The 60,948-nt window shown below is 43.2% G+C and overlaps 1 protein-coding gene and 3 pseudogenes across 2 annotated transcripts; all 4 read left to right on the forward strand.

The window, feature by feature from the left end:
- The first annotated feature begins 1,575 nt into the window (after positions 1-1,575).
- Positions 1,576-40,201, forward strand: Lonrf3 (LON peptidase N-terminal domain and ring finger 3). Of its 2 annotated transcripts, XM_087599328.1 has the most exons (12): positions 1,576-2,578; positions 5,309-5,427; positions 8,591-8,713; positions 12,961-13,116; positions 15,086-15,329; positions 16,153-16,243; positions 23,802-23,916; positions 26,833-26,954; positions 28,762-28,920; positions 30,506-30,668; positions 31,601-31,750; positions 34,687-40,201. In XM_087599328.1, the coding sequence occupies exons 1-12, from the start codon at positions 1,747-1,749 to the stop codon at positions 34,840-34,842; spliced, it is 2,430 nt and encodes an 809-aa protein (XP_087455454.1). In that variant the 5' UTR covers positions 1,576-1,746; the 3' UTR covers positions 34,843-40,201.
- LOC120099417 (U6 spliceosomal RNA) lies at positions 37,087-37,159 on the forward strand (annotated as a pseudogene).
- LOC147998344 (U6 spliceosomal RNA) lies at positions 37,187-37,257 on the forward strand (annotated as a pseudogene).
- A 19,049-nt stretch (positions 40,202-59,250) lies between the features above and the next one.
- On the forward strand, positions 59,251-59,640 carry LOC147998345 (histone H3.3A-like; annotated as a pseudogene).
- The last annotated feature ends 1,308 nt before the right edge of the window (positions 59,641-60,948 follow it).

Here is a 60,948-nt window from a genome sequence, read left to right on the forward strand (position 1 = left end):
CCTACTTTTCTTGCTCTCTTTCTAATCTATGAACTGCCTCCCTTCTCTACTCTGTCCCTCAGGGTCCCGTCTGAACAGAAGGGAGTTGCTCTGAAGTGCGCTACACATTATTCTCTGGGATCTTGATGTTTATTGGCTTAAAGCTGGATTAAGGACCTCAGTGCTAGGAAAGAAACAAGACCCATCCTGGCTAAACCATCCCAGACATTTGTTTGGAAGTGAAAATAACAGGTTTAGTTGATATTGCCCAAGACCCCCCAGCTTAATGGCCACAGCAGGAGGCAACTTGGTGGTGTTCTGCTTGGAATCTTACTTGAGCACTGCCCAGGACCTGTAGGTGCGGGAGGGAGGAGGAAGATGATTGAGAGTAAGTCTGACTGAACTCGGCCTTCCGAAAGAGCAATGTAACTGTCCTGAAGTGGGGTATTCCGAAACCCTGCCTGTTTATTTTGTTCATGGCTCTTGTGTGAAATGCAAAGGCCAGCGGTAAACAAACCCGTGTGATTTGTGACCAGTCTGACATTTTTTTAGGGGTGCCTGGTTGAGGACTCCCCGCCCCCAGCCCAAGCCAGGCACTACAGCTTGTGTTCAGCCTAGCGCAAGGGTGCAAACCCTAAAGTGAGGCACCGCTGCCAGAAGTCAGTTCTCGTGAACCTGGAGGCTGTTTGGCAGCTGGGCTGTGACTAAATTCTCTGACTTTTTTTCTGGACTCGCTCCGTCTTGGGCCTGTGACTTTTCTGCTACTCTCTCACGCCCCCGAGTGTACAGCGAACTCAACAAACTCAGCCCTCAAGGTGGTGCCCATCTGGTCTCTGGGTTCTGGAGCCAGTGAAACTCCAGCGGGGTGCCCGCTGCCTGCCCCAGCACGGGTCCCCGAGTTAGGGAGGAAAAAGAGAGGAAAACCAGAGGGCTCCTCCATGGGGTCCCAGTGAGTGAGGCTATCAGATATACATTCTTCCCTTGCAGCCCGGCATGGACTGCCTAACTTCTTTTATCCGCTGGACTCTGCTCGGAATTCGCTGCCTTAGTAAGAAACAAAGAACTCCCGAAACTGTCCTAAGTCTCTTTTGGGGGAATCCCCCAGGAAACCCAGGAGCACTTAGAGCTCTTCTAGGGAACAAATGAGGACTTCTTGGGTGTCCCTGGGTGCCTTTGCAGACAGCAGCCATCGCCCCCTGGAGGGGAGCCTGGCATTCCAGCAACTTCTGAGACTGGAGCCCCTAGGGACCGGTCTCTCGGGCGGGGGACTCCAGCAAGCAGCTGGCAGAGCGGACCTGTTTGCAGACTACTTTTGAGGTGGGATGGGAAAGTGTTTAGAGATGGAAAAGTGTAGAAGAAGAGGTCGTGTACCTCTCCCCAGTCCAGAAAGGACCCAAAGTCGCGAGTGACAAAGAAAGAGTAAATGCAAACAACCTCGAAAAAGAAGCCAAGAAAAGCCAAGCCAAAAGAAGCAAGCGCAAAGCTGTTACAAAACTGTCTGGTTTTGTAACAATTTCCTCGCTGCCGGCCAATGAGCAGCGTGGTAGGAGTCACGTGGTCGCGTTTTATATAACGCTTCGCTGAGACAAGACAGTTATTAGGCAGCGCGGGGCAGCCGGCATGGAGCTCGGGAGGCGAGGCAGACTCGCGCGCGCGGCGATCCCGCCTTCTCGTCAGCGCAGCCCGCTTCCAGCCGCCGCTCTTTCCTGCTAGTTCCCTGTTCCTAGACGCCTCTCCTCACTCCAACCTCCGCAGTTCCCTCTCTCAATGGATTCCCTTCAGACCGCACAGATGGTGAGCTTGTCCGCCGAGCTCGGCAGCAACAACTTGGAGCTGGCGGAGCCGGAGGAGCCGGCGGCATCGATGGCCGTAGGAGAGTCAGCCGCCCACTCGGAGAAGGTGACACCCGAGGGCTCCCAACCTCCCGGGGCTCAAGAGCCCGAGCAAAGCCAGCCTCTGGCGGCCTCGACGCCGCCGGAGTGCAAAGTCCTGCTCACGCAGGCGGATGCCTTGGCATCCCGGGGGCACCTTCGGGAAGCCCTCGAGGTGTACCGACAGCTCTCCGAGAGGCAGCAGCTCGTGGCGGAGCAGCTGGAGCAGCTAGTTCGCTGCCTGGCCGACAGTATCCCGCAAGACGAGCTGATGGCGCCAGCTCCTGCAGACCCGAGCGCCACTTCGAGCTGCTGCGCAGCGGCGCTGAAAAAGGCAGGGGAGGCCGCGGCCGTGGCCCCCGAGGTATGGGATGGCTTTAAGTGCAGGAAGTGTCACGGGTTCCTCTCCGACCCGGTGTCCCTGTGGTGCGGCCACACCTTTTGTAAACTGTGCCTGGAGCGCGGGCGAGCCGCCGATAGGCGCTGCGCTCTGTGCGGGGTCAAGCTCTCCGCACTCATGGTGGCCAGTGGGAGGGCACGCGGGCCGCGGCGCTCGGGGCCGCAGGCGCCACTGCAACTGCGAGTCAACGTGGTACTCAGCGGTCTCCTGGGCAAGTTGTTCCCGGGCCCCGCGCGAGCGTCGCAACTCCGGCACGAGGGCAACCGGCTGTACCGTGAGCGCCAGGTGGAGGCGGCTCTGCTCAAGTACAACGAGGCTGTTCGTCTAGGTGAGTCCCCGTGCGCCGGCACCGGGGCTGTGCGGGCTTGTTCGCCACGCGAGGGGGGCGGGGAAGCGAGCCCCGCTGGGAGACGGGGGTGGGGGGATGGACGGGGCAGACTTGGTTTCGCGCGCGCGGAGTGGGGGGTGGGGTGGCAAGGGAAGAGCCCGTGGCCCACGTGGAGGAGGGAGGGGGCATTGCTAGGAGTTTGTCTTCCCTACTTTGGCTTTTTTTTTTTAGCTGTGCCTCACTCTTCTGATTGGTTGTTGGTTCTGTTGCTTTTTTTTTTTTTTCTCGTGTTCTTTCCCTCTCTCCTGCTTGCTTTTTTGCTTCTATGCCTCCTGGTTCCAGTTTCTATCTGGTTCATCCCGTTCCTCTCTTTTTGCGTATTTTTCCCCTCAGTTTTGTCACTGTTTCGGTCTTGCTCAGTGTCACCGTCTCTATTTCTCTGTCTTTCTTGGACACTTTGGAGCTCGCTCTTACACCTGCCGTACCTTCCCTGTCAGCAAAGGAACTTGGCACTATTTTCCAAACTCCCGCGCGGTCCTCCTGGCTTTTACCAGCTGGAGGTGGCTTGCTGGCGCCCGAGTCCGTGGCTCCCGCCTCTGGGAGTTGTCCCTTCCGGGGCCGAGGCTCCCTGTGGGGTGGGTCCCGCCTGGAATTAGGTCAGGAGAGCACTGGTTGCATAAGGACCTCGAACCGCCCGGGCCGGCGGCCCCTCCCCCGCGCGGGCGGGCGGGCAAGCGGGCGGGCGGGCAGGCGGGGATTGTGTAACGCTGAGGTAACTGAAGTGGGCCACGCTCGCCTCAGAAACCATCCCGCGAGCGTGTGCGGGGGGCGGAGGGGGGGCTCGCTCCCCGCTGCCCTGTGACTCATTGTCACCGTTTCCTATCACACGATTCCTTGGCTGAAATAGATGCACTTGCCCCGCCCTCTCCACCCGCCGCAGTTAGACAGCCGGCGTCCCGACATCGAACCCTTTGACCCCTCTAGCCCAATAGATGGCAGGTCCAGGCAACTGCTCCGGGTCCCCCAAGGAAACGGGGCTGACCACAAAGTGGGCATGTCTGTCTTACTCCAAGTTGCCTGAGAGGGTCAGCTTTGTAACTTCAAGGGCAACCCGGCAGTCCCACATCTCTGCTTGACTGGAGTACCAGAGTTCTCCCAGGAACCTGTTTGCTCCTCCTGCCTCCTCCCACTCCAACCCAGGAAGTGGCCTTGGAACCAGGGGCTGGTGCCAGCCAGCACCTCTGCAGGCAGGGCACGGTGTCCAACTGAGCGAGTGTGGAGGCAGTTGGCTAAGCAGAAGAAGCTGTGTGATCCTAGGGCCTCCAGGGCCATCTCTGACAGATGGAGGAGGGATGGGATGGAGTCTCCTCATATTTCAGTTCCACCCAAGCCAGCAACAGGTAATTCAGAAGGGAGCAAAACCATGGGCTATAACTGATGAACACAGCTGTCCTCACAACACGTATCCTGCCTGCGCCTAAACAAAGCAGTCTATGAGCTGCCAATGGGCTGATGTCTGTTTCAGAAAAGTGTCAGAGAATACTGTAAACTCTATGCTAAAATCAATAGCAAGTAATGGGCACCCAGGACATCCCATACTTCTGGGGGATGGCATAGAGGCAGACACCAAAACTTGTTTCTGGCAACAGAAGCTGTAGCCTGGAGCTTGAGGAAGAGCACAGCCATATGGATGAAATAGGCAGGGGCCACGTATGTATGGAATTCTAAGGAATTCTTTTCATCCATTTCCCAAGGGCCAGACAGGAAAGCCCCTTCCCACTTCCCTCTCTATCACTGCTGTCATTTCCCCAGGAAGGATCTTTCCTGTAGCTTTGTTAATAATCTTCTTGGAGCAGTCAGGGTTTTTGAAAAGGCAATACAACTGCCACCATTCTAAGGGGGGAAAGGAGCCCCTTCCACAGACTATATTTATCCTGGCACTGGCTAATGTTCTATTATTCTAAATGCTGTACCCACACACAGTAAAAGGAACTTGCTTCCACCTAAGACCCAAAACTTTATAACATCAGCAATGGCTCTGACCAGCTGTGTGACCTGTTACATCACCTCATTGGCCTTAGTTTTTCTATCTGAAGAATGGGTAGGTCAAAGACCCACTCAGGCCTGGACTCTAGTGATTCAGTGATGGTGAGAGTAAGACTCCCAAAAGTTGTGTCAAGAAGGTACTTTCTCATTTGTTATCACTAAGAGGATGAACCTTGTAAATGCATAGCCATTTCCTCTAGGAAAGGTTCATATGCACTGGCCATTAGGGACAGAGGGAGGTATTGTTATGCTACAGGTCATCCCAACTGGAAGACTAACAGAGACTTGACGTCGTTGGAATCAAGATAGGGGTCCCAACTGGCTGCCTCTCTCTCTTCCCTGGCCTCATTCTTTTTGGATGGTGACTCATTCAGAAGCCAGGTTGGTGGGCACTAACAGTGTGCATCTGCGCAGAACACTGCCAGGGTTTCCTCTAGGTGAAACTTTCTAACGTTTCATGGGCACTCCACCTCTTAGGAACAAGGGCAACATTACTGCTTTGCATGGTCAAGCTATGGTGTCGGTCAGGACAATATTAGGACTAGAAGTGACACTTAACACTTTGGGTCCTGTAGAAAGAGCTTAGATAACTTTTCTTCCCTCAAGATCCATTCTCATACAGGACTTACCATGTGCTTGTGCTGGGGGCCATTAATGAGGGATTTTTTTTTCTCATTTCGGCAGCTCCAAATGACCATTTGCTTTATAGCAATCGGTCCCAAATTTATTTCACCTTGGAGTCTCATGAGGATGCACTGCATGATGCAGAAATAGCATGTAAACTACGGCCAATGGGTTTTAAGGTGAGTGTGGGCCAGGAGGGGTGGAAAGGGGCTATGCTGCAGAGATTGGCAAGGAGGGCTGTCTCCCTGGAGCAGGGGATGCTAGAGCTCCAGCAGAACAGGGAGAAAATTTTCTAATGAGCTGGACAGTGCAGGGCATCCCTTGATGAAGAGAGGTCTAAGTCTGCAAGGGATTTCAATGAATCTGCATTCAGTTGGTAACCTTCAAGAGAGATTTATACTTTTGTCAAATATGGAATCAGTAGCACAACCTGATTTCATGTCTCAGCTCTGCTGCTTTTCTGAACTGTACAGCTTTGGAAAGATTACTTAATTTCTGTGTTCAATGCCCTCGCCTGTAACACGTTTATATCCAAAGCACCTTCTAAATAGGGCTGTTGTGGAGATTATATAAGGTCATGTATGGGACATGCTTGGAACAATGCATGTAGCATTATCTAAGCATTTGCTATCACCACCACCACCATCATCACTCATAATTTTCTAGGGATAATAAAGAGAGGAATATAAGAAAGATATTCCTGCTCTGGTCCTTCAGGTTAACTGCTGATAGCCAGGCTTTTTGAGAACTCAAACAGCTTTTAGGTTTTTTTTTAAAGAGATCTTCATATTTTCACAATGGCTGGGCCATTTTGAATCATTAATACAGTCATTTGACATGCCACTATCCCCCCAAAAATCTAGGTCACATGGGAGAGGTGGGAAGAAAGACAGGGGTAGACATCAACATAGGGGATACCTGAACACAAAGCATCACTTCTGTGTCTCTCTGCCTAGCCTCGAGACCAATCTCTTCCACATGTCTGTATTCTGTTTAGTAGATTAGAATTGGGTCTGGGTATCAATCTTTGCAAAGTGTGACCACGGGGAAGTCACTACTTTCTCTGAAGCCCAAGCACTCTTACTTGTTAAATGATGCTATGGCTATCTGCCATGATTGTTTCATGTATATGTAAGTATTATATAAGAGTATATAAAAGGATCAACAGTGAGAATGGCAACTAGTACATTCTCCAAGCTGTAGCCATTACAGACTCTGTACAACCACAGGGTAGAAAAAGCAGTGTCTCCAAGACCAGGGCCACTGTGACTTATCTCAATCTCATCGGAACAGGTGTCCTCCGGATCCAGAACATTCTGATGGTAGAAAGACTGTGGATTAGGCAATCCCTCCAATAATCTGCAGGCAGTTTCCCCGTCAGTCTAATTAAATACACTCTGCAGCAAATTACATGCAAACTCACACTGAACAGATAAATACTATAAAATAGTTTCAAACGGTTTAATTCAGATGTTGGTGCCTACTGATTTGATGTTAAACCTATGAAAATATTGGATAATCAGAAGTTTTACATGTCTAGGAACTTCAGATAAGGCATTGTTGTGTCATGACCATTCCAGGAGGATCATGGTTGAGCTCACCCTCGACTATTACAGTGAGCCCTTTTTGGGGAAAAACACACGTGGACTGGTAAACTTTGTCTATAATATTAGAGCAAATCTCATTGGTCTTACATGAGAGAGTTTTCGTGGAGGTGATTGACTTTCTCTTTCCCAAGAAACCAATTTACAGCTTAATACAACTCACCAATACCTTAAGGTGCCACGGAGATGAGCTGTCTAACATCCATCAGGTAGCTGTGAGTCGGGTAGCTGCCCTGGAAAAAGAGGGGTTTGCAGCCATTTCCAATGGAAAACTAAATCTAGATACCATGGTGGGAAAAGCAGTGAGAATTATATCTAGATGTGGTGAGGAAAGGGGTTTCCACAGTGAAGGAGGAATTGGTGCAAGTGCTTGGCAGGGGTGTCATTTCCCTATAGGTGAGAGGAAAGGGAAAGGGAATGTTCAGAGAATTCTGCTGTCTTGGGGGCTGAAAGCCTCTAATGCATATACTTCCACACTCTGAGTTTTCTATTTCCCACCATCTCTATATGAAATGCCATAAGGGAGCAAGTCCAGTAGGCAGCCTAATTCTGTCCATCCATCTAGGGCTTAATGTAATGGCCACAACCTGCTGGAAGTATTGGTGTCAGTAGGGTAAGCTGACCACACTGAGAAAGTGAAGTGTGGGAGTTGCTACTACTGCATTGATTACTGGGACCCCAGAGGCCTCTCCAATTTTCCAGTCCTTAACTCCCTATAGCTGCTCTGGAGCATACTGCTAGCCTTCCTCCCAAAGGCTACTGTTGGCAGGAGCAACAAGGGAGTGTGACAGCCAAGATTAGGCTCTAGAAAGAAATGAGGGTGTGGAAAGAGGTCCCCAAGAGGTTTGTGTCTGTGGCTCCTAGCCAGGTCCTGACACTATGCTGATACATGCTAGAAGAGGAAGCAGAGAAATGGCCACCAGATGAAACCTGGGCCTTTTCATTCACACTTGTCACAAAGAGCTTTATGCTCTTTTTTCTTCCTTGCCCCTCACAGGATGCTGCTTAGGCCCTTCTAAGGAGTTTAGCCCATCAGCACATGGATTTGAATCTGGAGGCCATATAACTTCCCAATAGCTGTAAAATGTGCAGCAAGAGAGGAAAAGACAGCTAAGTTTCTGTAAGCAAAAGCATTAGCTCAGTCGCTGCTCAGCCTTCTGAAAGGTGGTCTACCTTTGGGCGGGAAAGAAGTCCTGGGACCACGATTCTAGTTCTAGATTGCTTCGAGTGACCTCTGAAATCACAGAGGGTCCATGATCTGTCTTTCAGGCCTCTGTAGAAACGATTGGCTCACTATGGCCACGACTGTCTTTACAGACCAGTGCAAAAGAGAGGCAAATCATTTCTGGATGAACATTGGAAACTGAGCTATTATAGTTTGTGGTTAAATGGAGGCCCTGGTATGTTTGATCCTCATACAGTTGTGGGGTGGCGAGGAGGCAGTAAACAGTAGCTAAAAATGTGGGCTTGATATATTCAGTCCCAGGTTTCAACACTGACTTCACAGCTTTCCAGCTGTTGTATTTTGGTCAAGTTCTCTCTCTCTGGATTTCCCTTTGGCTGTCTTTTAAATGGGATTTAAAGTAGTTTACCATGAGGACTGGGATGAAAATAAAAGTCTTTTGACAAGACTCCACCTGATAGTGACTGCTCAGTAAGTACTCAGCGATTGCTGTTCATTGTAGCTACAGTTAAGAAGGTAAATAAGATGTGATTGACTGCTATGGTTTTCTTCCAGGCACACTTCAGAAAAGCACAAGCTTTAGCCACCCTAGGCAAGGTGAAAGAAGCACTCAGAGAATTTCTCTACTGTGTATCCCTTGATGGAAAGAACAAGAGAGCCAGATCTGAAGCGCAAAGGGTGAGTTGAGTGACCTAGGGTTAGCTGCCTAGTAGATCCCCATCACTCTGTCTTCTTTAGGGAGAAGGATGAAGATGCTACCCTATTCGGTATTTGTGGTCCTGAGTGGGTGCTTCTCTGGGTTTAAGGGGCATGAAAGAGATGCCAACTGATTGCCCAGAAGCCCCGTCGTTCTGGTATGTACTATCAAATTGGCAGGTCCTACTCTTTTTTATAGGAGCCAGTAATGAATGCTTTGACTTGGAATCCGTGGGATATAAAACAAAACTAAACCAAGTACGCTAACCTGGGGATGAAGACTCACTAAAGAGTCAATTTGTGGATAAGGGCCAGATGGTGGTGCTGCTGTATAACTTTTCTTTGGCTGAATCACAAGTTTCACTAGTCATACATGGAGGACAGCTCCTGGGAAGGGTCACTGATGGTCTCCATGTTGCTTGTCACATACAGAACGCAAACCTTCACGTCTTCTGCTCGAAAACTAAACCTACTATCTCACAAATGCAAGTCAGAGACCATTATGAAAGAATAACTAGCCAGGCCTCTGTAGAAATTGTTCCGTTCCAGGAGATGATGATTGTAAAACAATTATCATGAGAAATACCAAGAACTTGATCGAAGGGTCAAGCATCCTCATTGGATAGGCTTTGACTTTTATTGCGTTTTGTACATTTATTCTTCTGGTGTCTGAATAATTGGCCTGGAAGTTGGATGTTGACACTCAGTGATTGTTTTGGTTTTCTGTCCCCATACACTGTTCAACACCAAGCCACAAGCCCTTCTATCCAGCCCCTGCCCCCGTGTAATGGTTTGGAAGGGGATGGGTAGAAGAAAGTGGACAAGAGACAGAACTGGTCTCTGAAGACTCTAGAAGGGAATATTTAGCAAAACTAATAGAGGTGGCAGAAGCTGGACTCTGGATTTTCTGACACTGGCAGGAAATGTCCTGTCTGGGAAAAAATTTACCTGGTTTGTGTGGGGGGGTGGGGGTAAGCTTTTATTGAAAGGGGTATCAAAGCAGAATTATTAGCAGTCTATGGGCCTTTCCTAAAACTTAAGTGTAGTCACTCCATAGCATAACACTAGCTGAGCATTGCCTATGTGCCAGCCACTTGGTTGGAAGGTTCCACTTAGTTCCCATAACCTCATTGTTATCTCTCTAGATGAGAAATCTGAGGCTCAGTGAGTTTTTTTGAGGCCACCTGCTTCTTTGCTTTTATTTTTCCCTCAGGTGGCCCAAGAGGTTCTGGTATCATCAATTGAACTAACTTCTCTCCAGTTCGCTTTCATAGATAGGCTGCTGTCGTTTCTATACCTGCCTGATGAAAGGCAAGGCATTGTGTGAAACTCTGGAGACCCAAGGAAGCCTAAGTGCCTTTTGGAACATACAAGCTTTTGTTGGTTAAGATAAATGCCAGGCAATACAAGTGAAAGTGTGCTTACAGGAAGCATTACAAAATTCTGAAATTAATGTAAGAATTTGGAGGCATATTTCTGTTGAATGTGGTGAAGCTATAGCAACCATTTAAATACACGAGGAGGCTTCAACTGCATTGTATTCTAGTTTTAGGGCCAAACATGTGAAAATTAGTCTAGATGTACGGGGTATTAATAAGCCTCCTCATAACTCACAGTCCTCTGATTTATTTTGAATTACAGATTCTCGCCCTCTCCTCTTTCTTAACCCAGTTGGGCCTTTTTATGACTGAAGTTACAGCAGAATCAACTTTCATTCATATAGAATGATTATTCTCACTGAAAGTCGACCCTAACTTTTGTTTTCCAAAGACATTGAGAAGGCCTGCAGGGAGATCTTAGGTAGTAAAACTAAGAAGGGAACTGCTATATTATTCCTGCCTTGTTTCCTTTGATTTTGACTCCTGGCCTCCTTTTCTTCATCCCCTGTCTTTTCGACCTTGTATTTGGGTGCTATACGGCCACCTCCAGGGAGACTGTCTCAGAAGTGGATATATCCTTTTGGGTCCCTGAGTAGGATTTCTGAGAATCAAATTCGATTCCTGGGGAGTGGTGGACTCTAAACGATTACATATGACTCTGGGCACTAGGTGTGCCTTCCAACCATTGTCAATTTATATTTGGAAAGTAGGTTTTTAGCATTGCAAGAGAACATAAACATCTCACCGAGGATTTGAGTGCTAGGTTTCTTTTTGATCCCTTGGATACATAAATGCCATCATCATTTTCATGAATATGTTGTATATTTATTAGACCCTTATTGCTGGCTCGAGAGAAAGACTTATTCTGTGACACACTTCCAGTGCAAAGTAAGATGGTATAGTTTAAAGTTTGGTATTCTCTTCTGTTGAGAACATGAGCTGAGATTAGAGAGATGTGGGTATTAGGGCAAGGCAGCACTTGAGCAGAACTTTGAATACCACGCACTGCTTGGATCCATGGAATGTGCTGACACAGGAGGGAACACCATGAAGAAACCTCTGAGGACAAGCAGAAGAATAAATCAAACTTTGAGTTTAGTGTTCTTTCAAAGTCTCTTGCTAAATTAACACTCCTGACTATGGAGACTGAACTACAGCGTGGGGCATTCTTTAGTGGGTCGCCAAACATGGCGGGGTCTTCTAAGTGATAAACATTGGAGTATGTTTTGGAGGCCCAGTGATCTGCCCTCTTTCTTGGTGTTTTACACACACACACACACACACACACACACACACACACACACACACACACACACGAGGATGGGACAGACAGACAGACAGATGCATACATACTTAAATAGAATCCTTAACCCCTGCAGGCATAGGGGAGAATGGAAACAAGAATGTGAACAGCTAACGGTACAACCTGCCCCCAAATGCTTATCTTTGACTCCTAGACCCTCTGTTCTTCCCTCCCTTGCCAGTATATCCAATTGCAAGGGAACCTGCCTACCCCTAGGTACTTGATCTTAAAACCTGACATTTTCTGCAGAGATGATCAGGATGAGGAAGAGGCTGGAAGGGGAGAGGAAGTTTGAGCTCTGCTTTCCTAACACTTTACTGCTCAGGCCCCCAACTCTGAAGGGATTAAAGGTCCAGGGGTGATGATGTGGATGAGGAGAGCAAAATGGATAGACAGAAAAACAGTAGCGAACAGTGTAGATTGCTTCTCAGCCAGTTGAGTTGTTATAGATTGGATTCTCCATTCTTCACTGAGGAGTCCTAATTTGTTTTTCCTCTGCTGTGATAAACACCATTACCAAAAGCAACTTGGGAAACAGAGTTTGTTTTCCTTATACATCCCAGGTCACAGTCTATCACTGATTGAAGTCAGGGCAGGAACTCAAAACAGGAACCTGGAGACAGGAACTCCAGCAGAGGAGTCTGCTTACTGGCTGTGTCTCTGCATCACGTTCAGTCAGCTATCTTTCTTGTACACACTGGCACCACCTGCCCAGGGTTGGCACCCACCTACACCGTGCTGGTACTTCCTACATTAATCATTAATCAAGAAAATGCTCAAACAAACGTGCCTACAGGCAAGTCTGATACAGATATTTTCTTATGAACGTTCTTCCCAGGATGACCTAGTTTGACAAAACTAGCCGGTACATGAGATATCTATTCTGACTTTACCTCTATGTTTCCTTCAATTAAGATAGATATTTAAAGCCCCATTGCATATAGTTCTGCAGAATGGTGGCACCATAGAGGTGGCTCTGAACCTTGGCTAAGTAACAATGGCGTCTGTCATGCCTTCTCAAGACCCAGATTCCTGGCTCATACTTTTGACCTGGGGAGATTGGAGCTGGACCGAAGGACCTGACATTTTCACTAGCTCCTGTGCAATTCTTCTCTTAAAAGATGTATTTTACTTTTTACATATGTGTTTATGTTTGAGTCTGTGTATCAGGTGTTTGTATATGAGTACTGGTGCCTCTGAACATCAGAGGTGTCAGCTATCCTGGAGCTGGAATAACAGGTGGTTGTGAGCTACCCTACATGGTTGTGAGCTACCCTACATGTGTGCTGGGAATCAGACTCGGCTCCACAGCAAGAACAGTATGTGCTCTTAATGACTAAGCAATCTTTCTGTCCCCCTGTTCCTAAATGAGTCTGTGTGTTTATGCAACAACCTCTCCTTAGTGTGTCTAGGGACATGGCTCCAAGGCTTCCTCATTTGAGTTTTGCCTTGTAAGCTGTGCTCTCTGGTTCCCCATCCCTCCCCCTGCACCTTAGTCTAGCACCTGTAGAAACTTGAGTAGTGAAGTCTTCTGTTTTATGTCACAGCTTCTCTTTAGTTTCTTTTCACCATCAGTCCCGGGGGAGTCTCAGGAACATTCTCCCGATATCCTGAAGCTGTTGGCACCTCACCCTAGATTAAAGGAACACGTAGAGTCAATGGCTACTGAAGGCACCAGCCATAATCTACCAAAGTTGTCACAGGTAAAACTCAACTCACCCAGCTCGCTCATGATGCTTCGTTTGGCTCTTTTGTGGGCACACGAGAAGTGAACCCTACCTCTCCTACTTTGGTTCCTGAGGGAAAAAGAAAGATGGAGTTGATAATGGCTGTGTCCTTTGCTTAAAACTACAACTGGGAATTTCAGGCATGGTCCAAAAGTTTGAATTTATTATATTTGTAGTCTTGGTCAGATCCAGAAAATAGGTAGATTTGATAGAAATATAAAGAGATTGGCCTGCTTCCCCTGAAACCCTATAATTGGGCTGTGCCTATTGGCTTTGTTTTGGTCCAATCCAGAAAATAGATTTGATAGAACTGTAAAGAGATTGGCCTACTTCTCCTGAAACCCTATAACTGGGGCTTTAGCTTTGGGGCAGATGCAAGTTGACGGCCTTTGAGTACCACTGAGATCCTTGTGCAAGGTTGACTCCATTTGGTGACCAAATGGAGAGAATTTCTTGCTCTTGCACTATTCCTTACACACAAGCAGGCTTCTCATCTATAGCAAAGTAGAGGCACGAGAGCTGAGTTGGGAAGGAAGACAAGAATTAGTAGTTTTCTTTGAAAACAAAGGAACAGAACAAAGGAACAGAGCGATGGGCTTCAGGTGCTGGCCTTTCTAGGACAGGGTAAGTGGGCAGAAGTTGGGGTTCAGAAGACGAGATTTGAAGCAAGGTTTAACGCTGAATATCTGGGCACCTTTGGGGAGCAATTTCTTCTCCATTTGTGCCTGAAGTTCTTCACTTGTATATAAGCCCTGGATGCTCACATCTTCCCAGTTGTTCTCCCTGCTCTAGAGAAGGAATATAATGAAATGCTCCTGACTTTTCTTGGTGAAGGCAGAACTTGGAATAGCTCCTGAAATCAGACAGCCCCCAGTGGTCATTAGTACAGGACTAAGATAGCTAACACTAGGCCAGAGGGCCTAGAGTGGGGACTTCTACTTGCAACTCAGTCTGAAATGAAGGGACTAGAAACTCTGCCTTTCCACTGTGAGCAGGCCAGGCAACAGTTGCAAGTGCATTTCCACTAAAACGTTGCTTTGCAAGGCCCTGTCCTGTGCGGACAGTACTCTGGGCTCCTGGGAAGGCAAACTATAAAATTGTTTGTTTGGGTTTTTTTTCAGTTCTTGAAACCTCCAAACACCCAGGGATATAGACTGAGAAAACCCACATCCTTTCCTCTGCTTTTCGTTGTTGCCTCTCACCTGTATCCACTACAATTTTTGGCAGGGCTTAGAGGGGAGACAACAAAGGTGAACCTTTTGCTGTCGAATATGGATGTAAACTATAGAAGGATTCTCCAGAGCATTGGGAATAAACACATTTTCAGGATTATTTCAAGTTGCATTTTCAAATATCCTTTACCTAGACAAAATTCTGGAAAAGGTTAGAGACAAACTATTGGGCCAAATTAATTTTGCTTCTTTGACTTTTCACAAAAAATTGAGTAAACAGATGGAAATAGTGTATAGCTCTGGAGCATGAGTGGCTTTAGCAGGCCTGTACAGAGCTGGCCTAAAATCCTTTGAAAAATGTCTATGAATGACAGTCAGGGTGAGGGGAAGTAACCAGTAACAGGATATCCCCTCACTGAATGCTTTGCTTTCCTTACAGACCACTGGGGAATGCTTTGGCTAGGAGGGAAAAGTGAAGATTCCCTTGCAGTTCCCCCTTCACCCCTGCCCAGGGACCTTTGCCTCCCATGTGCCTGTTGTCCTTGTGCAGAGAAGTCCCCCTAACTGTACTCAAGCTAGGCATGTCTTTGACATATATTAGACGTCACCAATGAGCCTCAAGACTGCTCCTCAGTTGAGTTGTGTAGCCACTGAGTGTTCAGGAGTGAGGATCAGGGCTGTGTTTCTTTCTCTTTGTCCCCTCAGGGTAAGATTATTGGAAGACCAGTATTGGTCCCAAGTAGCTTCTGATATCTGGCTTTTGCTTCATCTAGGAGAATTCAGAGCTTCCCCATTGTTCTAATCAGGAGGGAGCAGCAGCTAGGGAAGAAAGCAGCAGCCTAGTGAACATGGCTCAAGGAAAGATGAGTAGAAAAGAAGACAGAGCGAAAAGTCAGGAAGAAGAGGAACAAGATGCTGCCTCCGTCAGGACCGGCAAATGCCTGGAAAAGAAGAGGAATCGTTGCCAAATTGAAACCCAAGAAGACACAGAATTGCCTAATAAAGTCTCCAAACAAGGTACTAATTTTACCCAGGGAGAAAGTATCATAACGCAGGTGACTGGGTTCACTGACATAGGTAGTTAACCTCTCTCTGGGCGCTTCTCTAGCTCAGCGTGTATGGCCTAGCCCTGGCACTTACCAACTGTGAAATCCCAGAGGTTGCTGGGAAGTATCTTTGGGAGTGCACATGGTAACTATCATACTGAAAGTGCTGTGTGATGGAGTGTCATATAGATCTGAAAGAGTGTGATATAGATCATCTGTAGTCAGGACATCTGGTCAAGCACCCTGTCAAGTGAGGACATCCCATGCTTTCCCACCACATCACTTTCCTTCCAGGACAACTACTTCCTGTCCTCATCATGGTTCTTGGAATGTAGGATGACAGGGGTGTGCTCAGGTCTTATTCAGGTGTGCCCTGAGAAGCAGCAGCTACAGCTTCCTGCCTTTCCAAGAGAGGTTGGCTGTGCCAAGACTCCATCTCAGTTTTGAAGACCTGGCTCAGTCCATGCAGTTGCCACTGTCGCTGCTGCTGCTGCTGCTGCTGCTGCTGCTGCTGCTGCTGCTGCTGCTGCTGAGTGACATGTCTACTGAATTTGAATGAACTCAGCCAGGAGCTCCCAGTCTTGGACAGTCTTTCTATGGGGGCTGCTAAAATACCACTGGGAGCACACTTCAGGGAACCCCACTGGCGATTGATCAGGCAGCCACTAAATTAAATTCTGGGGGAGTTTGAGATTAAAAACCAGAAAGACATTTTTTTTCCTTAGAAGTATTGTCTGGAAAAAAAAAAAAAAACAAGTCGATCCATCCCTGACTTACTGTTTCCTAAATCACAGATCTTCCTGCTGAGCAGGGGGCCAAACCGGATCTCAGTATTCCACTTGGATCTTTTGATGCATCTGACCTTGAATGCTCACTGTGTATGAGGTATGTGATGTGGACCATCACTTAACTGCCTGCTATTTCCTCTTTGGTACCTGGAACTTTCTGCTGGTGACTTAACTCCTGAGTTGGTTAGTATGTAAAAATCATGGCACTGGTGAAATGAAAACCACATCACATGCAGCACCTTGTGTCCAAGCTTACAAACCGAGTTCTTTACATCTTTAAATCTCAACTTAAAAAGACCTGGAAAGTGGCAAGGCAACACATTTTTCAAAGGTCAAAAACGGATGTGCTACATGTTGAACACACCAACTATTTGGTCCTCATTAGATCTGATTTTGTTATATATGACTGTACATATGAAACAAGACATATTTTCCAGCTGCCCATAATACCATTGACTTATACCAGCCTGTCTTACATTATTGTTTGAGCCTTAGAGTTTTTAAAACTTGTGACCCTGAATTTAACTACTAAGTTAAGAACTCAGTGCACAAGGGTTAACGTAGATCCCATAAGCATTTTCTGTGGAAGCCAAATAGAAGCCTAAATTAGGTTGTGTTTATGCCATTTAGTGAACAGTACATGTAACACATATTTTCTCAGGTCTCTGAAGAGCAGTTTATCCACATATCCCATTTCAAAAGCAAATACAAGTTTATTTCATTTTATAGCTGTGATTTAGTGGCTAAGAGGAGGGGCTCTGAAGTCAATGCTTGAAACATAGATCTTTCAACCTACAGACTGGCCCTAGAGCAAGTGACATTTGCTACCACTATTTGTTTTTTAGTAAAGGATGGTGGAATCAACTCCATCGATGACGGTTAATTAAGAAAAACTATTTAATGTTTATAGAGTAGTGTCCGGAAAACAGTAAGTACTCAAAATATTTTAACTAATTTTTCTTCTTCTTACGCATTGGTCTTTAATGTTAGATCCACAGACCTCAGAGGAAGCTCTATGTATACATTCAAATAGAGTCAGGAATTCACTAAAGCAATATGTAAAGTGTGCGTGTGTATGGGTGGCTGTGTTTCTAAGATAAAAGCGGACAGCTTGCATTAGATTCGCAAATGTGCTGATTTTCTCCAAAAGCATTAAGAAGGAACTTAGTTACTTAAACAGATGTTTGCCTGCCCTTTGAGAGCGCTTATTCAGTTATCTGTCATGGATGTTTATATTCTGAATGAAGACCAAGACAACTATTACCTGAAACATGGTCTTTTCTTAGAAAAGTATGAGTGTGTGTGTGTGTGTGTGTGTGTGTGTGTGTGTGTGTGTGTATGTATGTATGTATGTATACACACACATACACATAAATACTTGAGTCTAGGGGAATAATTCATGGCAGAGCACTTGGCTACTATTCATGAGATTCTGGATTCATTAACCATTATTATTACAATAACAACAACAATAATAAAATAATAATGCACAAAAAGTCTGTAGTAGCAAGATTTGTTTGCAAGCATATGCAGGTCTCAGACAGCTCAGAAGATGCAGCATAGATGTAGTCAAATTAAGCTTCACACATCCTGTCAGGAGTCTGTTTAAGTGGTGTGGACAAGAACAGAATGATTAGCAGAAGCAGCTCCTTTTTACTGCTTCACCCAGTCCCTTAGCACCGAGTGGCAAGTTCATCATGCTAAAGCCAAAGTAGGAGATAGCAAAAACCTGCTTTCAAGCAGAGACTGGGCCCTGCAGCCACCACACTACTGCTTTGTCTCTAAAGCCCGTGATAGGCGCAGTGAAGTCAATTTAATTTAGCTTACTCAGAAAGAGCAGGTCTTTGTTCTGCTTAACCCTCCTTAACACTCCTGCCAAAATCCAGGCGACACAAAATCAAACATCCTGTTTGTATTTTCCCTGTGGAATAGAAATCCTGAGGTTGAAATTCCTGTGTTCCTCTTCTTTTGCTTTTCCTCTTTCATCTTCTTTGTCCCTAATCACAAGGGACTTTGTAGAAGAGTTAGGAATTTGGTCCAAGAAATAAACACACAGAGGATAGGCACCCCGTCCAGTTTGCACCCTCTGAGCTTAAAAGCCATTATGGTCCCTTGCTCCATCTTTGGCCAGAGTAAATGTTATGGAGGCTACTAGTTTTTTTTCTTTTTTTTTTTTTCGGAGCTGGGGACCGAACCCAGGGCCTTGCGCTTGCTAGGTAAGCGCTCTACCGCTGAGCTAAATCCCCAACCCCATTATGGAGGGGTTGCCTCCATAGAGGCTAGATAGCTAGCCTCTCACTGCTTTAGTGTAAAGGGCTTTTTGATCTAAAGCTCTTTACATTTCTGCCCTTGGGAAGAAACATGTAGCTTCTCTTCCAGCAGGGGTGTAGGGTTGTCTGTTAAGTTACACATCAGTTTGTGACTGAGTGAATTTGTTTGCCTGTATTTTTCTTGTCTTGAAAGCTTCTTTTCCCACTTGTAGCTATTGCTGTTCTCTCTGTGGTTGTCCTTAGGTTTTATTCTGGCCCTCCTGTGTCTTTAGAAGAGAGGTTTTGTGCTTGGTTCCTTTTCTGGTTGCTGTGACTAAATATTTGACCAGACGCAATTTAAAAGAGGAAATGTTTGTTCTGGCTTACCATTGGAGGGGATCATTGTCTCATGGTGAGCAAGACATAGCAGCAGGTGGGAGGAAATGTGGCTGTAAGCTCCAGGGTCCTGCTGCTCACACTGATTTCACAACATACAGGAAACAAGAGTGGCAAATGCTGGCTCTCAACTCACAATCCCCTTTTTTAGTCCGTATAAGATCCCAGCCTATGGCATGGTGTGGCCCACAGTCAAGGTGGGTCTTTGCACTTCACGCTAATCTAGATGATGTCTCTCAGGTATACTCAGAGCCTTATCTAATCTAGATAAGCTCTCCCAAGTGTCTTGGAGGTTTGTCTCTTAGGTGTCAAATTGACAATTAATATTAATCATCACAGTCTCTAAGATTACAGGTAATTTCAAGCCTCTTGGCCATGAAATTAAGCATTTTACCATCTATACAAGTTTCTAGACTGGACTCTAAACCTGTGGTATTGTCCCGGAAGAGAGAAGTTAGACAGACCATGAATTTATATATTTTGATTCTAGAGAGTGAATTGACCAGTTGGTAACTTTCACAGGGAAAGGGTAGGGAGTATGACTGGAAGCCAGGTATAGTGACTCGTACTGTAATTCTAGCACTAGGGATGTAAATGTAGGAAGATTAGGGGTTCAAGGTCATCCTTGGCCACACAGAGAGTTCAAGGTTATCTTGGATTACACGAGGCCCTATTTTTTTGATGGAGGAATAATTGAGAATACATCAACAATTTTCTTTTCACTTTGCAAGCTTCCATTGCTACATTGGAAGAATTCCACTGAAGGAAATCTTCCTTTAATCTCAACACCTTAGAACCGTGCCCTTCAGTCATTGGAGGCAGGAAGTCCTCCTTTAGCTTTACCTGGTATACATCACCAGAGCCATACTCGGCCTACTGAACAGCAGTGCCTTTGGGATGATAAAGAGCTTTTGAGATTAGAAGTAAGAATAGTTGCTACCTAAGCTAGTTATCCAATGGCCCAGTGACATTGGTGACAAATGAAAGGATCAGCTTTATATAATCTAGTTAGAGCTCCCCTAAGTCACTGGGTATTAAGACGGTTTCCTTTTCTTTCTCTCTTTCCCTCCTTCTTTTTCCCTCTTTGCTATGATCTGATTGCAAAACAACACAGTGCGAGGATGTCACTGGTGGAGAAAGATAGCTCTTTCCAGATAAGGCAGGCATTTCATCTGGACTGACATCTAACTAAAGGCATTTATTCTTACTATTGTTTACCCGTCACTCTGATAAGGTGAAATGCTTTCTTGTGAGACAAACTGGCCCTGCTCTGATTTAAAAATGTCTCCCCTAAGTGTTTTCAAGTTCCCTATCTTAAATGGGAAAAGGACAGACATTCTAGTATATACCTCTATCGTCATAGCTAAGAGTCTGCATTTATCTTTCTAGAGAGTCAGGAAGAAGGCAGAGTATCAGAAAGGGAAGGAGAAAAATATATGAGGAAATATGTACATCTACAGATGAACCACTGGCTGGCTGGCTGACTGGAATGTATTTGAATATATGGGTGCACATAGTCCTAGCTATCTTGTAGACTAAAGGGGGAAGATTAGCTGGAAATTCAGACTTGATTATATATTTCAAGCTTTCTGCCTACCAGCTAGCAGTGTAATCTTGGGCATGTTACCTCATCTGTTTGAGTTTTAACTTCCTCACCAGTAAAATAGAGTTAATCACAATTACAATTTATTGATAAAGTTAATTTTCATGAAAAATAATACTGCATGCAGCCGGAAATATAGTAACATAAATGTATACATGTTCTTAAAGTACAATAGGCTCAGTTGTGAAGTTCTCAGGAAAAACTAGTTTTGTTTATTAATAGTAGACAATAGATTAATCAATCATCCATACATATGTGTGTGTGTATATATACATATATAAAACCAAATAACATTAAATCATTCAGATATGCTGAGTATGCTAGCATATGTCTGTAATAATGATACTCAGAGGTTTGAAGTAGGTGATTTAGGAGCAGCAGAGTAAGAACTTACCCCTGAAAAACACCAAGGGCAAGGAATCTGTGAGAGGTAGTACCTGCTTCTAATTCCAGTACTTGAGAAACTGAGGCAAGAAGACTTCCAAGGGTATGAGGCTAACCTGGCTTGTTACATAGCAAGACCTTATCTTTCAAAAAAAGACTTGGGCATGTGCTTCCGTGATAGAATACTTTTCTCACATTGATAAGGACTTGGGTTTGATTTACACACGCACACACACACACACACACACACACACACACACACACACACACAGCAAAATACTCAGATGCTCAGAATTCATGTAGTAAAGAAATAATTGTTTTAGATCAGCTTTTCTGATAGTTTGATCACCTCAGTTGTTCCTAAATCAGTCCTGAAATCATACTTTAGAAACCCATTTTGTATTGTAAAATATATATGTTCCATAGAACATACTGTAAAGAACTATGTGACCACTTGGTTTAAGAAGTGAGACATCAACAGAACCCCAGCAATTGTCCATATGCCTTTTTGCAATCAGGACCACTATTCCTGTGGTGGTTTCAATGAAATGTCCCCATGGTCTCTGTGGCACTATTTGGAGAGACATAAGAGGTATGGTCTTAGTGTAGGAACTGCATCTCTAGGCCCAGACTTTGAGGTTTCAATGCCCTCAGTGAGCCCCAGATCACTTTCTCTGTTGCCTACTTGAGGTCTGAGAAGTAAGCTCTCAACTTCAGGCTCCAGCCATTTTGTCACTTATTATCCTTGCAGGACCTTAGCCCTCTTGAACCATATACTTCATACTCACCTATAAGAGTTACCTTGGTCACGATGTTCTCTCACAGCAATGTAAAAGTAATTAATACAACCTCAAAACTTCTATCTTGAGTTTGATTTTGTTCCTCATAATTTTACCATAGATAGATAGATAGATAGATAGATAGATAGATAGATAGATAGATAGATAGATAGATGCAGCTGTAAATGGTATCAGCTGGTTTGGCCTAAGTCCTAAAACGTAGGCAGATTCTGGTTGTTTGTTTTGTTTTGTTTTGCTTTGCTTTGTATTTGTTTTAATTCACGACATGCAACCGAAGTTGGAACATTTTCATTAGCACATAACCTCCCATCGTGTGAGCGTACCAGTCTCTTTGTTGTAGAGGGACGCTTGAGTTGGCTCTAGTTCGGGAATACCATGGATGGCCACTGTTTCTGCATGTGCCAGTGTTTGCCTGGTTTGCTACTAGGCTCTTCGTTTCCCTTATGGATTTAGATTTTTATTCTTACAAGCTCTAGGTGTGGCTTAGATACAAGCCTTTTATTACCTGAGTATCATACTCAGACTCCATAGCTTGCCTGCTTGCCCTTTCAATGATGCTTTAGATAAACATTCTGCATCTTAGTAGTCTTCTTTTTCTAACAATCTTTTCATTTATAGTGTTTCTTTGAATTTATCTTTATCTCTGTGTCATAAATATGTTCTCTTATTTTATGCTCTAAAAGTTTTATTACTATAGATTTTATTTTAGATTTATATTCCAGATCACCTGGAATTGATTTTTGTGTACGATGTAAAAGATGGTCCACTTTTATTTCATCATGCAGATAGCCATCATAGCATTTGTAGAAAATGCTATTTGTGCATTCAAAATACTCCCATGGCCCTGTTTTAAAATGTTACATTTGTCATAAGTCAAGAATCCATGTCTGGGTCTATTCCTGGGCTTTCTATTCTGTTCCATGGATCTATTTGTCCTTGTGTCGGTACACCCTGTTTTAATCACCGTGGCTTTATAATAAGTTCTGATGCTTGGCGGAGCTAGTCCTCCCACATCCTTGTTCTTCAGATGTGTCTTGGCACTCAGCCCTTTGCATTTCCTTATTGCATGTAGAAATCAGCTTGCCAAGTTTTTTCCCAAACAAATCAACAAAAAAATAACTCCTTGCGGTGTATTGAGATTCAGCAGATGTTTATAGTCTTTTTTAATTGATTTTTTTGAGAATTTCATATCTCAGTGCTGTATTTACATAATTTTCACCTTTCTCCCTCCAACTTTTACTGTGACCCTTCCTCCTCCTTCTCGAATCATTGACCTCTTCTTTTGACCTTCTTAAATTAAATATATACGATATCATATAATATGAGGCTGAGAGCTTCTTCCTCTCAACTGAATACTCCTGGGAAGTCAAAATAAGCTGATCAATAATTCTCTCCCCTTTTCTGTGCTCACCATCTTATTAAAGGTGAGCCCCCTTTCTTAATAGTCATCATTAACTGACCCCTAACTCCTGGTCCTGTGTCTGGCGAGCCTCTCTTTATACAAAGTAACTCTCTGCATCTGGGAATATGCAGGACATCTTTCATTTGGGGTGCCCATGTTGCTTTTAAAACATCTTCTTTTCCCAAAGCAACTAAAATAAGATCTAATAGAAGTATGGTACACGTTTTTATATGTAGATAGATGTATGCACACATTTTATCTATTGGGAGTGACCACATTAGCAATATTACTCATTACTGCTGGGGAAATTATCCATCCTCACAAAAGACAGACAACCAACTGTTACTTAAATAAAGAAAAAATTCGAGGTTAGCAAACACTGAGTTTTTCCCCATAGTAACATGATGTACAGAGTCTAAATATGTGCATGCATGTGTGTATCTCTCTGTGTCTATCTGTGTGCTTGCAATAGACTCAGGTAAATGGGTTGGCTAAACAATTTTTTTATGATGGACTCTATTCAGACACATTGAGCACTAATCTGAATTTTCTTGGACGAGACAGGGAAAGTCTAGAATTAATTAATAATACCAAATGATTTACTTACGCTGCAAAAATGAACCAATGCATCTTTCTATATATGTAGCTCAGGAATGAAAAGAAAATGCTTTTCTGAGGTGTGACAGCACTCTCCATGAAACACAAAAGGAGTACCCCACCCACAGGCTTTGATAAACAGTACTGTGAAACCTTAACCCGCAATGTCCCTGTCTTTTTTTTTTAATCTTACAATTTTCTCGTATTCATTTTCTAAATTTCAGATTGTTCTATGAGCCAGTCACAACACCTTGTGGGCACACCTTTTGCTTGAAATGTCTTGAGAGATGCCTGGATCATAATGCAAAGTGTCCACTGTGCAAAGACGTTCTTTTACAGGTAAACCCTCCCTTCTTTGGTTGTGTTAGCTTGTTTTGTATTAACACTGTGCTCAGCTGGATCCTAAGCCACTATACCGTGCTCCACCAAAATACACCACCCCCACCACCTGTTTATTTCTGCTGTCTCCTAGACATCCTTTCCCTCTCCACGAAGTCCTTCAGGTAAATGAGGCAACGTCTAGCTTTTCAATACGGGTCAGTAATGAAGTTCATTTGTGTTAGAAGCCAAAACATGCAATAGATGGTAAACACAAGGCTTGGTTCTTATCCCACTGTGGTCCCTCATAAACAATAATCTTGAGTGAATTTTTGTTTTCACTATCCTTGAACTAGATAGCTCTGACTTCTGCATACAATGATGTTTATTTGTTCTTCAAAGAGGTCAGCTGCTAAAGGCCCCTGCCACCACACCCTCAAACAGCCCTCTCAGATCTTCAAGGACGTCTTTTTTTTTCTTTTACAGTTACTCAGGAGCCACTTTTCTTACTAGCAGATACTTGACTACTTGTAAAGCTCTGAGAACTTCAGAGTCTTTAAAATGAACCCCACCAGCTTACATCTTCAAGTGGGCCTTATCTTGTCTTGCTTCCCTCCTTCAGAGACTTATCAGTCTCAGCTTACAACCAGTGTTACTATTGCTTTGTGCTTAAAATATTTGAAGAGAGGTAGCAGATGCCAGATTAGCTCTAGAGAATAGTAATACATGCTGTCCCAAGATTGGGAAGCTGAGATAGGAGCTTTTGAGTTCAATGTCTGCCTAAGAATCATGGAAAGGCCTTGTCTCGGGAATACAAGAGACTATCTATAGGTTCCTTCTTGGGTCCATAGAATTATATGTTAAGATTTTTCTTGACTCTTGACAATAAGAAGATGGAATGAGTTCATCATCCAGGGTAGCCTTGAGGATGTGTACTGGGATTAGGAAAGTACTGAACTCATAGCTTTCCTTTGATCAGGATTTGCAACCTGATTGCAGATAAGAATTCCATGGTCCTATTTAAATGAAACATCTATGGTGTGTTAACATGACAAAGCTCAGATCAACAGAAGGAAAAAAAGTACCATATGCTCAGCCTCTAGACTCTATCTAGAGGCTGGCACTGTTACAATTTTAGGGTGTCTGCTTCCTGGAGTTTTGTTTTAGCATGACCAGAGGGGTCACTTTCCTCCTTAAATTGCCTACCTCTTGAGTCACTGCTTTCTTCTAAAGCATGGGCCTAGGCACTGTTTTTTTTCTCCCTATTGCCAGGCAATGGCAGTAGCTGATAAGGCGTCTTGTAGGCAGATGCTGTGGAGTCTCAGACTCAGAGGCTAAAAGGTAATGCTCATCTATCCCTGTATTCATTCAGGGCCATACTTACGCCATTTAACAACATAATAAATATTCCAGTCATGTTTGTTGCAGAATAGAGACTCCTGGGGAAGAAAATTGTCTAAAGCCAGCAGTTTGGTACTCAGGAGCTCCCTCTACAGGGATCTACAGCAATCAATTCTCATAGATACTTATTATTTATTTATTACTATTTGAGGAGTACACATGAGTACTATATTTACTTCCTTTTCCCCTTCCACTCTCCATCCAATGCTGCCCGTGTTTCCCCACTCGCTCCAAATTTTGAGACTTCTTATTATTTAACTGTTTTTTCATGTATGGTATGTATATAAAAATATAATTACAACTTCCTGAGCCCCTTTACTGTTGCTCATATGCATATGTTCTTGAGGTTTACCACTTGATATTGGATAACCAATTAGGGGGCTTCTCCCTAGAGAAGGCTGATTCTTCCTCTCTCGGCAGTCCCTAGTTGCCTGTAGCTATTCATCTAAGACTAGGGCCTCAGAAGATTTCCTCCATCCACCTTGACAAGTTTCTGGTGTTGTCACTTGTTCAGGTCTTGTTTAGGAAAGTGAATTGTTAGGATTTCATGGATACAAGGTTCCTAGTATATAAAAAGAAAGCCATCTCGAAGCACACAATCTGGTCTCCTGGTTCTTCCGATCTTTCTGCCCCCTCAACTGCAATGTCCTGAACCTTGCAAGTAGAGTCTGTGTTGTAGTTGTATCAACTGGGGATAAGTACCACAGTGAACTGTTCTCTGCATTTTGACAAGACCTGTACTTGGCTGTTAGCATTTGTGTGATATTTATTTGAACTAAAATTAAGACATAAAGACTTGATAATATCTAGGAGCCAGGCATTCAATTGGGATGCCCTATTAAATTCAATAGGGCAGGGCATGAAAGAATATACCAACATTGCCTTTTGGTTCCCTGAATCCTTTGACCAGAGTCTTTTAGCACTTCCCAGAGAGAGCTTATAAATATAACAATAAAGAAAGCAAAAAGGAAATGTGCTCCACCCCTCTTCAGTTCACACATGAACATGAACTCAAATCCAAAGCTCCAGCTCATCTGTGAGATTTTCAAAAGTTTAATATGATTATTTTCTTTGTTAAAATATTTTTTCTCATTTTAAAGGATCAATTGTATATTTTTTAAGAAAAATCAAAACTCTTGGCATCTAAAAGATACACATATTGTGGCTGTATTAGCTTGCAAATTATAACACTTGAGTGATTTGACTACTATCTGTGTTAGCATTCTGTCTAAGCTCCACCTGCACAGTTACCTGGCAACAGCCAGGTATGCCCAACTCACTATAAAAGGGGCTGCTTGCCCCTTCTCATTCTCTTGCTTCTTGCTCTCGCTCTTCCCCTTTGTCCTTTCGTGCTCATGGCCTGCCCTTGCTCCTCTCCTCTTCTACTCTAATCTCATTAAATCTTTCCACATGGAACCATGTTGGCCTGTTGTGGTTTATCCGGACACAAGGCGAGATTTCTACCCCAACAATCTGGACTACATCAGAAGTTTTCTGTGACCCATATAACAGTTCATTACCTTGTTCCTCTTCTAGTGCTTGCCATCAAGAAAATACAGCAAGAATGTAATAATGGAAGAACTCATAGCTAAGTTCCTACCAGAAGAACTCAAGGAACGAAGAAGGCTTTATGAAGAAGAAATGGAAGAGCTTTCTAAGTATGTATATACATGTTTCTATTTTCCATTTTATGCACACCAGCTCACGAGAACTGTCACATTTCTCACCAGCTCCTTACTCAAATGATATCCTGTTAATAGTTTGAAATAACCACAGTGAGAGTATTTACACCATGAAGTCAACAAGTGCTATAGACTGCCCCCTCCCATCCCCCTCAGAAGCAAACTTTTACCAAAGAAGCTCATCAGTCAAACCGCAGAGCCACCTGATACACCTCAGTACCACTGAGTGCATGGTGTGAGCACGAGTGAATTAAGGAGCAGCTTGATTAGGAGGCCACATAGAACAACGAGAAGATTCCTTTGAGTCCTGAAATGGGTAGTGGAGTTGTTAAAGAGTGGTGTGACGTACACCTGGGGTTAAGACTCAGCTGCACGACTGAGTGTGCTTTGTAGTCCTCGATATGCTCTGTCACCTCTTTGGAACTCACTTTGCTTGCCAGTAACTTGAAAAAGATAGCTCTTACATTATGGACTTGTTCTGAAGACCCAAAGAGTTTGAACATAGCAAGCACTGGATACGTGGCAATAGCTCCTGTGTGTATTTCCTCTGCCACACCCAGTGTGAGAGGCGAAGGGTTGGGATGAAGACGTAATTGCATCTTCAAAGGCTCTGCCTGTTGTGCACATAGCAGGAAAAGCAGGAAATAATTGCTAAGATTGATTCCACTGACTGCTGCCCTCCTCCCTGCCCTCCACAAGGGTCCTCACACAGAGCATTCTGAAGGTGAACTGTTTCCTGAGGGGGGACAAACTCTTCTGCTTATAGGCCCCCTGGGAAGAGACCATTTTTGAACAGTGCATCCTATTGGTTTGGATGTGCCTCTCAGCTCATATAATATTTTTCTCAGACACTAAAAATCTTTGTTTCTCATTGACTTTTATAGTAAAACTACTTTGTACATTTTTGTTTTTTCCCCCCTGATTCTTCTCTTAGCCTTGAACCTCTCTCAATCCTTTTCTCAGCTATCACTTAAGGTTGTACTAGAACATACCGAGGGGCTTTCTGTCTAAAGGCATCTCAGACCTATCCCCTTTTAAGATGGAGGCAGATGGCAGATGGCCATAAATTTCTTGGCTCCTTAGGTATAGTGTCCCTGCACGGAATTTACTAGATGATTCAGAGGAGCAGACTCTATGAAAAGCTGGTCCAGTTGGGGTTTCCCAGTGGGCCGTGTGCGTGAATTTTCAAGTATATTCCTGTATCCCAATTCCAGAGTGAGTGCACCAGTCAGTATCTCTGAAGATATTGGCCCAGCCATCTAGATTTAAGGGTCCCCCATTATTCTGATGTCCAGAGGCATTTGAGCATCACTGGAATATGTTATTCTTGGCAGTCTGCTGCTGGCTACTCCTCCTGGCTCAGTCTGCTCTGAATGATCTCTGAAGGCTTTGCAAATTGGAGATGCATAGAAGGACTTTGCAGGTTTTCTAAAAGCTGGTGCATGTGTATCATCAGTGCCCTTCTTCATGTCTCAAACAAAGTGCGTTGCCTGAATTTGTCCATTTGGGCAGAGAAAGGAGGGGAAGGAGGAAGAGCGGGAGGGAAGAAAGAAGAGCTGTCATGTACACTAATCAACAAACTTAGCCTGTACAATGACAGTTTAGGCTTTCAGCCTTGGTGTAGTCTGCACTGGATCATGGTTCTTGGCTACAGCATCAGGGGTATTTCAGTGTTTTTCTATCAGTCATTAAACTTTGAAGACTCCTTATCATGACATTTGACCAATCTTTCTGTGTTCTGCTCCCTTGGATTGAAATCCATCTCATCTTCTCTTCCCGACAGCTTAAATAAGAATGTGCCCATTTTCGTGTGTACCATGGCCTATCCCACCGTTCCTTGTCCCTTGCACATCTTTGAGCCTTGTTACCGCCTGATGATTCGAAGATGTATTGAGACAGGCACAAAACAGTTTGGCATGTGCCTTGGAGATCCTGTCAAAGGGTAAGTGAAGAGACCTAGAGAGCAGGGAAGTTGGATTTCGACTTCACTTTGGAAAGCTTCTAGAGGCGAGGTCAACAAGTCCATGAGGTTAGACAGCTCAAAACAGCGAAGCATCTAGGAGGATGATAAGTCTCTCTTGATTTACAGTATGAGAGGCTCCCTTTTTAAGAGAACCCTAGAGGGAATTTTTCATCCAGCAGGTGGCAGACATTATAAAATGTCTTGTAGGCTATGCCCATAGCTCAGCCTGCCTACCAGTCACAAAGCCTTGAGGTCTATCCTCAGCACTACATAAACCAGAAGTGGCATTGCTCATCTAAAATCCCAACAATGGGGAGGTAGAGGGAGGAGAAGACAAGTTTTAAGGTCATTCTTGATTACATGTGAGGTTCAAAGCCGGTCACATGGAAGCTTATCTCAAAAACAAACAACACAGACAAATATTGTCTTGTTAAGAGTGTTGAACCCTGGAATTAAGCTGCCTACTTTTACATTTGGCATGTGCCTTGGAGCGTCTTTTGACATTGGACAAAACATTTGGCTGTTCTGTCTCCGGTTTGTTAAGTGAACATGATGGTGTGCCTACCTAACTGGTCTTGCTTATTGGGAGAACTGATGAGTTACTGACGCACACCAAGTACTAAGTTCAGTTCATGGCTGAAGGAAGCTATTTTGGATATTGTAACATAATGCTGTATAGTAAACACTAGGTTTTTTTTTTGAGACAGGGTTTCATAGTATATCCCAAATTGGTCTGGAGCTTACCGTATAATCTAGGCTGACAGCAAACTCGTAGCAATCTTATTTCAGCCTCTCCAGTGTTAGGATTACAGGTATGAGCTAAAACAAGTAGCTTTAATCATTAGAAATGTGTCCCTACATTTATCGAGACTATAAAGTCTACTGCCAATATGCCAGCATCTGATAATAGCCATTGTTTGTACAAATGACTAAATCCAGAGCTTTGCGCATGCTAGGTAGCTCAATTCTATCACTGAGCTATGTTCCAAGCTGGTTTTATTTTATTTTGAGACCAGGTACCTCTAACTTGCCCAAGTAAGCCTCAAATTTGTGATTCTCCTGTTATTAGTCTCTTTTGTATCTAGGACTGTAACTGTGTGCTATCATGGTCAGGATGCGATAAGGCCTTCTTATGTTCTAACATGGTAGAAAGACAAAGAGAAAGTGAGATGCAGGGACTCCAACCTGCCTCTTAACAGTGACTGTGCTCTTGCAGTAATTAATCCATTCATGTGGGCAAGGTCCTCATGGCCTGCTCACTTCTTAAAGGTCCTGCCTTCTAACAGTGTTAAAATGGCAAATAAATTTCAACATAAGCTTTGAGGAGGATAAACATTTAAGCCATAACACTGGCACATAGTATATGCTCAACAAATGGTAGCAGTTATACTGTTGTGCGCACATTCTTTTTTCACAGATGTTTCCTATTGTGTAGCTGCTGTGGTAGATCTGGGCCTAGAAATCCTGTAGTGATCATCTCAATGTGTTAAGAATGGCTGGAGTCCAGATCAAGAACAATAGAACTCGCCAACATTCTATTTTGATTTTGATTCTCAATAAACAGGTTTGCAGAATATGGCTGCATCTTGGAGATCAGAAATGTCCAATTCTTTTCTGACGGCCGATCAGTGGTTGACAGCATAGGCAAGAGGCGCTTCAAAGTGCTCCATCAGGGTCAACGGGATGGCTACAACACTGCTGACATTGAATACATTGAAGATCAAAAGGTGAGGGTGGCCAGTGCCAAGAAATCTGAAAGCCAAATTATCAATGTAGCTTGATATACAAAGATGATTGCAAAGGGATTTCTCAGAATTGCCTTGAGGCCTTGGGGTTTCTCACCAAGTTGCTCCTGAACTGATACTGCTGGACTGCTGCCCAATCGCGCCCATAGTCCTCCCTTTTCCCATCCTTCTCCTTGCTTAGCTGAATTGTAGTTGTGCTTAACCTTTGTCTAGGCTAATCCCTAGACTCCTTCAGCCAGTCTCTGCTGGGAACACCAAGGGCTTGATTTAGCATGGAGTCAACACATAAGAATTTTTAACTATAGATTGATTTATATTTTCCAACTCATTTCTTTTGAGATTATTGTAGATTCAAATATAAATTTGCATTTTTAAAATGTGCAACCTGCCCAAGAGCACTCTTTCTAAATCACAGTTCTTTGCCATCTCTGAAGGCCAAAATGGTCCCGTTTCCAATTAATCCTTGCTTTTCTGAGCTAATGGGTAGATGAAGATGTCAATAACCCTGTGTTCAATTATATTCCTTATGTAGTGGATTAATACATGACTATTGGATAAATGCATTTGACCTTGAAGACATACTGAGGCACACATATAGTCATATCTGCCTTCCCAGTGAGTAGGAAAGAAATGAATGTAAAAATGAAAGGAGTAGAGGCGTGGCATTAACCAGCACAATGCATTTCACTCATCTGCTTTCAGCTGTGCCAGCTCAAACTTCTCTGCTTGCTGGTTCAGACACTGTTATCAAACCATTCTTTTTCCTGCTCTCTCTCTGCCATATTGGTATGTCAGGTGCTAGGTGTTCCATATTTTACATAGGAGAAAGCCAGACGGGTGAAGGGGTGTCAAAACCAGTTCTGAGACGGATGGAGGGCATGGAGGTTGCTTCACTCTCATTCTGATGGTTTCAGGTTCAGGGAGACGATTGTGCTGAACTCATGGGATTGCATAACTGTGTGTACGAGCAAGCGTCATCATGGTTTCATTCACTCAAAACATCGCTGAAGAATCGGATACTAAATCACTTTGGCCCAATGCCAGAGAAGGATGAAGACCCCCAGGTATAGAAGAATATCTGCTTATAACAGGTTGCCCCACCAGGTGGAATGTCCAGGGTTTGTGATTAGATGGGTATGTAGTTGTCATCCAGCAAGTCAAGTGCAGAAATGAGGACAGATAAGGTATTGTGTAGCTAGGGAGTGAGCATCATGAGTAAGGCCAAAAAGGTCTGAATCGGGTGAACAAAGATAAATAGTAGAAACCTAGAACTGAGACAGATAGTGAGAAATAAATGAGACAAGAGGAAGGGAGGACAGATACCACTAACAGAAACATCAGTGGGAGTCCAGAACCACACCATAGTAATGTCAGGGTGACAGCATCTGTACAAAGGCCAGGAAGTAAGAGAGATGGACCAAAGGCTACTACTTCCAGTCAGCTTCATGTCCCCATTGCTGCAGGGACTAGGAGGTAGGGTCAGATATCCTGTAAGGACGCAGCTGTAGAAACCTTCCTATCCAGCCTATCTATGCATAGCCCCTGCAAGTTAAGACCCTCAGCATTCTTCCTAGCTCGAGCAGGTCCTAAGAACACTGACCCCAAGGACATAGTTTGTTAGGTTCTAACTGATTGTCTTCTATGAGGATCAGCTCTCTGAGCTCAAGCTGCAGATCCACAATCTAGTAGGAAAGCAGGGAGAGTTGCCTTGCCTGCCTGCTTTTAATCAGGCAATGTTTGTGGGGAATTCCAATTTGGAGCTTAGATGGTCTATGCAAATGCATACTTTCTTCATATTCTAATCTGCCTGTCCCACTGTAGTATCAGTCCTATAACTACTAATTTGATTCTTTTTTTAATGTATGCTTCCTGATTTTATCACTATAGAAAGCTCTGAATGAGCATATATGTGAGACACACACACACACACACACACACACACACACACATATATATATATATATATATATATATATATATATATATATATATTCTGATCTTTCTGCCAAAACTATGTTGCCTACTTTTCTAACTGTAACCTTGGGTAAATCCCTTCTCCTCTTTCAATTTTTCTCTAAAATCAGAAAGGAACATTAGAATATCAAAAGTTCTTCCTCCTCTTAAATTCTGAGGCTCCAAAGTGCCTCTGTTTCCTAATTGGCTGAGGTGTGTTGCTTCCCTCCTGATACAGAGGCATCACTCACATGTGCTAAAGAAAGCAAGGCTAGCAAGTGCTTTCTGATGGTCCAGCTCTTGGCTGTTGTGACTCAAGAAGACAGCATAACTCTGAACAAGGACATGTTCAAGCTTAATGTTCCCCTTCACCTGCTGGGGAACATTCTCTCCCAGTCAGGGAAAAGATAGAGATCAGCAATGCTAACCACATCTTCCACAGGAGAAAACACAGATGCCTCAGCGTGATTCATAAGACCTTAATGACATAGCAAGCTCAAATCATTTCCTTCCTTATTAGTTTTGTTAGCGTGTTGCCTTGGTGGTAGCAGCAGCAGAAAGACTCATCCAGCTTGCTGTATCTAACCCTGTAACCCCAAGCAGTTCCACGAATAAGAGTGTTGTACCTTAGTGGGAGGTTTCTTAGAAACAGCCACAGTATTAACAGCAGTGTAAGTATCTGTTGCTGATCCTAGGAAAGTTCAGAATATAAACCTGGTAGTACCCAGATGAAGCTAAAGACAGAGAATCCAAGGATTCGCAGGCATTCAGGAAGAAACCCATGAAACAATTTGGAGCGAAATAACCTCATGTGGAAGGAGTTACATCAACCACATGTGCTTCTCTACAAGCTGAAAGCTGACTTGCTTTGAAAGTTGTTGGAAGAAAACTCATTTGAGGTTTAGCAATAAATGTCTTAAATGTATGCTCAGGAAGCTGATGACAAAGAGAATTTTGGTGAAGGATTGATAAGAAGTGCAAACTGTCTCGTTAAAAGGAAAAGCTGAGGGTTAACACAAATGTGTTTTCTAACTGGAATGTTTGGTTGCTGTTCTTTGAGACTGGAAATCATAGCTCTTGGTTCCAGGGGAGAAGATAGCTATAGTTTTGTTAGTGACATGGTATATTTAGACTACAGTCTTCCACCAAAGAAAGAAAATGATGGGAGTTAAAAGACATGCCAAGCCCAAAGAATCATAGGATTAAAGGCCCGAATTTTAAATGGATCAGGCCAAAAGACCTAACCAGACCCTTAGAAGTAGAAGGGAGAAAGTAGTGGGTACTCCATTTCTTAAAATCATACTGCCTAAGGAGCAGAGTGCATGGTTTAAGATGTTCATTTGCTTGGTTTAACACGTACTAAATATGATTGTGGCTCAAATGAGAAAAAAGACCTCAGGCCTGGAGGGCTATGTCAGTTCTATTCCAAGAGAGCATTCAGGAACCGGGCTCTTCCATCAAAAGCTCTGCCATCGTTAGAGGGTCACTTTTTCTCGACTGACAAAGACTGACTGTCACCATGTCTTCAATCTTTCTGGAGAAATGGGGAGGAGATGGAGAGATGGCTCAGTGGTTAAGAGCACTGACTGTTCTTCCAGAGGATCCTGGTTCAATTCCCAGCAACCACATGGTGGCTCAAAGCCACCAGTTAGAGAGAATCTACCCTTTTCTGACTTCTGTAGTACACAGACATACATGCAGACAAAACACCATACACATACAATAATGAAAAAATTTAAAAAGAAATTGGAAGGCAGAGGCTACATGTTCTTTTCCCATAACATGACTGGGAACTTAGACCTATCACTTCTCTTTATGTTTTTAGCCAAAATTTGATCTAACGGCCTCACCTAGCTGCAAGGATGCCTGAGATATAACAGTTTTCCTCACCCCCTGACACCATGTAACTGTGTGCTTAATGAAGAAAAGAGGAGGAAAATGCTGGAGACTCTCAGCAGTCTCTGCCAAAAGCAGAAACAGTTCCGTGTGGGCTGTTTAACCTTATGCATGTGGACTTCTATACATGGACTGTGTTTCTCTGTTGCAGGTCAATCCGAATGGTCCAGCCTGGTGCTGGTGGACACTGGCGGTTCTTCCCCTGGAAAGCAGAGCTCAGCTTCCCTTCCTAGCAATGAGGTCCTTAAAGGATAGACTGAATGGTATCCGGCGTATCCTGGCCTTTATATCGAGAAACCAAAATTAATGGGTCTGGATTGTGGAAGAGGAATTTCCACCCTCTCCACTGCCCCAGGGCAATGTTCTTGTAAACATAGCTAATTGTAATAACACTTTAACAGAAGAAAGTACCGTAGAGAGATGTTACTCTGCTTTATGGCCACAAAGAAAATAGATAGAAAGACGCAAAGGATGTGACCTGTTCAGCTTTCTGTCTTCAGATGCTTTTTGACACTGTGCTAACACACTAGCAGCAGAAGTGTGGAAGAGGCCAAAACATGTTGATGTTTAGCATCATTTTTTTCTGAAATTAAAAAGTAACTTGTCTTTCATAGCTGAATGAGTGTGTGGTTGAAATATTAAGCAGGGATACTAATGTTACTGCGTTCTTTCGCTGACTTGAGGTCGCGTTTCAAATGGTTCAGGTTTTATAGAGCATTGTGTAAAATAATGTTCATACTTCTTTCTCTTTTAATAATTTATTTTTTGCACTACTGTATCCTTTTTCTACATGTACGTTTGTAACTATTTAAGTGTACATTATTGGAAAGCCCATTGCTTTATTTATTGATGTGGCTGACTATGTATGTAGGGAGGAGAGCAGTACTAATCACGTACAGTGCTCTTTCTTTACCCAGCTTTGGTTGAATTAATCCCAGTTCTTGGGCTTTTATATAGTTCAGGTCTGTTCTAGTGGACAGAGTTTAAAAGAACTTCAGAATAATTCTAAAGTAATTCATCGTCACAGCTTCTACTTTTTCCCGTTTGAATTAAGGGATAGAAAATACTTAATCAATTTGGCATACATTGTGGGCTATCCCAAAGTAAAGTAAAAGAATCCATTTTCCATGTGTACTACATAATAAGGTTGAAAGAAGTATTCAAGATCAGAGAGATGAATAACAGGTGTCTTTTTATTACTATTATTTTATTATAGGTATTTGTTTCAGGCAATCTGATTAGAAGAGTATTAATTTCTCCCCAGTACAGTTAGAGAAGAACTTAATATTTACCTGTTCTTTTCATAGGTAATGGCTTTCAGTTTGGCGTGCCTCTCCCAAATCTTCTGAGTTCTGAAGTTTAAAACCTGTACTAACATGTACTTAAATACTTGAGAGACTATTCCTTTCTTAAAGTGTGAAGAAACTAGATAGGTTAGAACCCCTTTAAATCACTGTAAAAGATCCGAGAATGAATCCATGGTTTTACGTAAACACTGCCTTCCCTCCTGGTAATGATGGACCAAAGATTTCAATTCAGGGGGAGAAAAGACAGTGAAGAGGAGGGAGTAATGTTTCTGAGTTTACTTAGTGCTAGTCTGAGTCCTTCAGTCTCAGAGAAACCTGAAAAATAGAGTGCAGGAGTGTTAATAATGGCAGAGGAGAAAATGAGAGTCATGAAAAGTGAATTGTCATTATGTAAACTACTCCGGGTGATTTTGGACTGCTATGGTGTGTTATTCACATGTAGTCTCTTCACTCTGTTAACGAGAGAGAGAGAGAGAGAGAGAGAGAGAGAGAGAGAGAGAGAGCGCTTCAAGGATCAGTCACGGTTCTTCTGTAACCACCAGACACATGGAATAAGTGGGGCTTGTGTGCGTGTGTGTGTGTGTGTGTGTGTGTGTGAGAGAGAGAGAGAGAGAGAGAGAGAGAGAGAGAGAGAGAGAGAGAGAGAGAGAGAGAGAGAAAGAGAGGTGGTCTCTAAATACTATAAAAGAGACTCATGTAAACAGAAAACAACTTATCACGGGCACTTGCTTAATGGAGATCGTGTTGTCAGAGCATTGCCAGTTTTGATGTTTGGAATAATCTGAGCTGGCGAAGAATGATGCAAGTGTACGGAATGTAAATACAGAAGCAGCTACTATCCAAGTTAAGTCTAGAGGGCTCAGAGAACAGGAAATTAAGAGGCTTTTTCCTGCCACCTGACGCCCAGCCAGCTATATGATTGTAGCAAAGTCCTAGTATGGTTGCTTCCTATTCTATAATGCAAACACAACAAAGAAGAGCAAAAGCTTCTCCACTTACTAAATGTGTTTGACAAGTAATTTAACTTCTGTTGACTCCCAGTTTTCTTTTTTTTTTTTTATTAACTTGAGTTATTTCTTATATACATTTCGAGTGTTATTCCCTTTCCCGGTTTCCGGGCAAACATCCCCCTCCCCCCTCCCCTTCTTTATGGGTGTTCCCCTCCCCATCCTCCCCCTCTTGCCGCCCTCCCCCCAACAATCTAGTTCACTGGACTCCCAGTTTTCTTATATGAAATGGTACTTGTGCTCACATCAGCAGCACATATACTAACAATGGAATGATACAGAGAAGATTAGCATGACCCCTTCACAAGGACAGAGAAGATTAGCATGACCCCTTCACAAGGACAGAGAAGATTAGCATGACCCCTTCACAAGGATAGTAGGCAAATTTGGGTAGTAGTCTATATATTTCACTAAAAGAGGAAATGGTTGTGATATTAATGGCATATAAGCTTGTTAGGAACATTAAATGGGACATGTCAGAAACTACTTAGCACAGTGCCTTGATGACATGGGAGAGATTTGATAAGCTATTATCAGCCACGTTGCAGAATATCATCAATGGCCTACAGTTACATGAAACACAGCTTTTACTCGTAATACTCATTTGCAGCCACTGTAAGCTTGGTTTGGAAAATCCAGACCACCAATTCTTGGACCACAGCTTAACAGTTTGCAAGTGACTCCTATTGGGATTAAGACCAGCAAAATAGAGCAGGGGGTACATCTCAGCTACTAGTGTTTACCTGAAATGCATGGGGCACAGGATTCTCTCTCCAGTACTGTTAAAATAAAAGAATTGTAAGGGAAATGAAAAGACTGGAGAGAAAATGAGGGTTAGAGGTAGGGACTAATTTTTAGGCCAAGAAAATTGTTCCCATTTTAATTAGGGCTAAAAATAGTGTTATTTTGGGTGACATCTAGAATTCTTGATAGAATGGAAGCCTTAAGTTCTGGATCTGTAAGAATAAACCATCCCTCCCTGTTCTTCATAGGTTGAGAAGGTCAACTAAATAATTAGAACAATTAAATTTCAGAACAATTAGATTTTTACCATCTATGGATTTTGCCCATAGCCAATAGGATTTCTTGCTGCTGCCCCAAAAGACAGGCTCTGCAATGATGTGTTGAAAACCTACCACGTACCTACTGGGTACTAAAGTGAGTGTGTGATCTCACTCACCTGAGCACATGAAATACTCTTTAGAGAGCATAGATAGATAGATAGATAGATAGATAGATAGATAGATAGATAGATAGATAGATAGATAGGAAACAGAGGCTCAGCAACTTTTAAGAACATCCCTGTGTAACATGTTCAGTGAGTGGCCAAGCTTGATTCTGTACCACAATGGAGCAGATCTTTCAACGTTTCGAACGATTTGTGTTACATTTTACTCAATAGATATGCCAATCAAATCACTAAACCCCCTAAGGGCTCAAAATGAGAGGTTCCAGGTGAAGTAAAATGAAACCATCCAACACATCTCTTACTAACCCAAAATGTAGAAAATGTAGTTTGGATTAATACAATTCCTTTGATAAGAGAATACCCAAGAGCACATGGAAATCCTTCCACTTTGAGCCTGGATCCAGCTTGGGTTGTTCTCAAGCCAGCTTGAGTTGCTGTAATAGCAGGAATTAGGATACTAGGCTTTGAGATACTAGGCTTTGACTTTCTCTCAGATGTACATAAGTGGGTTAATCCATTGAACTTGACCACTTTTAACACCGGCAGATGGGTTCAGTTTCTAAGCTCAACCACAAGATGTACAGAGATCAAAGCTATATCTCAGCTGGAAGGACAAGAGTCCCCCATGTACATATGCCACTTTCTTGGGTTACTTTTTCTATATTGAATTCATGACTGACCCACACCTTGTAGATTATTTTTTCTGTGTGTGTGTGTGTGTGTGTGTGTGTGTGTGTGTATCTGTGCGTGTGTATGTGTATATCTGTGCGTGTGTGTAAACACAAAGAGACCCTAGGTAGCAAGCAGGTCTTATGCCTTTCTGCTTCGTACTGTACTACTGCTGCTAGCTAAAAACCAGCAAAATGTGGGAAGTGAAAAATGAAGAGACCACTTTTCAGTGGATCATTTTAAGAAGGACAATACTTGCTCCTCTTTTAGGAGAGCAGAGAACAATTCCAATACCTTGCCTTTTCTGAAGGCCAAGTGCTCCGAGTTCAGTGCCGCCTCAGTACCAGGGTGGAGTTGTGATGGCACCTGCGGTGCTGCCATCTCTGCCTGCGGAGCTGGCCTGGGTTCAGATAATCCCCTGTGAGTAGCCACAGAAGCCTCAGAACTCCCGTGGCTGGGTCACTGCACCCCTGTCAACAAGTCGTGTCCTGTTGATAGACTGTGACCCCCTGGAGCCTGCATTCCCTGTGCCAACTCGATTTCCAACATGTGAATTTTAGCCATAGATTCATTCTTGAGTTCCCAGCTTGGTGACTGTGTGTCCATTTCTACTCATCCAGGTAGAAATGGGCAGGCTGTAAGCCCATTCTTGGGTCTGAGGAATGAGATTTAGATTCTGGATAGAAGAGAGCTCTGTAAAGCATACAGGGCATACTTGGCTTTCTGACATTTCTAATGGTCAGAGAGCAGGAATGGAAAGGAGCCATGCACAATGTACACATTCAATTCCTTTTAGAATGATAGGTCCCGCTCAGTCTACTGCTTAACTACTTAATAATCTGGGTTGTGCACAGCCAGCAATGACAAACTTTTCACTTAGACGTGGGTGTTTTCCAAACATGTTAAAGTAACCTCCTGAGAGAAGTGCCTGGAACCGCTGTTCCCGGTGTCATTTTATAGCTTTCTGCTTCATGACTCTGTAGCATTAAAACCTGTTTGCAGCCACAAATGTGATTAACAGAAGTTTACAAAGCAACACTGTACCTTACGCATTCTCTTAAAAGTCTGTGGACATTCATCTATTGCTCAAGCAATGATGACAACCAGTGAGATAAAAAGATAGTAAATAGTTCAGCATGGCACCACTGGCTGTTGTTAGTCTAATTTCATTGATGTATGCCGTGCTTTGTAATGCCAGGATTAAAACATCAAGTCAGCCACTTAAACAGTGGCAAATGTGTATATGTGTTTGGTTTCCATTTGTTAAGCAGCCATTTTATTTTCCCATGGTCATGAGTTGAAGGGAAATTAAGATAACACTCCCTCCCCACCAATGCTATTCAACTACCTCTATCTGCCTGAGTTTTTTTTAAGGGTTCCCTTCTTCTAAATCTGCACAAAATAGTTTCAGCTCATCTACATTGTACTCGCAATGTGACATAGACGGTCTCTGTGAAAATTTGTTTGTTCATTAAACACAAATTTCCTGTTGTCTCTGTGTCTACCAAAGTGTATTCTATCTTAGAAAAACAATTAATTGGCTGGGATGTACCTGGTGGTATAGGACTACTGTCCCAGCTACATGGGAGGCTGAATCACAGGGGTTGCAAGTTCACTGCCAACCAAGGGAATGTAGTCCCTGTCTGTCAAAACTAAAATCTGGGCTTAATTGTGCGGGCCTGTCATCCTAACTGCTTTGGAAGCCGGAGGAGGAAAGTTGCAGATCCAAGGCCTATGTCAGTGTCAGAGGGAGTTCAAGGCCAACCTGAACCATGCAGTGAGATCTTGTTTCAAACACACACACATACACACACACACACACACACACACACACACACACACACACAAGGTTGGCCAGCTATAGCTGAAGCCTAGAAGACACACAACGCTGGCTTCCATTCCTGCTATCACAGAAAGATCAAAATTAACAAACTAGTTGCAGTAGCAATGGAAAGGAAGCTATGGTAGCATGTATCCTGTTCTTCTCCCATCGACTGTAACATATTTTGATGACAAAACCCTTCAAAGAACTGGGTATGTGGGTCAGTGGTAGAGCACTGGCCTCAGATGAGCCAGGGCCTCGATTCAATCCGCAGCCCTACTAAGATTAAGTAATCAGCCAATACAAATGAAAACAGTTTTTTATGAAACCAGGTTTGCCCCTGGCATCAAGTTACACTTAGGACAGTGAGGCAGGTGTGAATGGATTAACATGACTACTACATTCTGAAACCCAGGCTACAGATGGTGTGTTTTGAAAAAGCAAAAACTAAACAACAAAAAAATCCACTGAGCAACTTTGCCTATATTTAATGACTTCCTTTTGAAGCATTTTCCTTTCTTCTTTTCTGGCTATCCCACTTCTGCATTTATTGGGGGTTTCTTTTTTTTTTTTGAGCACTTTTAAATTCTTTGATAAAACTATAGATGAATCCAGTGTACTTTGGTCATATGCATTCCCACACCCTATCCCTCCTCCAACTCCTGGACCTTCCCCGCTATGTTTCCCTTCTAATTCTGAACCTCACCTCCTTTTTTTCTCTAACCCTTTGAGTGCAACTAGTGCTACCTGTATGTGTGTGAGTGTGGGGCCATCCACTGAGGCATGGGGATCCTACCACTACCAGCGCTACACCTCCAAGGAGAAACGATTCTCCCTCCATAGTCAGCAGCCCCTCACTAAGGAGTGAAGCATTTTTCAGTAATCTGCCTCTAATTTCTTTGTAGTAAAACAGTGCTGCACTGTGTGCAGATTACTCCACCTGTAGTTTTGATTTTTTTTGTTATCTTGCCATCTCATGGCTAATATTTTTATGAACTTTTTAATTTAAGCTTTTTTATTTACATTGGAAGGTTTATCAAGAATAGCTTAAAGGGAGCTGAGGAGATGGCTGAAGGGGTGAAGGTGTTTGCGGCCAAGCATGATGACCTAAGTGTAATCCCTAGAATCCACACATAAACACACACACAAACACACACGCACACACACAGACACACACACACACACACACACACACACACACACACAAATGTAAACAGAAATTTTAAAAATAGCTTAAAGTGAAGTCCAGATCACTAACCAGTTTTATGACACTAAGGTCTCACAAGCTCAAACAAACACTCTGTCATTGAGCTACAGCTTCAGCCCAGCATGAACTGCGTGATAGCAAAACTGATAAACTCTCTGGGCCAATGTGTGATATTAACCAAACTGGCCCTAGCAAGAGAACTTCAGCAGCATGTCCCATCTCTTCTGCGGCTGATTTTTGTGTTGTGCAATTAGTGGCATTTATGCAAGTTCTGGTTTACCACTAAAGAAAGGACACAAGAATGAGACAATTAAGAAATGAACTAAGGAGACCCAAACACCAGGTCAGGTGGGCACTCCTGAGGATGCAGAGCAGAAGAGACCACCAACACTGCTCACCCCTGCCCACATCCCTGGCCCAAGAGGAAACTGTATAAGGCCTCTGGGCTCCCGTGGGGGAGGGCCCAGGAGCGGCAGGACCCCTGCCTGAGACACCGACGGAACCTGAGGGAAACAGACCAGATAAACAGTTCTCTGCACCCAAATCCCGTGGGAGGGAGAGCTAAACCTTCAGAGAGGCAGACAAGCCTGGGAAACCAGAAGAGACTGCTCTCTGCACACACATCTCGGACGCCAGAGGAAAAAGCCAAAGACCATCTGGACCCTGGTGCACTGGAGCTCCCGGAAGGGGCGGCACAGGTCTTCCTGGTTGCTGCCGCTGCAGAGAGCCCGTGGGCAAAACCCCATGAGCGAACTTGAGCCTCGGGACCACAGGTAAGACCAAATTTTCTGCTGCAAGAAAGCTGCCTGGTGAACTCAAGACACAGGCCCACAGGAACAGCTGAAGACCTGTAGAGAGGAAAAACTACACGCCCGAAAGCAGAACACTCTGTCCCCATAACTGACTGAAAGAGAGGAAAACAGGTCTACAGCACTCCTGACACACAGGCTTATAGGACAGTCTAGCCACTGTCAGAAATAGCAGAACAAAGTAACACTAGAGATAATCTGATGGCGAGAGGCAAGCGCAGGAAACCAAGCAACAGAAACCAAGACTACATGGCACCATCGGAGCCCAATTCTCCCGCCAAAACAAACATGGAATATCCAAACACACCATAAAAGCAAGATCTAGTTTCAAAATCATTTTTGATCATGATGCTGGAGGACTTCAAGAAAGACGTGGAGAACTCCCTTAGAGAACAAGTAGAAGCCTACAGAGAGGAATCGCAAAAATGCCTGAAAGAATTCCAGGAAAACATAAATAAACAAGTAGAAGCCCATAGAGAGGAGACACAAAAATCCCTGAAAGAATTCCAGGAAAACATAAATAAACAAGTAGAAGCCCATAGAGAGGAGACACAAAAATCCCTGAAAGAATTCCAGGAAAACATAAATAAACAAGTAGAAGCCCATAGAGAGGAGACACAAAAATCCCTGAAACAATTCCAGGAAAACACAATCAAACTGTTGAAGGAATTAAAAATGGAAATAGAAGCAATCAAGAAAGAACACATGGAAACAACTCTGGATATAGAAAACCAAAAGAAGAGACAAGGAGCTGTACATACAAGCTTCACCAACAGAATACAAGAGATGGAAGAGAGAATCTCAGGAGCAGAAGATTCCATAGAAATCATTGACTCTCTCTGCACCCAAATCCCGTGGGAGGGAGAGCTAAACCTTCAGAGAGGCAGACAAGCCTGGGAAACCAGAAGAGACTGCTCCCTGCACACACATCTCGGACGCCAGAGGAAAAAGCCAAAGACCATCTGGAACCCTGGTGCACTGAAGCTCCCGGAAGGGGCGGCACAGGTCTCCCTGGTTGCTGCCGCTGCAGAGAGCCCCTGGGCAGCACCCCACGAGCGAACCTGAGCCTCGGGACCACAGGTAAGACCAAATTTTCTGCTGCAAGAAAGCTGCCTGGTGAGCTTGGGACACGGAAGCAGAATTTCTCTAGGAGGCACGGTCTGTGTTTACCGGAAGTCCCACACCCGCGGATCCCGGCCCGCAGCAGCTCTCTGCTCCCAGACCCGGTGAGAGAGAGACCCAACCGCCTGGTCAGGTGGGCACTCCTGAGGCTGCAGAGCGGAAGAGACCACCAACACTGCTCACCCCTGCCCACATCCCTGGCCCAAGAGGAAACTGTATAAGGCCTCTGGGCTCCCGTGGGGGAGGGCCCAGGAGCGGCAGGACTTCTGCGCCTGAGACACCGCCGGAACCTGAAAGAAACAGACCGGATAAACAGTTCTCTGCACCCAAATCCCGTGGGAGGAAGAGCTAAACCTTCAGAGAGGCAGACAAGCCTGGGAAACCAGAAGAGACTGCTCCCTGCACACACATCTCGGACGCCAGAGGAAAAAGCCAAAGACCATCTGGAACCCTGGTGCACTGAAGCTCCCGGAAGGGGCGGCACAGGTCTTCCTGGTTGCTGCCGCTGCAGAGAGCCCCTGGGCAGCACCCCACGAGCGAACCTGAGCCTCGGGACCACAGGTAAGACCAAATTTTCTGCTGCAAGAAAGCTGCCTGGTGAACTCAAGACACAGGCCCACAGGAACAGCTGAAGACCTGTAGAGAGGAAAAACTACACGCCGGAAAGCAGAACACACTGTCCCCATAACTGACTGAAAGAGAGGAAAACAGGTCTACAGCACTCCTGACACACAGGCTTATAGGTCAGTCTAGCCACTGTCAGAAATAGCAGAACAAAGTAACACTAGAGATAATCTGATGGCGAGAGGCAAGCGCAGGAACCCAAGCAACAGAAACCAAGACTGCATGCCATCATCGGAGCCCAATTCTCCCGCCAAAACAAACATGGAATATCCAAACACACCAGAAAAGCAAGATCTAGTTTCAAAATCATATTTGATCATGATGCTGGAGGACTTCAAGAAAGACATGAACACACTTAGGGAAACACAGGAAATCATTAATAAACAAGTAGAGGCCTACAGAGAGGAATGGCAAAAATCCCTGAAAGAATTCCAGGAAAACACAATCAAACAGATGAAGGAATTAAAAATGGAAATAGAAGCAATCAAGAAAGAACACATGGAAACAACCCTGGATATAGAAAACCAAAAGAAGAGACAAGGAGCTGTAGATACAAGCTTCACCAACAGAATACAAGAGATGGAAGAGAGAATCTCAGGAGCAGAAGATTCCATAGAAATCATTGACTCAACTGTCAAAGATAATGTAAAGCGGAAAAAGCTACTGGTCCAAAACATACAGGAAATCCAGGACTCAATGAGAAGATCAAACCTAAGGATAATAGGTATAGAAGAGAGTGAAGACTCCCAGCTCAAAGGACCAGTAAATATCTTCAGCAAAATCATAGAAGAAAACTTCCCTAACCTAAAAAAAGAGATACCCATAGGCATACAAGAAGCCTACAGAACTCCAAATAGATTGGACCAGAAAAGAAACACCTCCCGTCACATAATTGTCAAAACACCAAACGCACAAAATAAAGAAAGAATATTAAAAGCAGTAAGGGAAAAAGGTCAAGTAACATATAAAGGGAGACCTATCAGAATCACACCAGACTTCTCGCCAGAAACTATGAAGGCCAGAAGATCCTGGACTGATGTCATACAGACCCTAAGAGAACACAAATGCCAGCCCAGGTTACTGTATCCAGCAAAACTCTCAATTAACATTGATGGAGAAACCAAGATATTCCATGACAAAACCAAATTTACACAATATCTTTCTACAAATTCAGCACTACAAAGGATAATAAATGGTAAAGCCCAACATAAGGAGGCAAGCTATACCCTAGAAGAAGCAAGAAACTAATCGTCTTGGCAACAAAACAAAGAGAATGAAAGCACACAAACATAACCTCACATCCAAATATGAATATAAAGGGAAACAATAATCACTATTCCTTAATATCTCTCAATATCAATGGCCTCAACTCCCCAATAAAAAGACATAGATTAACAAACTGGATACGCAACGAGGACCCTGCATTCTGCTGCCTACAGGAAACACACCTCAGAGACAAAGACAGACACTACCTCAGAGTGAAAGGCTGGAAAACAACTTTCCAAGCAAATGGTCAGAAGAAGCAAGCTGGAGTAGCCATTCTAATATCAAATAAAATCAATTTCCAACTAAAAGTCATCAAAAAAGATAAGGAAGGACACTTCATATTCATCAAAGGAAAAATCCACCAAGATGAACTCTCAATCCTAAATATCTATGCCCCAAATACAAGGGCACCTACATACGTAAAAGAAACCTTACTAAAGCTCAAAACACACATTGCACCTCACACAATAATAGTGGGAGATTTCAACACCCCACTCTCATCAATGGACAGATCATGGAAACAGAAATTAAACAGTGATGTCGACAGACTAAGAGAAGTCATGAGCCAAATGGACTTAACGGATATTTATAGAACATTCTATCCTAAAGCAAAAGGATATACCTTCTTCTCAGCTCCTCATGGTACTTTCTCCAAAATTGACCATATAATTGGTCAAAAAACGGGCCTCAACAGGTACAGAAAGATAGAAATAATCCCATGCGTGCTATCGGACCACCACGGCCTAAAACTGGTCTTCAATAACAATAAGGGAAGAATGCCCACATATACGTGGAAATTGAACAATGCTCTACTCAATGATAACCTGGTCAAGGAAGAAATAAAGAAAGAAATTAAAAACTTTTTAGAATTTAATGAAAATGAAGATACAACATACTCAAACTTATGGGACACAATGAAAGCTGTGCTAAGAGGAAAACTCATAGCGCTGAGTGCCTGCAGAAAAAAACAGGAAAGAGCATATGTCAGCAGCTTGACAGCACACCTAAAAGCTCTAGAACAAAAAGAAGCAAATACACCCAGGAGGAGTAGAAGGCAGGAAATAATCAAACTCAGAGCTGAAATCCACCAAGTAGAAACAAAAAGGACCATAGAAAGAATCAACAGGACCAAAAGTTGGTTCTTTGAGAAAATCAACAAGATAGATAAACCCTTAGCCAGACTAACGAGAGGACACAGAGAGTGCGTCCAAATTAACAAAATCAGAAATGAAAAGGGAGACATAACTACAGATTCAGAGGAAATTCAAAAAATCATCAGATCTTACTATAAAAACCTATATTCAACAAAACTTGAAAATCTTCAGGAAATGGACAATTTCCTAGACAGATACCAGGTATCAAAGTTAAATCAGGAACAGATAAACCAGTTAAACAACCCCATAACTCCTAAGGAAATAGAAGCAGTCATTAAAGGTCTCCCAACCAAAAAGAGCCCAGGTCCAGATGGGTTTAGTGCAGAATTCTATCAAACCTTCATAGAAGACCTCATACCAATATTATCCAAACTATTCCACAAAATTGAAACAGATGGAGCCCTACCGAATTCCTTCTACGAATCTACAATTACTCTTATACCTAAACCACACAAAGACACAACAAAGAAAGAGAACTTCAGACCAATTTCCCTTATGAATATCGACGCAAAAATACTCAATAAAATTCTGGCAAACCGAATTCAAGAGCACATCAAAACAATCATCCACCATGATCAAGTAGGCTTCATCCCAGGCATGCAGGGATGGTTTAATATACGGAAAACCATCAACGTGATCCATTATATAAACAAACTGAAAGAACAGAACCACATGATCATTTCATTAGATGCTGAGAAAGCATTTGACAAAATTCAACACCCCTTCATGATAAAAGTCCTGGAAAGAATAGGAATTCAAGGCCCATACCTAAACATAGTAAAAGCCATATACAGCAAACCAGTTGCTACCATTAAACTAAATGGAGAGAAACTTGAAGCAATCCCACTAAAATCAGGGACTAGACAAGGCTGCCCACTCTCTCCCTACTTATTCAATATAGTTCTTGAAGTTCTAGCCAGAGCAATCAGACAACAAAAGGAGATCAAAGGGATACAGATCGGAAAAGAAGAAGTCAAAATATCACTATTTGCAGATGATATGATAGTATATTTAAGTGATCCCAAAAGTTCCACCAGAGAACTACTAAAGCTGATAAACAACTTCAGCAAAGTGGCTGGGTATAAAATTAACTCAAATAAATCAGTTGCCTTCCTCTATACAAAAGAGAAACAAGCCGAGAAAGAAATTAGGGAAACGACACCCTTCATAATAGACCCAAATAATATAAAGTACCTCGGTGTGACTTTAACCAAGCAAGTAAAAGATCTGTACAATAAGAACTTCAAGACACTGAAGAAAGAAATTGAAGAAGACCTCAGAAGATGGAAAGATCTCCCATGCTCATGGATTGGCAGGATTAATATAGTAAAAATGGCCATTTTACCAAAAGCAATCTACAGATTCAATGCAATCCCCATCAAAATACCAATCCAATTCTTCAAAGAGTTAGACAGAACAATTTGCAAATTCATCTGGAATAACAAAAAACCCAGGATAGCTAAAGCTATCCTCAACAATAAAAGGACTTCAGGGGGAATCACTATCCCTGAACTCAAGCAGTATTACAGAGCAATAGTGATAAAAACTGCATGGTATTGGTACAGAGACAGACAGATAGACCAATGGAATAGAATTGAAGACCCAGAAATGAACCCACACACCTATGGTCACTTGATTTTTGACAAAGGAGCCAAAACCATCCAATGGAAAAAAGATAGCATTTTCAGCAAATGGTGCTGGTTCAACTGGAGGGCAACATGTAGAAGAATGCAGATCGATCCATGCTTATCACCCTGTACAAAGCTTAAGTCGAAGGGGATCAAGGACCTCCACATCAAACCAGACACACTCAAACTAATAGAAGAAAAACTAGGGAAGCATCTGGAACACATGGGCACTGGAAAAAATTTCCTGAACAAAACACCAATGGCTTATACTCTAAGATCAAGAATTGACAAATGGGATCTCATAAAACTGCAAAGCTTCTGTAAGGCAAAGGACACTGTGGTTAGGACAAAACGGCAACCAACAGATTGGGAAAAGATCTTTACCAACCCTACAACAGATAGAGGCCTTATATCCAAAATATACAAAGAACTCAAGAAGTTAGACCGCAGGGAAACAAATAACCCTATTAAAAAATGGGGTTCAGAGCTAAACAAAGAATTCACAGCTGAGGAATGCCGAATGGCTGAGAAACACCTAAAGAAATGTTCAACATCTTTAGTCATAAGGGAAATGCAAATCAAAACAACCCTGAGATTTCACCTCACACCAGTGAGAATGGCTAAGATCAAAAACTCAGGTGACAGCAGATGCTGGCGAGGATGTGGAGAAAGAGGAACACTCCTCCATTGTTGGTGGGATTGCAGACTGGTAAAACCATTCTGGAAATCAGTCTGGAGGTTCCTCAGAAAATTGGACATTGAACTGCCTGAGGATCCAGCTATACCTCTCTTGGGCATATACCCAAAAGATGCCTCAACATATAAAAGAGACACGTGCTCCACTATGTTCATCGCAGCCTTATTTATAATAGCCAGAAAATGGAAAGAACCCAGATGCCCTTCAACAGAGGAATGGATACAGAAAATGTGGTACATCTACACAATGGAATATTACTCAGCTATCAAAAACAACGAAATTTTTTTATGAAATTCGTAGGCAAATGGTTGGAACTGGAAAATATCATCCTGAGTGAGGTAACCCATTCACAGAAAGACATACATGGTATGCACTCATTGATAAGTGGCTATTAGCCCAAATGCTTGAATTACCCTAGATCCCTAGAACAAACGAAACTCAAGACGGATGATCAAAATGTGAATGCTTCACTCCTTCTTTAAATGAGGAAAAAGAATACCCTTGGCAGGGAATAGAGAGGCAAAGATTAAAACAGAGACTGAAGGAACACCCATTCAGAGCCTGCCCCACATGTGGCCCATGCATATACAGCCACCCAATTAGACAAGATGGATGAAGCAAAGAAGTGCAGACCAACAGGAGCCGGATGTAGATCGCTCCTGAGAGACACAGCCAGAATACAGCAAATACAGAGGCGAATGCCAGCAGCAAACCACTGAACTGAGAATAGGTCCCCCGTTGAAGGAATCAGAGAAAGAACTGGAAGAGCTTGAAGGGGCTCGAGACCCCAAAAGTACAACAATGTCAAGCAACCAGAGCTTCCAGGGACTAAGCCACTACCTAAAGACTATACATGGACTGACCCTGGACTCTGACCCCATAGTTAGCAATGCATATTCTAGTAAGAGCACCAGTGGAAGGGGAATCCCTGGGTCCTGCTAAGACTGAACCCCCAGTGAACTAGACTATGGGGGGAGGGCAGCAATGGGGGGAGGGTTGGGAGGGGAACACCCATAAGGAAGGGGAGGGGGGAGGGGGATGTTTGCCCGGATACCGGGAAAGGGAATAGCACTTGAAATGTATATAAGAAATACTCAAGTTAATAAAAAAAAATTTAAAAAAAAAAGAAATGAACTAAGGATGGAAATATAGTTCAGTTGGTTAGAGAGCTTGCCACCATCCCCATTACATAACTAGCTCAAGACCAGCCTGAGATTCATGAGACTTTTTCTTTTCTTTCAATTTAATTTTAATTTTACTTATTCACTTTACATCCCACTCACTGCAACCCGTCCAGTCATCCCCCCCCACAATCCTTCCCCATCCTCCTCTGCTTCTCCCCAGAGCATATGGGGCCACCTGGATATCCTCCTCCCCACCACTCCGGCACTTCAAGTCTGGGAAGCTAGGCACTTCCTCTCCCACTGAGGCCAGACAAGGCAGCCCATCTAGAAGAACATATCCACATGCAGGCAGCAGCTTTTGGGATAGCTCATACTCCAGTTATTCAGGACTCACATGAAGACCAAGCTGCACATCTGCTACATATATGTGGGGAGGCCTAGGTCCAGCCTGTGTGTGCTCTTTAGTTGGTGGTTCAGACTGAGAGCCCCAAGGGTCCAGGTTGGTTGACTTTGTTGGTCTTCCTGTGGAGTTCCTATCCACATCCAGGTAGCAATCTTTCCTCCTATTCATCCATAAGAGTCCTCGAGCTCCATCCACTGTGTGACTGTGGGTGTCTGCATCTGTCTGAGTCAGCTGCTGGGCGGGGCCTCTCTGAGGACAGCATGTCCATATCTGTATGGTTCAGGAGTCTGATGAAGGTGGACTCATGGGACTTTTAAAGAAAAAAAGGAAGGAACAAAGGAAGGAAAGAAGGAAGGAAAGAAAGAAAAAATGAGTTGAGTGACATATTGGTTGCCTAGCATGTGCAAGGCCATGGGTTCAATTCCCAATAAGGAGAAAAGAACGATAATTCAGATGCACTATCATTACACCTATATTCCCTAGAGAGAGACCCAGAGCAGATGATTTTTAGTTCAAGGTCAATATAATGAGAACCTTCCCCCCTCTCAAAACAAGAAAAACGAAGTAGAAAAAAGCATAAAACAAAAGGCGGGGCATGTTGGCACACAACTATAATGTCAATTATTCCAGAATCCTGAAGCGTGGGGATCACAAGTTTAAAGCTCGCCTGGGTAACATGGATCCAGCCTTAAATCTCATAAAATAAAATGATAGGGAACCTTTGTCTACTTGGACCTGTTTCTCTTTGTTCTAACAGATAAATGGAGTAATAGAGAAAACAGAATTCTTTGTCAATTAAGCCCCAAAGGGAATGGTGGTCTGTGTTGAACTACACCATTCTGTATTCAACCGGACAGTCTATGATTCACAACAGACACAATACCCTTAAGCCAAAGTAACAAGCTCCTTTCCAAGCCAATTCTTCCACCCAGAATGGCTGCATAGCTTTCTCCCTAGAGAACTGGGTTGGGCCATCTTTAAAGAAAGCCAGTCCTAGTTGTAGTTGTTCCAGAAGCCTCGAGTAAATCCAAAGCTGTCAATGTCTGCTTCCTCTCCTCTGGGATCCTTTCTGGCTCCTTTGACTTTCCCAGGGCCAAATATGATTCCCTAGAAAGTTCTCTCAGTGACAAAAATGAAGGTTGTGGAAAAGAAGAGAAGTGTCTTTAGCCCAAGGCTCCCCAAAGCTGAAACTTTCTTTTTAATAATTAATTTTTTATTCACTTTACATCCTAACCACTGGCCCCTCCCTCCTGTACTCCTAGCACCACCCTGGCAAATCCCTCCCCCCAAATTGACCCTCCCCTTCTCAGAGAAGGGGAAGCCCTGTTTGGGTACCACTCCATCCTGGGACATGTAGTCCCAGCAGGAACATTACCTTCTTATGTTTTGATTTCTTCTAGACGCAGGAAGGAGTGGGGAAGGAGGGGAGGGGAGGAGGCTTGTTTGTGTTCATCTCAAGGTGTAATATGTACCCTAGACAAGAAGCCTTGGTGTCTCCAAACTTCCTTGTACCACTCTCCAGATTTTTGCCTACCAATTTTTCCATCCCAATCTATATTTATAGATTAGGCACCTTTGTTTCCTTTCCACATATGCACATGTATTTACCAGTAAATGCAGTTGGTACATTAAAAGCATCAAAAAAAAACTTTCCTCCATTTGATTGACATGTGGCCTGCCCACCCCCAAAATTATACTTCATTGCAAATACTACCTACTTTCTTGGGAGTAAATATCAACAACGTATAAAGGTCTAAATTTCAGCAAAATTAAGCCATCAAAATAGCCTGTTTGCTGTAAATTCAAGGGTTCTTTAAGTATAAGTGGCTTATTTTGAATGTTACAGATTAAGTATAGCTGTATTCGTTAATCACAAAGAGGTAAAGTAAGATCACTGCTCCTTTGGGGCACTGGCATTGACAGGTTGAGCATGTGAGGCAGGATAGACAAAGATGATCTAGATTCAATATTTATGTATGTATATACATACTTATATGACATAAAAGCAAGGAAACTATGAGGAGGAAAGAGGTTTAAAAGGAGTGAAAAGGAGAGTGTAATCGTAAGTGTGCTGGCTGTTTTATGTCAACTTGACACAAGCTAGAGTCATCTAAGGAGAAAGTCTAAACTGAGACAATACCACCATAAGATCAGGCTGTAGGTAAGCCTGTAGGGCATTTTCTTAATTAGTGGTTGATGTAAGGAAGCCCCGTCCACTACCTACCTTGGTAGTGTCTGTGGGTAAAGCAACCCCTGGGTTCTATAAAAAAGCAGGCTGATGCAGAAAGAAACAGGAAAGAGCATATGTCAGCAGCTTGACAGCACACCTAAAAGATCTAGAACAAAAAGAAGCAAATACACCCAGGAGGAGTAGAAGGCAGGAAATAATCAAACTCAGAGCTGAAATCAACCAAGTAGAAACAAAAAGGACCATAGAAAGAATCAACAGAACCAAAAGTTGGTTCTTTGAGAAAATCAACAAGATAGATAAACCCTTAGCCAGACTAACGAGAGGACACAGAGAGTGCGTCCAAATTAACAAAATCAGAAATGAAAAGGGAGACATAACAACAGATTCAGAGGAAATTCAAAAAATCATCAGATCTTACTACAAAAACCTATATTCAACAAAACTTGAAAATCTTCAGGAAATGGACAATTTCCTAGACAGACACCAGGTACCGAAGTTAAATCAGGAACAGATAAACCAGTTAAACAACCCCATAACTCCTAAAGAAATAGAAGCAGTCATTAAAGGTCTCCCAACCAAAAAGAGCCCAGGTCCAGACGGGTTTAGTGCAGAATTCTATCAAACCTTCATAGAAGACCTCATACCAATATTATCCAAACTATTCCACAAAATTGAAACAGATGGATCACTACCGAATACCTTCTACGAAGCCACAATTACTCTTATACCTAAACCACACAAAGACACAACAAAGAAAGAGAACTTCAGACAAATTTCCCTTATGAATATTGACGCAAAAATACTCAACAAAATTCTGGCAAACCGAATCTAAGAGCACATCAAAACAATCATCCACCATGATCAAGTAGGCTTCATCCCAGGCATGCAGGGATGGTTTAATATACGGAAAACCATCAACGTGATCCATTATATAAACAAACTGAAAGAACAAAACCACATGATCATTTCATTAGATGCTGAGAAAGCATTTGACAAAATTCAACACCCCTTCATGATAAAAGTCCTGGAAAGAATAGGAATTCAAGGCCCATACCTGAACATGGTAAAAGCCATATACAGCAAACCAGTTGCTAACATTAAACTTAATGGAGAGAAACTTGAAGCAATCCCACTAAAATCAAGGACTAGACAAGGCTGCCCACTCTCTCCCTACTTATTGAATATAGTTCTTGTAGTTCTAGCCAGAGCAATCAGACAACAAAAGGATGTCAAGGGGATACAGATCGGAAAAGAAGAAGTCAAAATATCACTATTTGCAGATGATATGATAGTATATTTAAGTGATCCCAAAAGTTCCACCAGAGAACTACTAAAGCTGATAAACAACTTCAGCAAAGTGGCTGGGTATAAAATTAACTCAAATAAATCAGTTGCCTTCCTCTATACAAAAGAGAAACAAGCCGAGAAAGAAATTAGGGAAACGACACCCTTCATAATAGACCCAAATAATATAAAGTACCTCGGAGTGACTTTAACAAAGCAAGTAAAAGATCTGTATAATAAGAACTTCAAGACACTGAAGAAGGAAATTGAAGAAGACCTCAGAAGATGGAAAGATCTCCCATGCTCATGGATTGGCAGGATTAATATAGTAAAAATGGCCATTTTACCAAAAGCAATCTACAGATTCAATGCAATCCCCATCAAAATACCAATCCAATTCTTCAAAGAGTTAGACAGAACAATTTGCAAATTCATCTGGAATAACAAAAAACCCAGGATAGCTAAAGCTATCCTCAACAATAAAAGGACTTCAGGGGGAATCACTATCCCTGAACTCAAGCAGTATTACAGAGCAATAGTGATAAAAACTGCATGGTATTGGTACAGAGACAGACAGATAGACCAATGGAATAGAATTGAAGACCCAGAAATGAACCCACACACCTATGGTCACTTGATTTTTGACAAAGGAGCCAAAACCATCCAATGGAAAAAAGATAGCATTTTCAGCAAATGGTGCTGGTTCAACTGGAGGTCAACATGTAGAAGAATGCAGATCGATCCATGCTTATCACCCTGTACAAAGCTTAAGTCCAAGTGTATCAAGGACCTCCATATCAAACCAGACACACTAAAACTAATAGAAGAAAAACTAGGGAAGCATCTGGAACACATGGGCACTGGAAAAAATTTCCTGAACAAAACACCAATGGCTTACGCTCTAAGATCAAGAATTGACAAATGGGATCTCATAAAACTGCAAAGCTTCTGTAAGGCAAAGGACACTGTGGTTAGGACAAAACGGCAACCAACAGATTGGGAAAAGATCTTTACCAATCCTACAACAGATAGAGGCCTTATATCCAAAATATACAAAGAACTCAAGAAGTTAGACCACAGGGAAACAAATAACCCTATTAAAAAATGGGGTTCAGAGCTAAACAAAGAATTCACAGCTGAGGAATGCCGAATGGCGGAGAAACACCTAAAGAAATGTTCAACATCTTTAGTCATAAGGGAAATACAAATCAAAACAACCCTGAGATTTCACCTCACACCAGTGAGAATGGCTAAGATCAAAAACTCAGGGGACAACAGATGCTGGCGAGGATGTGGAGAAAGAGGAACACTCCTCCATTGTTGGTGGGATTGCAAACTGGTACAACCATTCTGGAAATCAGTCTGGAGGATCCTCAGAAAATTGGACATTGAACTGCCTGAGGATCCAGCTATACCTCTCTTGGGCATATACCCAAAAGATGCCCCAACATATAAAAAAGAGACGTACTCCACTATGTTCATTGCAGCCTTATTTATAATAGCCAGAAGCTGGAAAGAACCCAGATGCCCTTCAACAGAGGAATGGATACAGAAAATGTGGTACATCTACACAATGGAATATTACTCAGCTATCAAAAACAACGACTTTATGAAATTCGTAGGCAAATGGCTGGAACTGGAAAATATCATCCTGAGTGAGGTAACCCAATCACAGAAAAACACACATGGTATGCACTCATTGATAAGTGGCTATTAGCCCAAATGCTTGAATTACCTTAGATGCCTAGAACAAATGAAACTCAAGGCGGATGGTCAAAATGTGAATGCATCACTCCTTCTTTAAAAGGGGAACAAGAATACCCTTGGCAGGGAAGAGAGAGGCAAAGATTAAAACAGAGACTGAAGGAACACCCATTCAGAGTCTGCCCCACATGTGGCCCATGCATATACAGCCATCCAATTAGACAAGATGGATGAAGCAAAGAAGTGCAGACCGACAGGAGCCGGATGTAGATCACTCCTGAGAGACACAGCCAGAATACAGCAAATACAGAGGCGAATACCAGCAGCAAACCACTGAACTGAGAATAGGACCCCCGTTGAAGGAATCAAAGAAAGAACTGGAAGAGCTTGAAGGGGCTCGAGACCCCATATGTACAACAATGCCAAGCAACCAGAGCTTCCAGGGACTAAGCCAATACCTAAAGACTATACATGGACTGACCCTGGACTCTGACCTCATAGGTAGCAATGAATATCCTAGTAAGAGCACCAGTGGAAGGGGAAGCCCTGGGTCCTGCTAAGACTGAACCCCCAGTGAACTAGACTGTTGGGGGGAGGGGGACAATGGGGGGAGGGTGGGGAGGGGAACACCGATAAGAAAGGGGAGGGGGGAGGGGGATGTTTGCCCGGAAACTGGGAAAGGGAATAACACTCGAAATGTATATAAAAAAAAAAAAAGAAAAGAAAATACTCAATAAAATTCTTGCAAACTGAATTCAAGAACATAAAAAAAAAAGCAGGCTGAGCAAGCCATGGAAAGCAAGCTGGTAAGCTATAACTCCATGACTCCTGCCTCCAGGTTTCTGCCCTGCTTGAGCTCCAGACCTCACTGGTTTTAATAATGAACAATGATATGAAATGGAGTGAAATAAACCTTTCTATCCCCAAGTTGCTTTGGTCGTGGTGTTTCATCACAACAACAAGGCTCACTAAGACAGTGGGGAAGAAAGAATACCGCATTTTCACTAATGCGTCGAAGCTATCTTTCATACAAAAGGAGACCATTGAGGGTACAAAGGCGATCAGTTGGTTGGAAGTAGTAAGGCTAGAGATGGTAATGAGGTGAATATGATCAAGGTACAGTAATACACATGAGAAGATACTAATGAAGTCCACTATAGGGGACCCCCACTATAGGGGGGTTAACTACAAAAGACTATTGAACACAGGAAAAGAAAAAGAAAAAGAAAAAGAAAAAGAAAAAGAAAAAGAAAAAGAAAAAAGAAAAGAAAAAGGAGGCATGAAGAGAAGGAAGCCCTCTGCTTTGGGATCCAGGTTGTGTTTCTTGCTGATGTAGGATTAAGAGTTTCAACACAAGTGATCAAAGTAAGATTGCCATGAAGATTACCCGCAGACACAGTACTCCTTCTGGGTGATATGGAAAACAAGAGTATCAAAACATTCAATAAGCCATGCTAGAGCAAAACATATGCGACCTTTGAGTTTTAACCTTATTAGCATTCCTCTCTCATTCATAAATCTTAATAATGTACAGGTACCTCATAATCTCACTCAGGATTTCATCTACAAAAGGATATTTTTAGAAGAAATGAGTAAACTAATAATTTTACTTAATTATAAAACATTGCCTAATTTTTAAGCATTTTTGTTTTGTTTTGTTTTGTCATTGGCCATGGTTATAATTGCATCCTTCGATGAAGGGAACTTCAAACACCAAAATCAGAAAAACTATATAGCTATTGTGCAAGACAATTAGACATGACCAGCTGTCTCTCCTAAGGAGCCTAGATGGGTATGTATTACCTCATCTTTATTCAATGGACCCTAACTTTCTTCCTATTCACTTATCCTGAATTTTTTTTCTGCGTAAGTCAAGGGTTCTGGGCCTACCTGAATGAAACTTCCTAAAAACAGAACCACTCCAGCTACTTTTTTCATCAATTAATTTATTTATTCATTCACTTTTCATACCAATAGAAACCCTCTCTGCTCCTCTCCTCCCTTACAACCTCTCATCCCATTACTCCCTACTAGTGGCACATCCTAAGCTCATCCTATCCCACTGAGGCCAGACAAGGCAGACAAGCTAGGGGGAAAAGGATCCAAGGGCAGAGTTAGAGACAGACCGTGCTCCAATTGTTAGGGCCCCCACATGAAGACCAAGCTGCACATCTGCTACAAATGTGTAGGGGGCGTCTAGGTCCAGCTCCTGCCTGCTCTTTGATTGGTGGTTCAGTCTCTGTGAGCCCACATGGACCCAGGTTAGTTGACTATGTAAGGTATGTAGGTCTTGTATCCTTGACCCCTCTGGCTCCCTCATTTCCCTTTGTGTGTGTGTGTGTGTGTGTGTGTGTGTGTGTGTGTGTGTGTGTGTGTGTGTGTGTTCGTGCGTGTGCGTGTGTGTGTGTGTTCGTGCGTGTGCGTGCGCGCGCCCTTCCACATGATTCCCTAAGCTCTGCCTAGTGTTTGGCTGTGGGTCTCTGCTTCATCTTTATTTCTGCATATCTTGCAAATAGGACAAATTTTGGTTTGTGGGTTAGTTGGTGTCCTTCTCCTTCCACTGGACGTCCTGCCTGACTGCAGGAGGTGGCCATAACAGTCTCCATATCCACAGCTACTAAAAGTCTAAGTTAGGGTCACCCCCATAGACTCCCAGAAGCACATCCCAGGTCTCCAGTTCGTCCCAGAGACATCCCCCTCCAGCACTGAGCAAGAGAACACTCCTTCACTGTTGGTGTGGGTGCAAACTTGTAATTTGGAGATCAATTTGGCAGTTCCTCAGAAAATTGGGAATCGTTCTAACTCAACACCCAGCTATACCACTCCTGGGCACAGAACAAAAAGATGATACACCACGTCACAAGGACACTTGCTTGTTCAACTGTGCTTATAGCATCTTTATTCATAATAGCCAAAAACTGCAAACAAGTCAGCTCTCCCGCAGGTAAGAATAGATGAAGAAAATGTGGTACATTTACCCAGTGGAATACTACTCAGCTATTAAAAATTAAAAAAAAAACATGGAATTTGCAGGCAAATGGATGGAGATAGAAAATACTATCCTGAGTGAGATAACCCAGAACGAGAAAGACACACATGGTATATGTATTCATGTATACATGGATATTAGCAATAAAGTACAGGATAAACATACTACAAACCACACATCCAAAGAAGCTAAGTAACAAGGAGGGCCCAAGGGAGGATGTGTGAATCTCACTCAGAAGAGGAAATAAAATAGCCATTGGAGGTAGGAGAAAGGTGGGGAGACAAAGGAAATAGGGAGTCAGATGTGGGGAGAGTGGTGGTGGGCTGGGAGAAAGAACAGAAATTGGTGGGGTTCATCACTTGAGGTACTTCAAATTGAGTCTCAGCAGTGTTTACAGCCATTGCCATGCTGCCACCACTTTGTGACGCCAGTGCTCTCGAAGAACAGTGCTGCCTCTCACTTGCAGAGTTCCAGCCCCAGGCAAAGGAGAAGGGGGGAAAGCAAAGAGGTGCCCATACTATGGCTCCTACAAAGCAGACTGCCTGTAAATCCACCTGTAGTAAAGCACCCAGGAAACAACTGGGTACAAAAGCCTCTCACAAGAGTGTGCCCTCTACTGGAGGGGTGGAGGATCCTCATCGTTACAGACTCAGTACTCTGATGGCACTGTGTGAAATCAGACACTATCAGAAGTCCACCGAACTGATTCACAAGCTGCGCTTTGAGCATCTAGTGTGAGAAGTTGTTGCACTTCCAGAGTGGAGCTACTGGTGCTTTGCGGGAGGCAAATGCGACCTATCTGGTTGGACCTTTAGAAGATACCAACCTGTGTGTTATCTATGCCAAACGTGTAATGATTATGCCAAAGATATCCAGCTAATAAGCTGCATATACAAAGAACGTGCTTAAGGGTCCACTATGAAGGAAACAATTCATTCTCAAAAATTTGGTTTTTCCTCTTCTTCCTGTTATCAGTAGTTCTGAATGTTAGTTTTTCCATGGGGTCAAAAGGTACCTAAGTATATGATTGCCAGTGGAAACATAGGAGACAGCATTGGGTATTAGCAGTTTCTCCATTTTCATTTCTTTGTGAATTTTAATATAAATGCAAGATGCAAAGCATTCATGCAAGCAAAATTTTTCACATTTCAACAGTTCAACTTTATAACAATTATAAATACAGCTGTTAAAATTTTCTGGACAATGACAGCATTTGGATTTTTTTTAATAAGTATATTTCTTACTGACAGCAACCAAATGATGCACGTAGCATTTTATATTACAGTACATTCCATCCATCCACTGTATTTTTCTGAGTTGTCCTACATGCAAGTACATGTTTTTAATGTTGTCTGTCTTCTATGTTATTCCTGTAAGTTTGCTATTAAAATACATTAAATTTTAAAAAAAATGAATCTCGGAGATAGAGTACTTGCCTAACCTGAAAAAATCCTGGGTTCCACTTCTACTCTGCAAAACGAAACAAAAAGCAAAATCCCACAAATCCAAAATCCTTTCAGGAGATGACTATATGCTCTTAAGTACTCCCCCCCCAATTAGCTTTCTTCCCACCCCCCCCGTTGACATTCTTTTTGATTAATCATATTATTCATTTACTTTTCAAATGATATCCCCCTTCCTGGTTACCCTTCCACAAATCTCCCATCCCACTCCCTCCTATACCCCTCCCCCTGCTTCTATGATGATGCTCCCACTCGTATCCACCCATTCCTACATCAACACCCTGGCATTCCCCTACACTGGGGAAAGAAGCCTTCACAGGACCAAGAACCTCTCCTCCCATTGATGCCCGACAAGGCCATCCTCTGCTACATATGCAGCTGGAGCCATGGGTCTGCCCATGTGTACTCTTTTGGTAGTGATATAGTCCCTGGGAGCTCTGGGGGGTCTGGTAGGTTTGTATTGTTGTTCTTCATATGGGGTTGCAAACCCCTTCAGCTCCTTCAGTCCTTTCTCTAACTCCTCCATTGGGGACCCTGTTCTCAGTCCAGTGGTCGGCTGTTTTCATCCACATCTGTATTGGTCAGGCTCTGGCAGAGCCTCTCAGGGGACAATCATACCAGGTTCCTGTCAGCAAGCACTTCTTGGCATCAGCAAAATTGTCTGAGTTTGGTGTCTGGAGATGGGATGGATTCCCAGGTGGGGCCTTTCCTTCAGTCTCTGCTCCACTTTTTGCCCGTCTTTTCTTTGGACAGG

The sequence above is a fragment of the Rattus norvegicus genome, chromosome X, assembly GCF_021556685.1.
Source record: "Rattus norvegicus strain SHRSP/BbbUtx chromosome X, alternate assembly SHRSP_T2T, whole genome shotgun sequence".
Taxonomy (NCBI): domain Eukaryota; kingdom Metazoa; phylum Chordata; class Mammalia; order Rodentia; family Muridae; genus Rattus; species Rattus norvegicus.

What these genes read in the sequence shown, in the direction of transcription:
- Lonrf3 (XM_087599328.1), top strand. Translation starts at nt 1,747, where the DNA reads ATGGATTCCCTTCAGACCGCACAGATGGTGAGCTTGTCCGCCGAGCTC. An exon ending in TACGGCCAATGGGTTTTAAG is followed by an intron (nt 5,428 to 8,590) that starts GTGAGTGTGGGC and finishes GTTTTCTTCCAG; the next exon opens with GCACACTTCAGAAAAGCACA. An exon ending in GCAAAGACGTTCTTTTACAG is followed by an intron (nt 23,917 to 26,832) that starts GTAAACCCTCCC and finishes TTCCTCTTCTAG; the next exon opens with TGCTTGCCATCAAGAAAATA.